Source organism: Prinia subflava, chromosome 9 (assembly GCF_021018805.1).
Source record: "Prinia subflava isolate CZ2003 ecotype Zambia chromosome 9, Cam_Psub_1.2, whole genome shotgun sequence".
Classification (NCBI taxonomy): Eukaryota; Metazoa; Chordata; class Aves; order Passeriformes; family Cisticolidae; genus Prinia; species Prinia subflava.
This window is the reverse complement of record NC_086255.1, coordinates 33,156,784-33,228,298: the sequence shown is the minus strand read 5'-3', so window position 1 is coordinate 33,228,298 and position 71,515 is coordinate 33,156,784. Positions and strand designations below refer to the sequence as shown.

General features: G+C 48.2%; 1 long non-coding RNA gene across 1 annotated transcript; it reads right to left on the bottom strand.

Moving 5' to 3' along the window:
• Positions 1 to 16,985: 16,985 nt before the first annotated feature.
• LOC134555145 (uncharacterized) lies at positions 16,986 to 65,836 on the bottom strand. The gene is made up of 6 exons (XR_010081377.1): positions 65,770 to 65,836; positions 57,792 to 57,923; positions 40,283 to 40,367; positions 33,608 to 33,789; positions 18,497 to 18,604; positions 16,986 to 17,704 (listed from the first exon to the last, which is right to left on the bottom strand). It is a non-coding gene; the product is annotated as an uncharacterized LOC134555145 (long non-coding RNA).
• Positions 65,837 to 71,515: the final 5,679 nt, after the last annotated feature.

Sequence of the window (71,515 nt, the reverse complement as noted above, 5' to 3'; positions counted from 1 at the left end):
AGCTCTCAGAAGGAGCGAAACTATGATCGATCTTCACCTTTGTGATCCCAATTTCCTAATTCTGAACTATGTGGTTTAACCTTGCATGAGTAGCAGCTTCCATAAAATCAGGTAACAATGATCAAAATCTGTCTTTTCCCAGCAAATTCTGTGAATTTGAGGTGCAGTTTGTCTTCTTTTTTTGTCTCATTGTGTTTTTAAGGCAGTTGGAACCAAGAGGAGACTCCTTGACAGATGAAGAGAGGCTGGTCCTACCCAACTTGACAGCACCAGTTTAATAGGATCCCCTTTGGAATTGTTAATAAGAAGCTTGAGAAATTGGTATGCCAGGGCTGGAAACACTCATGGAGAATGAGGAGATGAGTCAAGAGCCCTTTGTATGCTAACTTTTTGATGGAAAATTGGAGACAAGGATGGATACCAAGTGCTGTCAGACACTCGTCGCACCAAGAGGAAAAATGTCTCAGTGCTTGGAGAGCCCACAGTCCCCTCGCCTCTCTCTACACATCTGCTACATGGGCAGTTCAGAGGCAAGGAGATCCAGACTGACCTTCTCCCAGGCTTCAAGCAGAATAACAGCAGCACACGGCCCCTTCCTCTTCCCACTCCAGTTTTTTGGCAGTGGGAAGCCCGGCCATGCTGGAGACTTGGCAGGAGGGGATGTCTACGTGGCCCAGGGGGCTCAGCTGGGGGATCACCTGCCTGCCTTACTGCTCCCTGCTCCAGCAAAGGGTCTGTCTCCAGCTTCAAAGGCATGTCCTGAAACTCTCTGGAACAGGAGACTCATTTTTCATGCTGTATGAGATGAAATTCCCACTGTTACCTCATTTACATCTCAATACTGGTAACTTATAGATGGCTATTATTTATAGACATGTAAGACATCCATTTCTTATTCTGTGGGATACAGCAAGAAGAAAAATACCCAGCTTTCTGTTCACCTTTTCTGGATTGTTTCTTTTTTTGTTATTTCCTTTTTTTTATCCTTTGCTCAAGTTTGACTGTTGCTGAGAATTTGCAAATAAATAAAAGAGTGAACAGCCCCATAAAAGCTGATTGTTTCCTCCTCCTGCAAAGATTGTCTTTGTGAAGAAGATTAAAAATCCTTCCATGCTGCTGAAGATAAAGGTATCCCTGGGCGAGAATAAGACATAAAAGAGGTTACTGCACACATCTCTGGGCTGTGTGGACTGCTAATTCACACTGTTGTCATCCCTGCTCGTCCATCTTTACTCTTCCTTCCCTCTTTACACAAAAGGAAAAGTTGCCTTTGCTGAAAGCAGCATTGGTAGAAACAGTTGGGCCCTGAACAGGAATATTTGCTTTCCTGGCCGGCTGCAGGGAGGCAGGCTCCACGGGACCATCCACAAAGGATGGAAACACAGAAAGGAATAGGAAACGCCTAAAGGAAATACTTCTGCTCCCAGCTGGAGTGGGAGGCAGCAGGGGAGATGCGCGCTCTCTCCTCGCTCCACGGCATGGGTTGGTGGTGGAAGAGCTCGCACCTGAGCTGGAAATTCTTTGTCACGACAAAGTCACCACTTGGTCTCCAAGAAGAGGTGCAATCATGGACAGAGATCCTGAGCCTAAAGCTTTAGGGATAATCCCATGACAGCATCTTCACATGGTCCCAACTGCTAAACCAGCAACCTGCAGCTCCATCAAGGCTGAGTCTTGAAAAGCTCCATGGAAAGCCCTGGGAAGCACTGAAACCTCCAAAGACCTGCTCTGGGAGTTCAGGAGGTTCCTCCTAAACCCATGCCGGAGCAGGGCCATCTCCTCCCAAGCCCCATGGCTGGAGCTAAATCAGCAAGAAGAAGGGAGCTGTCTCCTGCAGTCATTCCATGCCAACGTGCTCCGAGAGCCCATCAGGGCTTTTACCCAGGGACAGTCCTGCAAGCCCAGCACAAACTGCTGGATCCCTCCTTGGTTCACACAAAGGAAGGCCACACCACAGGGCAAACTCCAACAAGCCAGTGGTTTTTTTTCTTTCCCTCCCCTCCCAAAGTGCTTTGTCAGGATTCATTAGAAGCACAGCAGGTTTTACTGGTACCTGCGTTATCAGCAGAGCGGCTGCTTTTCTTCTTTGCTGACAACCTACATTCAGTGTAACAGATTGAAAAGGCCTCCAGATTCAAAGCCTTGTAATGACTCTCCTCTTCCTTCCTTTCTCCTTCCCTCTTTCTCTTTAATGGCTTTCACTAAAGGGAAGAGGCAATTTTTTTCCTTGCATGTTGAGCAAAGTGTGGAAGAGATTCTGTGTTCTCATTTTCTCTATTCTTCAGCCCCTGCACCAGCTCCCTGTTGCATCTTATTTCTTCTTCCCCAGTATCAGGGGGTACCACCACAAAGAGGCCACCAGAGATGAGGAGACTGCTTAAATAGATTTCAATAGATAGGAGCTTGATGGACTTCATAGGGGAGGGAAAAATTGATCCCTTTAGGCACAATGAGATCCTCAGCTCTTCCTTTTCAGAGCAAGGTTGAAGAGCTTTTTTAGGCTGGCTCCAGGAAAGTGTTTATTTCTCTGTTTTGAGCCTTGATGAGTTGAAGTAGATGGACAATGCTTTGCTTAAAAAATGCAAAGTAGGTTAAAATCCAGCCTGGCACACATTTCTTGCTGTTAAGCAGTTGAGCCCACAGTCTGACTTTAACACAATTTCCCTATTTTTCTGAATGATGGGATTGCTTTATTAATTGCCAGCCTACAAATGTGATCTTCTTGAGTAGTTTTGGAGTGTAACAGAGAAGGGGAGGAGAGCTGGAGCTGCAGTCCTCCAGAGACCCTGGGTAAGGCTGATTGATCGAAATCACTTGAATTTCCCCTGTTATTAAATACAAGAGTGCTCCTGGTTTGTCTCAGAGATGCAGGGAAAGAACTGGAAAGGAAACAGCAGCTCAGAGCAGTAGTGTCCAAGGAGGTGTTCATATTGATACTTCTCTTTTTTGCTGTCCTCAGCAACCATTTGTGATTTTTTTTGCATAAAAATCCTTTTTGAGAAGCACCAGATCAGTTTTTTATCCTTGCCTTGTATTTGTGCAACACACTTCAGGTCAAGGGGCCCCAGGTGACTGATGGAAGGGTCTCTTCCTTGAGCTGAGCACGCTGAATGTGCTGCCCACAGGAATTGCGCAGGAAATGAGATGTGCTGGCTCCTTATCCCTGCAGGCACGGGGAGCACAGAGACCAGCCAGTCTGGTCTGGGTGTGGTGAAAAAGAGCCTTTCAAGAATCTCTGTAGTTCAGGCAGGAGGACAGTGGCTGACAGGGAGAACATGGGAATGATGGGAAAAATAAGAGAACAAAGAAATGCACTGCTTCCTATTTCTGAATGTCTAAACACGGTGTTCAAGCCAGAGTCAAAGAAAGACCTGAAGATCCCCAGAATTACCCTTAAGTGAGTATGTCAGTATCCTGAGCTGGGAATGAGAACTAGCCAGGCAACAAGGGTTGTGTGAATTGTGAAATCTGGGGATTTCTCTTCCAAGAACTTTTAATTTAATGTTTGATTCTTTTGAGAGGGAGAGGGAACTTATGCCGAGCTAAGAAATGCAATACGTGGGTTACGATCATTCCCTGAGAAGATGAAGGATTTTCATGTTTGCTCTGCTGATTCCCTCTCTGGCCTTGTGCATATTTAATTAATACCAGCTCTCTCACCAGCAGAGGTTTTGAGCATGATCTGCTGTATGCTAGATGGATGCCCTTGGAGGAAGCATTTCCTACCTGAAAAAGCTCCATGTTTGGCCAAGCCCTCTTCCTTCCTTCACTACAGGTCATCTTGGAATACCAGTGATAGTCTGAAGCCTCAGCACAGATAAAAGACCAAAATCCTCTTGCTGGAGCCCTCTGGGCGTTCAAAGGCTTTCCCAAGCCATTCCTTTGATGAATGGGCACAGAAACTCAAGGCAACCGTACTTCTGCCGACCCCTTGCCTCCTCTATTCTCCAGTACTCAAAAAATTTGTATGCCTTTGCCTAAGTTCCCATCTTTCGTAAGGTCTCCCCTTTCTACTTCTCTGCCTCGAACACAAATCCATTAATTCAATTCCCATATTCCTAGAGATGCCCCCTCCACTCCCACAACACAGATCCAGCACCAAAACCCTCCCAGACAATTCATCCAAATCTCGCCTCACTCTGAAAAACCAGTCCATAGAGATGGTGCAGAGCCTCACACAGGGCAGCCATGGCTGCTAAAGCATCTAATTATGTACTTTCTCATTACTGAGCCTGATTTGATTTCAGCAGCTCCCTGGCTCACGCTCTGGGATGTGACACCACGCTCTGAATCATCCCTGTCCCATCTGCTCCTGCCTTTGCCCTTCCCCACTGGCAGGTAGGATAACACACCAAGCTAAATATTTAATGGGAGTGCTAATGGCTTTGCTAAGTGAAGCTGGGGACAGGGGAGGAGCTTTTCCTTGGGTTAGGATGACTGAGCTGGGTTTGTGCTGGTGGGACACCTGTAGAGCCCAGTCCTGTGCTGGTTTTGTCCTGGTGCTGTGCTCCTGGATGGGAACACCACAGCTCATGGGCAGATGGTGCCAGGCTGGAGCCCGGCACTGAGTCACCACTGAGCACAGCTTGCACCAGAGCAGCACTAAAGGAAGAGCTGTTGGGTGGTTCTTTTCAGGTGAAGGGATGAGGAAAAGCCTTCTTGGGATGATGCTCTGGAGCACTCAAGGCAACCGAACCCTCAACGGCAAACGCGGCCTTAGAGTGCGTGAGCCATCGGGGTGGGAGCAGCAGCTCCGTGGAGCTGTGCCAAAACCTCTCCTTTTCACCTCGCTGGGATTTTCCCAACAGTTTGCAAATCCCGTCGAAGGCAGATAAAAACACCCACCAACGTTCCAGGGCCAGATGGTAGTTTGTGTTTATGAAAACTGCGATTTGTTTTCATGGAAACTAGTGAAAGCATAGCGGGCAAACCTGGAAAAACACAGCTCACCCTTTGGGAAAGAGGATGTTTTATGGACAGCTTTGGTTGCCACCTCTGTTCTACAGGTGACGGAGCTTGGGAGAGAGGAACTCATAAAATGTCTGCCCAACCCAAGACAGCATCTGTGGGATCCAGAGGCCACTGGCTGAAATTCAGCCTGAATTAGGGAGAAGTGGAAGAGAGGTATTTCACATGATGTGCCAACTTTCCAGCTCGCCAGGAGAGAGTGTTCATTGCTGGACATTCATTATCAGAGAATGAAGTCATGAGCTTGCTCCTCATGGCTGGTGGAGGAGCCTCAAGAACCACCAGGGTCCATCCAGGGAGTGAGACAACAAATAAAATACTCAGTATCAGCTTTCTGTGCTACAGGGATGTAACTGGCTTCATCCTCTGCATTTTTCACCAAGTAACAGGTAAAAATGGATCATCAGGTGGAGCTTCTCATGCACTGGACTTCTCCTGGGGCACTTCCACTTCTCTCTCTCTCCCCACCAAGTGCCCCTGTGGCACGGTGTTGGTTTTGGCTGGATTAATCTCAGCCTGATTCCCTGAGGGCAAGGCCGGGGGCACAGGCAGTGTAAATCCTGTCAGCTCTGGTGGCCCCAGGCCAGGAGTGACGTCGGTTCCTGGAGAAGACTCATAAATTTCATCTGAGCTTCCTTCTGCTGAGTTTTCCTTTTTCTTGCAGGGGATCTGCAGTACTTCATCTGTCACAAGGGCTCCCAGGGACCCACGTTCTGATGTCATAAATTTGTCATCACCACGACATCACTGACAGAACAAACACCAGGAGGAAGGGCCCAGGGCTAAGCAAAGGACCTTCCCTCCAACAAATGGCAATGATTCACACCAAAATGCCCCTGGGAAGCACTCCAAATCCGGGAAGGATTCACACTTTGCAGTCCAGATTTGTCTTTCCTATTTGTTGCCGAAATGAGGCCTGACCAGTGTGGTGGGTTTGGACACACTCCTTCCAAGAGCAGGTGCGTGTCTCCTGATTCTGGAGGTTTGCTGACCTCTTGGGTTTATTTTGTTTCCAAGAACTTCCATTCCTCCACACAACAGCTGAGCAGTTTTATGAGTAAAGAGAGACTTTGAAAGAAAACAGGGCTGTGAGTAGGCAAGACCTCCTTTGAGGTTGCTGTGGTGCTTGTGGTGCCGCACTGTAGCCTGGTGATAACCCCGTGGCCTTTTTCCTTAACCTGCACAGAAGAAAAGGGAAACGCTCAAAAATCAAATCCCAACATTTCTGGGGGCAAGGGCCCTGTTATTTGAAGTGGCTGAAGCCACCCTTGTTGAATTCCTGTAGATCCTCTTCCTTACGGCCACTTGGAAATGTTGATGTTTTGCATCCTTCCATCAATGCTCTCCCAAGCATGAGAAGCAGCTTTGGGGCCAGGTAAATATTTGCTGGCACCATTGAGTGCCATCATCTGGAAGGAAAGCAGGGTGGATTTGGGACTGGTTGAGAATCCATCTAAGAATAGTTGTCCTTGTCATGCATCCCCTGCCCTTGAACAACCTCTTCCATGAATATCCCAACACCTGGACAGTCCAGCCTGGCATCATACATCCTGCAGACTGATCCTGCTGCCTGCCTTATTTCAGTGCTATTACTCCAAGATTTCTTGGCAGTTGTCTAGAAATCAGCAAACAACCCCACAAGAGAGTAGATCTCAGGGCAGGAAAACCAAAAAGAATTCTACAGCACAGCCCTTGATTTTCTAAGGGATATTTGGCTGTTCTCTCGAGCTGCTGTGTGGTAGGAAAGGGCAGAGAGAGGACATAATTCTGCTCTAACTTGCTACATCATCAGTTTTCATTAAAATATTCTTCTGCCACATCTTAGTAATTTTTCATTTCGGAGGCAAATTTATTAAAGGTGTACTTCAGCCTGATTAAATTAAATAAGTGGCACTAACAAATAAAGGTTTTTGTGGGGTTTTTTTTTGTTTTGTTTTTTTTTTGGTTTTTTTTTTTTTTTTACCTCGCAATACCAAGAAAAAAAAAAAAAGGGGGGGGGGAGAGGGAAAAATTGCTGTGATACAACCAGCTATTTAATACTATAACTGAAGGGGGGGTGGAAATTCCATTCTTCATATGCTTCCATTTGTTATCTTCCCTCAGCCCCAGCACCACAAATCACTTTGGAGCCTTGCAGCAAAAATACCCCAAATGTAAAGCAATATAATATCCTGTGTTTTCCAAGATAGGTAATAATACACTTTGCACACAAACAAACCTTCCTAGCACTCCACCAGCTCCTTTCCTATGTCTCCCTGTGTGGCTCTTAACTTCTCACACTCATTTCAGGGCTATTTCCTGGTCAGAGATGGCTTTGAAAATGAGGCTGAAAAAGGCTTCTCAGCTTATTTTTGTTTTGATTTCTGCTAGGCAGCAAGAAAGGGCAGGCACTGTGTTCTGAAATCCAGGACTTGCCTTTGCTACCTTGCTTTATTAGGGGCACTTTGCCTGTGTTCTTCCTCTCACAGTCTCTCGCCAAATCCATCTTAGCTAGTTTTAGGTGGAAAAATAGTGTATTTGGCTGATCTCTTCCCCCTTAGCCCTGCTACAATGTTTGGCTAATTCTAGGGCTGTGAGCACATGAGCATTTTTTAAGCCTAATGTCAAACACAGCTCTCCCCTTCCACAAGCATTAAAACCAACTGTCCTAGAGGGATGCTCTGATGAAGCCAGGGCTGGGAAAGGAAGAAGGGTTTCCAGAGACATCCAGGTTTTCTCTTCCCCTTCTTGGCACCAAGGGGCAGCTTTTGCTTCCCCCAAAGCCACCCTGCTCCTGCTGTCCCACCACTGGGAAGGGCACCGGGATCCTCCAGCCAGGAGCAGCTGTGGCAGCAGGAGGTGGTGCCTGGCCTTGGGGCTGAGAGGTTTCCAGACCTTTGCTGCCAAGAGGAGGCAACAAATCCATGACAAACAGAGGGAAAACTTGGGAAGTTTAGTGGATTGAGAGCTTCCCATCTGTTTCTCCCACAGTCAGCCCATGGCTCTCCACTGCCAGTAGCTGGAGACGATTGGGAAGGAAGCAAAAGACATATCCAGCACCCCTCAACCACCAAGGAAAATCTCTGCAGGCTTCTCCCAGTGGAAAACAGAGTCAAAAAGGTGTTGCACTTTCCCTTCTCCATTCAGCTGTAACTGGGTGGAAAACTGCTGAGCCAAAGGCATCCATCCTTCCCAGAGCTTCATTCCCTGGGGCACACACAGAGGCAGGAGCAGACACAGCACGTGTCTGCTGGATGTCCCCTTCAAACGCCTGTCGCCTCCACAAATTCTCTCTACTAGGCATATATTGGGTCTGTATTTCCCCACAGGAAGCAAAACCAGACTCAGGGGGACACAACCACCAGGGACTTGCACCCCTGGGGATGAGGGGCAGGGACACAGAGTGAGAGCAGCCAAAGGTCTGCCACCAAGGAGACTTGGTCCTCAGCCAAAACCAACCTCACCAGCTCTGTTAGCACAGCCCAATCCTTACCTTCCCTGATTACTTACAGCAGCAGATGCAGGGCTGAGGCAGTTGGGATGCCTTGGTGTCTTGTGTTATGTTACCAAAAAAAAAAGTGTATTCTATTTTTCTATTTCATCTGTTGAAACCAGCTGGGGAGATGTTTATCTCTTGCAACTCGAGGGGGGAGGGGGGCGGATGCCTTCTGATAACAGACCAGCTGTTAAAATCAGGTGGGGCAGTGTTTCTTATCTCTGTCACCACTGCCCACCCTCGGGGAATATCTTCTGTTCATGGGCCATCAATGCTCACCAGTGACTGACACATTACATCATCCATTGGGAGATGCTCCACCCAGTGGGAAGGAGCCAACCATTCCCTGCCCAGATAAAAATGGGACACAGGGACCCCAGGGATCCTCTTTTCCACTGGATTCTCAGAGGAAGACAGGACTCATCTCAGCACCACTGAACCTGTCTACAGGATCATCTCTACTTCAACAGAACCACATCTGTCACTCCAGGAGGATTTATTTGGACTGCTCCCAACACCCTGCCCAACAGGGTGTCAGGTTGTATTCCTGACCCCGTCAGAGTTTTCTAGGACTTTTGTTTGTTTGCTTGCTTGTTTTTTGTATTACTACATTTGTATTTTTAATATTCCTAGTAAAGAACTGTTATTCCTGTTCCCATATTTTTGCCTGAAAGCTCCTAATTACAAATTTGTAATAATGTGGAGGGAGGGGGTTTTACATCCTCCATTCCAAGGGAAACTCCAGTTTTCCCTGACAGATACCTGTCTTTCCAAACCAAGACACTTGGGAAGCGCTAAGCTTGGCTTTGGAAGGTGAGGCACCGCCACATTGCTCACGTGGCTGTACCCAGTGCAAAAAGCTGAACATGCTTTTGAGCAGCACTGATGATCAGCCATCAGCCCCTTGGAAGATTTCCATAGCAGCATTTGACTACTGGATAGCGATCAAGTCAGTGAAGCCTTGCCAAGTTCTGGGCACTTGGTTGGCAGAAAAAATGTTTAGTGCTTCAGGGAAGACTCGGTGCAGCTTTTGATCCCTTCTAGTCCCAACATATTTAAATAAAAATAAGCCTTTCCTCCCCTCTCCCTCCCAACCACCATTTCCCCACATTGAGCAGTAGAGAAGGAGGCCACACATGTGGGTTTGGCACATTTGAGCAGCACTATTTTTAATGGAGTTGCTCCCCAAATGTCACAAGGCTATTGTTTTCCCCGTTGGTCACACGTCTGCCTGAATTTTAGGCTATTCTCTAAATGTCACAATTTCTCTGCTTCCTGCAACTCTCTGCTGTTCTTGGTTATTGTCTTTCTGAGAGATAATTTTTTGTCCCGCTTCTCTCCAAAATGTCCAATTTTCTCCCACTTTTGTACCCTCAGAAACAAATGTTCCATGTGCCTTTGGTCTCACTGAGCAGAACAGTGGGGGGGAGGGGGAAGGGAACCCCCCCAGATGGGAAAAAGGTGTCAAAAAAAAAAAACAAGTGTTTTTTGCTGCTCAGATCTTTTCTTTTACCTTGCTCTCCCAGTCTCTATTGCCCAGGGATCTACTGCCAGAGCCCTGGTGAATTTTGCAATTAAAGCCACAGAATGCTCAGCTATCAGAGTTAATATTTTTTGCCACTGTTGGTCACATTTGCCAAAATCTCACACAGGAGCTGGACATGTGCCTGGTTTAAGCAGCTTCTTTTGGCCCCTGCTTTGTCTCCACTCTCTTCACACTGATGGGATGGATGCACAATCTCTCACTTCTTGCCCTGAGCATCCTTTGCTGGCTCCCTCCCTCCCCATCCTACAGTCTGTGTGTGCAGGGAGGAAGCAGAACCTGGACCAACGCTGAGTCTCCATCTGGAAGGCACCAGAGGAGCAGGCAGCAGCTGAAGCATCAATGCCCCTGCCATTTCCTTGGAAAGACTCAGGATCCAAGGGAGGACAGGATGCGGGGAGAAATATGGAAGAAGGGAGGAAACCTTGAAGGCAACAACAAGAAGACAAGAACTTCAGGAGTGGTGAAAAACCCTGTTGGAGTCAGTCTCAGGGAGAGAGTAAAGGAAGCAGATAGAGAATTTGGAGTAGGAAGCAATCTCTAGGAACATCTTTCCACTGGATGACTGAAGGCAAAGGAGATGTGACCCATCAAAGGGGCCCCTCCTCACTAAAATCACTCCTCTCCCACGGGACTGTCCAGGGGTGCAGACAATAAGAGCTGGGAGCTATTGGGATGCTCTGGTAGCAGAGGGTTCATTCAGCTCCAAGGACAGCTCCCCGCCTGCCAGGGAGCAGGTCCCAGCACCTCTCAGCATCTTCCCCTGCACTGCCAGTGAAGACCATCCTGACCTGCCTCTGGCACAACAGCTCTGCCAGCTCTTTCCCAGAGAAAGAGAAAAGTGTTAATTTAAATACCCTCATGTGTTTCTGAGCTCTTCTACATCCTTTGAGACACAACCTAATTCTTTGTTCTCACTTCAGGTGCTGGCCAAAGGTCTGAGATTCATCTCTCTTGGATTATTTCATCCTTTTCCAGCAAGATCTCAGCCCAGAAACACCTGTGCCAGCCTTTTAATGAGATTTGGGCTCTGCAGGGAGAAACAGCTCCACACCAGTCAGGGTCCTGGAGAGAGACCCCGTGGAGGTTCTTCTGCTGCAGCGGAATGATTGTGGGACAGGAAAAATCCAGGATTGCTGCAGCTCTATGGAAAAATGCTCTGATGCTGCCCCCTCCCCAGCAGGCTGAGCTGTAAGCAGGACATAAACATCCCTCAGGTGTTGGCAGCATCAGCTGTGTCACACACATCTCTTGGGCACATTCGCTCCGGTGCTTTATTCCCCCATCGGAAAAAAATACTTTTTAGAGCAGTACAAAACTGATTAGATTGAGGCAAGGGAAAGAGTGATGGAAAACACTGAACAATAAAAACCTGGGAGCGGGCAAGAGTTTCTTGGAGGAAAATAAGAGAAAATAAAGCTGATGCTTTCAAGATTAATGACTAATGACAAATAATTGTGGCTGTGGAACAGCAGCAAGAAGGCAGAATGGAAACAAGAACCAGACAGGAGAACTAGGCATTAGGTCTGATGGTGAATTTAAGGCCATTAATTCATAATTGCAGCCATTACAGCCAGGAGTTTCAAGTGAGTCCAGCAATATTAAGAGCTGCTGGATGCTGTGCCTCTCCAAAAGAACCTGGCTGTTATTTAGGGTTCTAAGTGAAGGCTGAACTGCTGTGAAAAAAGCTGATCCTCATCTCGTATTATGAGCGTTCATAGGAATCTCTGCCCTGAAGAGGGAAGGAGTGAGGACAGAGAAGACACGTGCCCTCCATCCTCCTTCTCCAGGCACAAAATGAGCCACTTTGCCCACACTGATGAGCTCCTGGGCTTTTTCTTCCCCCCACATGAGGAGCAGATTCTCTGTCTTTGCCGGGCGCTTCAGAAAGCAGCAAACACCAGTCCTGGCAGCTGAATGTGCCTGTCCTCCCTTATCAAAGGGGAAATCAAAGTATTTCGTGACATCCAAAGGTCTGTTCCCAACAGCATGGGATAAAAGGCAGGGCACCAGGTGAAGGAGGGTGGGGTTTTTATGGTTTGAACAGTGTCCATCCTTCTAAGGAGGGGGTTAATGGGCTGCGCGTATCACATCCCTGTGAATCACATCTATTTAATGTAATGAGAAAACTGACAGCTTACTGTGAACAGCAAAGCTCGTCCTGCTCTGCGTCACCCAGCAGTTACAGAACAGCCAGTTTTGCTCTGATCCTGGAATATTTACAGCTGGAAAGGATGGGAACAGAAGGAACACAGTTAAATCTCAAGCAAGGTGCATTCCTCTCAGATCTCGCATTCACAATAGACAGAGGCACTCAAGCCAGCCTGACAAGGTACACAAGACACTTGGCAGCCTGGCAAAGCTTTGTTCCTCACAGAGATCAATCAAAGCAAGAGAGAGACGTGTCAGGGAAGCATGGGATCAGCTGTTTTCTCCTAGTCTAACTATGGTCTTCTCCTCTCTGCTTGACTCCGTTCATCCTTTTGGTGTTTCCCTGGGGGGAAATCTCACCTGAGGTTTTGCAAAGCATTTTGACTTAACATCCCCGCAGGTTTCAAACTGGGAGGTTCTCTCAGTCCCTTGCCAAGCACCCTGCAGGACAGAAGTGTCTTCATGGTGTGGGAGTCAACCCTTCCTCTTTACCAACAACTGAGTGAATGACCAACAGCAAAGCACTGTTTCCTTCACAGCCTTTGGCTTCTCCTCCAAACCTTCTCCCACCCCTTTTAATTGAGATCACACCCCATTATTTTCCCCGTGCTTGAAGCACATTAAAACCCACAGTCATTAAACTGTTTTTGATGCAGAGAAAAACACATTGAGTGCAACCTGAGAACCTCTGATGTTCCAGTGAGGAAGAAGAGGAGGGGGATTAAGGCAGGATGGTAAAACGTCGTTTCCATAGTCACTTTTTCTTTTCTTCTTTTTGTTGATAATCTCATTTTTACACGTGCCTACCAGATGTTCCCCATATCACACTCGGTACAGCCAGATGGCTTCAGAATCCCTTCCCCACCGTGTATCATCAGATCCTGATCATCTCGCTGATGTGTAATGGCCCCGTCAGAGGGGAACGAGCTGCTCAGGGTAATTGTCTGCATGTTCCCGAACATCTGCGCACACATCCCTGCCTTCAGAGCCCGCAATTCCTGGTGGGAGAGGAGTTCCCCCTGCGAGGTGCCGCTGAACACACGGTAATTACTGCCGGAGATAAGCAGCCTGTGTCACTACAACTCAATTGCCACCACGCCCAAAGGTCACCGGCTCAGCTTTACACAGCCAGGCTTTGACAGAGTCAGATCCTGCCACAGGGTAAGCTTGGATGGATGGAGGAAGGCATGGAGGGAAGGATGACCAAGCTGCTTCACGCCCCAGAGAGAGGCATTCGCTGTTCAGAAAAGAACTGGGACTTTGGACTCTGACCAGAATTTGGGAATGCCTGTGCAGGGTCCGAGTCCTCTCACCAGCTATGTCACCTTGTAAACCATGTCCAGCACCTTCAGGATGTGATTTGGTGCAGATTTGAGACTCACTGCAGCCTGATCTTACAGCAAAAAGAGCAACCCTTAACACAGAACTATAAGAAACACCAAATTTAGGAAGGACTTTAATCAAGGGCAAGGGCAAGCGAGTTTAGAACTGGTTTTTGACGCCCCAACAAGGCGGGGAAGCAGTGGTGAGCAGAAGTGCCCCTTCAGCTACATTGGCGGCGCAGCAAAGCCCTATGTGCTGCCAGCTGCTGGTGCAAGAGTGGGAGAGGAGGCAATTTTAGGAAGCAAATAAAATAGAAATAGCAGAGCAGATCCAAAGGGATTCTTACTGATAGGCAAGTGACAGTATTAACAAGCTGGCAGCTCCCGTGGTGTCCCAGCTTCTGAGCCAGCCTCAGAGGAGAACTGACAGCTAGATCAGCATCAAGAAGCACAGAAGAAGGAAAGGCTTCTCTCTCCAAAGATCCCGTTCCTCTCCCCAGCATCCAGCCGAGACAGTGGAGCCCGACCCCAAAGCCCCTCCCTGCTCTGTTTCCCTCTTGCTGCCGCTAGCAGGGCAGGCCCGGGAGGGCACAAAGCCCCAGTTCAAGTGGAGGTCAGGGATGAGGCCGTGCTCAGAGGGGACAAACCCGCCGGCCACCGCCAGGGCCGGGGACAGCCGGGCCCCTCGGGCAGCGCCTCCAAGGGAGCAGGGCCCGGAGCTCTGCCCAGACAGCGGGGCCTAGGGCGGGAGAGACCGAGCGAGGGAGAGGGCAAAGGGTGTCCATTGATATAATTGACTGCTCGACTAATTAAAATTCCTGGGCTGCTAATTGGGGCTGGGATCGGCCTGCTGAGTGCTCCCCTCAGCGGGTCAGCCCGGAGAGAGGGGAGCTGCCTGGAAGAGGGGGGTGAAGGTCTGGAAGCAGCCGGACCCCTCGTCAGGGCTGGCAGAGCCCAGAGCTGTTTTGTCCGACCGACAATAAGTCGCCAAATTACTTTTGACAAGTGAAGGGGATTGGAAATAATGGGGGTCTGTGAAAAGCCCAGGGCGCAGACGGGGGGGATCCATGAGATAATGAGGAGGCAAAGCCCTGGCATGGCGTGAGGGGACGGGGCGAGGCTGTGAGGGACGTCTGTGCCACACTCCAGTCAATATTTGGCCTGGAAAGGCTCTGCCTGAGCCACAAAGAAAGCAAGGACTGCCTGGAAGGGAGCTCCCGGGAACACTTGGCACCCCTGCTTTGCCTCAGCTTCAGTTTTTGGGAGTGGTCATCAAAACCCTCATGCCACAGCACCAAAATCTCCATCGCTCCATCTCCCACCCTGGGTTAGGTGTGTTCCTTGCTCTGCCCAGATGTGCCAGCAGCAGCTGCTCACCTGATCCAAATAAACTCCACATCCCTACAGGATCCAGGTGCTCCAGCTGCACCAGACATGGGAAATCAGCAATCAGACTGCAATAATTAAAGTGTTCATTTGCATTCCAATACCCCAGATATTCTCCACCTCACATCCCTTTCACAATGATGCAGTATCCAAATCTGGAGCGTGTCTGAGTGCACACAGCCAATTTCTTTCTACTCAGAAAAAGAAAATAGCCTATTTTTTTTCATGTCAATGTGCTCTGTGTAATATCCAGTGGGTAATTTTAGTGTCTAATGCAGCATCCACAGAATCCTCACCTCCTGGGAAATCAGATGGGTGCCCTCTTTGCCTTGATTTGGAGAATAAAAGTCCCTCTACTATTCAGGAGGCATCCAGGAGATGTAACTTGATTCTTGGGAGCATGACTATTGGGATAGATTTGATCAAAACTGGAAAGAGGAGCCAGGATGCATCACTTTTGAGAGGATCACCAAGCAGGCAAAAATGCCATGGAAAGAGTAAAGACAGTGGAACCAGTGCCAAGTTTCTCACTTTTCCATAGGATTTCACATCTGGTCAATAACCATGACTTTCAGATTGTTTCTTCCAGACAAAAATGCCCAACTTTCTTGAGCTTGGTCTTTGTCACCCCCAGATACAGACCTGGTGGGCTTCTCCCTGCTGACTCCAGCCTTTGGGAAGGGCTTTCCCTGGAGCTCCCAAGGAGGACAGCTGCATATTCCAGTGGGGCTGCACCCCATAATTTTTCAGGGAACCTGATTCCTCACTCTCCTTCTTCCCAGAGATTCTGCACTGGCAGAGACCAGAACACAGGGGCAAATATGCCCATTTTCCATCATTTCAGTGATTTTTTTGGGAAAGAGGAAAACATTACTTTAACCCCTGAGTGACTGCAGGCCAGGGAGCTGTTGGATGCCACAGGCATTTCCCAGTGCTGCTCACAGCCTTTTTTCCAGCTCCATCCAGTTGGTTTCAAAGCAGAGCTCATGTTTCAGCAGCACTGTGGGGACCTCAGGAGGTGCTGACATACCAGTTTTTTTCCACATCAAGTAATACAAAAGGATAAAATTCATGTTTTAGTGGAGTTCTTTCCCCCCTTTTCTTCTCTAAACTTGGATTATGGAAGCTCCAGCTGAGCTCTCAAACAGGCACTGTGCAAGTCACATTCTCTGCTTCAAAGTGATGCAGAAGTTCATGACAGTTCATTTGCTGCCTGAGTGTTTTTTAAGCCAGAGATTCCCAAAGGAAAACAGAACCCGATTCCCTCTGCTTCCAGCCCTCTTCTCCTCTGAAGGCCACCCTATTCACAGTGCAAAACCATAACCCCATATCTGCTATTTGTCTGTATTTCCCTTACAAAACACCACCAATTCAAGTTGGGTGAAGCTCTCCTGGACTCACTTAGGGGGTCTAATTCTCAGATCAGCCTCTGATTTTTTCATTTTTGGGAGCAAAATAACAAAAATGTTTTGAAAATGAAGCTTCTTGTAATTGCAATGGCAACATGCCTTTCCTAGAAAGCCCTAAATATCATTGTGTGACTCTCAAGGTCTTCATCCCTCCCTTTTTGTACAGCAAATCTTCAAAGCTCTGATGGGTAAGCGGGGCTGAGGCCTGCCAGGGGCAGCAACATTCCCAGGTCCTGCAAAGAAGAGAGAGGGCACAGAGGGGAAGAGGATAGGGCTGTGGGATTGTCTGCATTTTTCCTTAACAGTTTGGGGTCAAGCCTGATCCCCGGTGGGGTCAGCTCTCTTAGAGGCTGACACGCCAAAGTCAAAGGACACTGTTCTTCCCTGTGGGAGCCCAGCCAGGAGGAGGCTCTGCAGCCCCTTCGGGAGGAGGTGGAGGCAGAAAAGCATCCTGTGCCCTGTCCTGCCACATCCATGGGCACCTCTGAGCACCAACATCCCTTCCCATCCCTTCCCATAGAGCACTAGGCACATGGGATCAGTGGGACACGGTCTGGGACCAGATTGGCATAGAAGGGACGTCAAGATTCACAATAATCACCAAAAAAATCTCCTTTCATCATCTACAGGATGCTCCTCAGCAGCAAAACAACCCTGGAAAATTGAAGTCATGGTGACTACAGCGTTTTACGAAGTGTTGACACCTCTGATAAGAAAGAAGGGAAGGAAATGAGAAAATCTGTACAGCTGGACGATACCTAAACGTACCAGGCACCAGGAAGAGATCTGGGTGAAACAGCAACTGAAAGGGAGATGGAGAGAAAAGGAAGTTGCCCATGCTGCGTGGCTCACATGGATGGAGTGGGATGCTCATGCAGCCAAAGGGGAAGAAGAGATAAAATAGGAAGATGTCAAAGATTTTTTTTCCAGAATGTAAGCTCCATTACACAAGGCGAAAGGTGCGCATTAAGTGCAATAAAAAAAGAAGCTTTTATAGAGATGAATTTGTCTGCCCCGTCCTCCTTAAACCAGAGGTTATAAATTGTGACAGATCATGTATGTTTTTGGGAAGCAAAGGCAGGAAAAAGGAAAGGGAATTGGGGAATAGATCAAAATTCTCTGAGCAAAAGGCTTGGGAGGCACATTTACATCAGGATCTTTCTTCTCGCCTGTGAGCGGGTGCCATTCTGATCCACAGGAGAAGGAAATTCTCACCCCTGTATTCCCACAGCTCCTTGAATCCATGGACTGCTCATAGACCCACAAAGGGGGTGAGCTTAGAGCCTGTTGTTTGTGGACTTCAGATGAGTGAGAACAGGACAAAGGACGAGAAGGCAGCTGCTGGGATGTGTTGTTATCTGCTTCCACGCATCCACCTCACCGCAAACATTCCGGCGCCCCAATTCCACCGGCAAAGCTGCTCAAGAATAGCAGAGCTCCGAGCAGCAGGCTGGAACAAAAGATAATCATTTTTATCTCTCCTCTTTCAAGTTTCTGCAATAAAAGCCTGTTCCTGTCTGGCCCAGGAACAGATCCGCCCGCCACAGCCGATCTTCAAATATTCCTGATTGACCTCAGCGTGTGAAATAGGCACCATTAAAGTGTTCTAAGAATAATTCCCAGAAATCATGAGTCACTGTCTGATTTCGGCAGAAAGGGCTAAAACGATTCAATTATTCACCATGAATTATTCACTGATAATTACGCTGCAGTTAGCGATCTCCACGTAGACAGTTCATTACGAGCAAACCACTGGTGTGCAGTTAATATTTCACAAAAAAGCCCCACTTTTGTTATTGCATGTCATATATAATGAAGCAGAAATATTGGTGGCCATCAGAGGAAATCAGAGAACGATTAAATGTGGAAGGAAAATGCTGCTATTTCTAATTCTCAAACAGCTCTGCCAAGTGCAGCACCAGGCCGAGCATCCCTTTCTCTGGTTTCAGAGCCAGCTGGGATTGCATTCCTTGGAGAAACACGCAGTGAGGAGAGGAGAAACTGGGAAACTGAGCTGGCAACCATGGAGAAAATTCACCTTTTGCTCTCCTTTTGCTGACGGCTGCTGGAAATCTCTAGAAATCCAGGCTCTCCAGGACTGCAGACAGTTCAGCTTTGCTTGTCCGCCTGCTGCTCACACAGAGCTATTTTGGCAACTGAGTTGCCACTTACCTGCCATTGCACTGGCAGGTCTGGCACAAAAGCAGGCAGAGAGGAGAAAGCCACCCTGAGAGCTTCTCACCTGCCAGGGAAATGGGGGAAAAGCTCATTTCTCCCACGCTTCCAAGCAGGGATTCTTGGGTTTTGTCACATGGAGCCAATTCAGCGTAGCTGAGCCAACACCATCCTCCTGCAGAAAAACCAAAATAAAGTCTGGGGGGGCTCCACCCCAGCACATTTGTGCTCCCATTTCGCTTACCACAGGCAGCAGGACATCAAGCTCCTAGCTCAGAAATATCCCATTATTCCAGCTGTTCTGTTGCCTATCCCAAACACAGTTAAAAAATCACCAGCTTTGGCTTGCATGTCATCAGAGAACTACACAGGTCGTCCAGTTTCCCCAGTCCTTGCCATGTCTGGGAAGGTTCTTAGGGAGCATTTTCCTGGTGGCAGCCCTATGAAAATAACACCTTTCAGGCACCCCCCCAGCTTGGGAAAAAGAGAGCAGAAAGGCCTGTGTGAAGTGTTCCTGTGAGAAATTTTGACTTGGGATGGACAGGGAGACACTGGGGCCATTCCTGTGTCTCTGTGGGATTTTAGCACACATCCTTTTAAAGAACCCATCCTTTTAAGCCATTCTGTGCAAGAACCACTTCCATACCTTCATCATCCTTCTTGCCTCTCCCCAAACCTTTCCCCACCCTTCCCTGTCCTGCCAGAGTCATAGCAGGCCACTCATGAGACAGATGTGCCCTCTGTCACGGCAGGATACAGTTCACCTTTTTTCCCTTGTTTTCATGGTAATTCCTATCATTTTATTCACTGCCTCTGACTGGCACTGAGAGCAGAGTTGATATTTTCATCCAGCCATCCATTACAACCACCAGATCTCATTGGTGAGTGGTAGCAGCCAGTGCAGAGTCCATTACAGCCTGTATAAAATTAGGATTGTTTTCGCCCAGGTGAAAGCAGCACAGGAAAACAAACTCCCTGCTCAAAAATCACACAGCTGTTGTCCCCATCCTTATACTGAAATCCTGAATTCTGCCCTTTTGGAAGGGTCCAATAATTTCCATGCTTTTTTCACTAAGTTTGGGTTTTCTTCTGGCTGAAACTCTGCACATTTCTGGCTCTTTACCTTGGAGAAGTTAAGGCAAAGGGCTTTCAAGGATGGAGTTGAGGATAGTGTTACCTCAGCGCTGTGTTTTAAGGCATTTCTTGAGCTTTTACACTCATCCTCACCCTTTTTCCACACCAGCATTGATTACAGTGGGTAATTGTTTTCTAATTGGCCCGCAGCTGCTTATCTATCTTAGATAATTAAAGTGAAGAAGAAGAACTAGAAATAAGGAAAGAAAACGGAACTTTACTCTTAAGTAGCAGCCTATTGACTGTCTCGATCGATGGGGAGGTCACTTTGGGCACACACACGAGCGGGACATGTCCTTGACTAAAGCACACAATCTGAGACCCAGGGAGGCAATTCCCAGCCTCTCACTCCTGCTCCTGCAAGTCCCACCCTTACCCTTCTGACACCACCCTCTTAGACTCCTCCAGCCCCACACCACCACCTTGGAGGGTACCACCCAACCATCGGTCTGCGCTCAAGAGGTGACACAATGACAGTGCCACAGGCTGATTTATCTGGGCTGGGACAAGCTCGGTATCTCTAAGATCTCTCCTCCCTTGTCGAGTTGGATTAAAACCAGACAACGAAAGTATTGACTGCTCAACCATGGGCTTAGAAAATCATTGGGGGGGTGGAGCCAGCCCAGCTCCCCTGCCCAGGGCCTGGGCATCCCAAACCTGCTGGATTCCACCTCCAAAGCCATCCAGCTGCCTTTACAGCACCAGCAGCAAGGTACCCAAGCTTCTCACTAGCTCTGACACCAGTCATAACTCTGGCTCTGTCAAATTTTTGGGGCATCTTCTCAAAGACTATCATGAAGGGTAGTTGTAAAAGCAAAGTCCTTTATTGCATCGTTAAATCAATCTCATGAAGACAAAGTTGTTACAGTCCACAGCAGTACGCAGGAAGCTTTCTAACATAAAGTTTCTAAGTGCCAAGCAGAAGCATCCACAGCAGCAGTGACTGCACCCATAGTCTGTGTCCTGTGTCTCATCAGTAGCAGTCGCAGAAGCAACAACAACAGCATCATTTGTGATGTTTCATGAGCCTTCCTGCATTCTCAAAGTAGTGTGTTTTTATTCTGTTTTGGGGCAGTCAGGTAAAAACACGAGTCCAGTATTGCTTTGCTGGGCCTATCCTAAGCTAAGCTTGATGTGTGACAATATTTGTAAATTCTTACACAAATTCTACACATATAGCTCTGTCTGTTCTATCAAGGAATGTTTACCAAGGGTACATTATTTTTGCTATGACTAGAATTTAAATAACTTTGCAAAAGGCACTGTTACTTGTACTTTAAACTAGGTATTAGGGCTTCTCTTACTAACTAACCCAGACTTTTATTTATTTAAGGCACTTAAAAGTCCTCTATTTATTTAAAACTAAAGTTGCATTTCTAGCTCATGTCTGTGTGGATTTATGTGCCTTCGTTTCTCTGAAGGTTCCAATTCAATCCTCATATTCCTGGGCACTCCTGGGCCTATGTGGATTTGGCCCAGGGGGATTCATACTCCAGCATGGCTCCATGCTGGAAAGCCCAAGGAAGTCTTCCAAGAAGTGCAAGAGCTCAGACTCTGGCTCTGCTCTGTAGGAGTTAAAATGAAGTCCCCTGCTAGCTCAGCAAGGAGGGGTCAGGCAGAGGCTTGGAAAGGCAGCACAAAGCAGCCAGGGATGGTAGCAGGCATTAGGCCTGACCCAGTCTGAGCAGCCAGCACATTCCTACACACCTCAGGTGACAAAAGCCACACATGAGACAAATCCCAGCACAATGTGGCTCCTACCGGCTCAGAAATGGCTAAACAGCACAGGTACCTCATTACCAGAGCTGAGGAGAAGAGCTAACAAGGGGCTGCAGATGAATCTGTTGCCAAAACTTGAGGTTTAGGGCAAGATGTAAAGTGAAGAGCTTGTCCTTCAAGGAGCAGAAATGCTGATTACTTTCCAACATCCACCTCTCACAGCTTCCAGTTCCTGTGTGCATCACCCAGAGACCTCAGTGCTGATACACTCAGAAAGCCCACATTACATTCTCTTCACACAAAAGTTCAGAACAGATTTCAGCAAAAGTGCTTTTTAACTAAACTATACGGTTTTATTTGCTCTCTCCCCCCCCGCCACCTCCCCTGCAAATCATACTGGAAATGCTCCAAGCAGGAACCTTCTTTGTGTCTGTGCATGTAAAACTTCCAAGTACATGCTAATTCAGTTTAATTATGGATTTACTTCACTGGCTGCATTGCTAATGCCAAAAGCAGCCAATATTGCAGCCAAGGAAATGAGGAAAAAGAAAAACAAGGTTTTCCATGCTCATGTCCCTCTCAAGCCCCATCCCTGCATCCCTATCCTTTCAGAACTTGGTGTGCAGGAATACTGCAAAGATAACCTGCTCTTTATTTGTACAATTTATTAGATAATCTCCTTCTAATCGAGAACTAATTAAAGGAAGTGAATGCTTGGTTGGAAACAGGGATTAAAACGTGGATAATTATCATAAACGCTACATTTGTTGTTCCAGCCTGCTCTGTTCTCCTCCTCCCCTGTCCCTTTCCTCCCAGTCCCTCTCCCAGGCTGCTCTTGATAATGTTCAGACTGTCTCAGAGGGGGTTTGCTTTCACAATCAATTATTTTCTTTTTTGTCTCCCTGGCTAATGTTTCGTTTGTGTGAGAACATTAACGAGAAGTATTTTCTTTTCCTTGTAAATTCATTTAGACGACAGTGACAGAAGGTGGGGAGGTGGCAGCTGTAGGGAAAAAAAGAGGAAACAGGAACATTAAACCAAAGCTTATAAATTATTTCATCTTCTCCAGACAATCCAGATCTGTCACTGCTCTGTGTGCAGGGGGAATTTTTATTTAATTTTTTTTTTTTTTGTCCAAGTGTTCCTCACAGGCACGAGACATTGATGTATGTGGGAGGCTGACAAGAGAGTCTCAGCGCAGCTTTTTTCTGCCTGCTCGCCTGCCAGAGCTGCTGCTCCACTAGCGAGGACCACGACCACTGAGGTCTCATCAGACAGAGTATCTAGGTCACAGCCAGCAAGGAAAGATTTCGTTTCACTAGTCCTTTTTGGCTGGAGCACATTTTTAAGCCTGTATCTGCACAGGCAGAGGCTCTTGCTTTGCTGTAGTGTCCATACAGCAGCACTCCTTGCTCAGGCAAAGATTCTGAGGAGCAGGAGGTGGCTCAGGTCAAGCCACACCACCTTCAAGTGAGGATTTTTAGCCACTTGCATTGGCTAATGTGAGGCTCCATTCCCACTGTGATGTCCTGAAAGCCCAGGGCTGATGACCCAGCGGATGGCAAGGATGGATGTCACAGGATGCAGGGCAGCTCCTCTCTCCCCGGATCAGATGAGAACATAAATAATTACTCCTTTAAAAGTGCCCTAGCAGGATAAAAGGTGAACATGAGAACAGATCCCCCAATAGCTGGCCACCAGAACCATATTGGAACCGTGGCCAAGATCAAAATATGCCAGACAGTTTTTGTGCCTGGATTTTTTTTATCGCTTAATTCTCAACAAAAGTGCTAAAAGCACAGAAGTGACAGGCTGATTTTACTTTTCTTTACTTCCAAGAAGGAGAAAGGCTCTTCCTGCCTAACCTGTACCTAGCATGTCATAGTCCCACCTGATGGCATACCACCTCAGACAGTCCCACGAATTTTAATGGAAGGGGTGCCTAAGGGTGACAGCCCCCAGCTGGGAAAACACACATTCCTCTGAAACACTGGCATTTAGTCAGCTTAAATGATTTTGCTTTGGGTCATTTTATTGCTTTTCCTGGGAATAAGTGATGCTCCTAGGGGCTGGGTGTGCACCACAGAGGGCACGGAGGGGTGTCCTGTTCAAGGCCAGCACCCCTCACACCACCGCTGCCACCAGGGATTGTCCCCACTACATGGGGACAGCAAAACAGTCCCTTAACCAAGAGCATGGGTTTTGATGCCTATCCACTCCACAGCTTTGGAAAAACACCTCTGACTGAAAGCCAGGCTCAGCTTTGGCACAATTGAAACCAGACCCAGCAGAGATTTTCCCCCGTGGATCAGGGAACTCCCAATTTCCACCCAGCCCAGAGAGAAGCGCTGCGAACAAACACGCAGGGCGTTAGCGAGTTGTTAGCTCTGAAAAATTGGAACTACTTCATTTCAAAGAGATATGTAATGCATAAGCGTCTGGGCTCATCTATCTTTCTCATCATCCCTCCTGCCTTGAAGTAAGGTCTTGCTCTCTAAGAATCTAGACAAGAAAAACACTCAAACAAAATGAAAAGCAACCTGGCTGGTGATTTATATAAAAGATGACATCCCCAGAAATCCCAAACTTCAAAGGGGCAGCTTTCAGCTCATGACTATCCACTCCCTTCAGCCCTCAAGGCTAGTGTCATAATTCTACAGCCACGGGGATCATTTGATCTCTCCAAATGGCAGCCCAGTGGTCTGGCACACTTCTGGATGTCAAAGAAGTCTGCACTGCCAGCAGCAATATTCTGCAGGGGTTGTCTCTGAAAGGACAGATTGAGGTGAAACAATCGAAAGTCAGTGGCAGGAGGAGAAGGAGGGAGGGGGGAAAGGGTACTTTGAAGGACAGCCACAGGCTGAGGGGCTGTGTGGCCTGGTTTGTGCAGGGTTGATGGCACAGGGGGATGCCAGAGGTTCCCGGGTGTGCTGGCCATTCCACACTCCAAGGACTTTCTCCATCTCACACAACATCCTGTGGCTCATGTTTACAGGATTGGGGAAAGCACATGAGACTGGTCACAGGAACACAGGTCTTGTCCTTGTCATCCCAGCAGCACAGGGAAACCTCCATCCCCCTGCTCCGGAACACGCTGCAGGTCCCAGCCCTCCCTCATGACATTCAGGCAGTGGGTGAAGGCAAGGGGACACAAGAAGCTGCCAAGATAAGTAATTGGCTGCCTGCTGGTGACAACTCTTAATTAGAGGCTTTTCAGCAAGGAAATGTTTATATGGAGTTAATGTATTTACTTTGATGCACACACACTGTAATAAACAGGCACCCTTCCTATGCTCCAGCAATTAAAGAAGAGTATTGCAAACAAACACAGCCACCATCTCCCACGGATGGGCTCCCACAGCCCCTTTCCCTATGGCCCAGAGCATCCCTGAGAGATGGGGTGGCCCCAGCTTTCCCAGGGCAGTGCTGTGGGTGACCATGCTGCTGGAACAGGGTCCCTTAGTCCAAGTGGGCAAGGAACTTTCCCCCTTCCAGCCTGGAAAACAATAAATTGAGCCTTGTTTTCATATTGCAGGCTGGGGAAAATATCTCTTTCTAAGCAGGGCACTGGATTGTGCACTGGCTGCAGTTTCTGAACAGATTGGAGATGCTGCGCTGCTGCAGTTTAATAGAGTCGGTGTTTATTCCTGTGTGGGAGAAACACTCCATTATCTGGCTTATTAATTGTTAGTTAAGTAATGGGAAGGTGCCCAGAGCAGGAGATGAGCCCTCATCACTTGTTATTAGCTCAGAAACCAGCAGAAATAAAATAACTGGAGATAAATTATCCCAAGTGCTGCCCCAAGTACCGCAAACTGACAGATCTGCTCAGAGGGGAATTCGCAGAGAGCTCTCTGGGGGGAGCGGGGAAGAGATAGCAACAGTCAGTCCGATTGGAAATTTCTTGCTTTAATGAAAAGATTTCATCATCTTTGATTCTGAGCACCACTTTTCATGGCTGGGATCACAAGGATATTCATGGCTGAGAAGGTACCCCCTGCTCCTGTAGGAAAACTCAGTTTATTAGTCTATCACTGACAGCGAGGCAGGTTTTGCATTGGTAGCCTAATGCTGCACAAGAGGAGTCCTTTTTTATTAAAAAAGGCAACATGCAGATGCAAATAGTCTGGCCTGGTCACTGCAGGGCTGTGATAACCTCAAAAAACACAGGCAACCCCATTATCTGCAGTGGAGTCTGGAGCAGGGATGGGAGTCTCTGGAAAATGAGTTAACAAGGACGAGCAGCCAAGAAACCAGCAATGAAAAAAGAGACAAGACTCTGCCTTGAATCCCAGACAGGTGAAAACACCCAACTTTGTCCAACATAGTAATAGCTCCCACAACTGAACAAGTAAAATTCAGCAGCATCCACATTCATTTCCCCCAAATCCATCCTCCAGCAGTGGCCACAGAGTCATAATTTGCTGGTCCCCGTGGAGGGGATTGGCAGAAGTTACCATTCATTTATCAGACACACAGTTCTATAGGAAAGCAGAATATCCCAATCCGCAGCATGAAGAAATTTAGCTAAACTAATGCATTTTGTCACGTGATTCAGGAGAAGCAGAGTTAAAAAGGAAAGAGAGCTGCTCTTCCTTGCACCCACTTGCCTAGAAAATACCCCAGCAGCCCTTCTACAGCACATGTAGTATTTTTACTGCAGTTCTGGAGGAAGATACAGGGGGAAAGCATGGGCCAGGAACCTGAGCCAGCATCAGCAGCACATTAACAAACCCAAGGAAAGCAGCAACAGCCAAAGCTTGGGCCTAACCTCGCACTTGGAGCTGAAACTGAACCAAAGCCATCCCCTGATTTAGGAGAGCACAGAAGCACCTGAGGCAGCCCTCCACACACTCTGCTCCCGAAGGAGGCAGCCCCTAGCACCAAAATAGACATCTGTGGATGCTCCAGACTGAGAATCCAGCCCTAGTACTTTACAGCAGTTAAAAAATTAATCATGGAAACACAGAAGGGTTTGGGTTGTAAGGTGAATCTCATTCGCCCCCTGTCATGGGCAGGGACACCTTCCACTAGACCGGGTTGCTCCAAGCCCCATCCAACCTGGCATTTCAAGCTTTTTTCACAATTCACAGGATCACCAAACACCAGTGTCCCTAAGACACTGCAAACTGTTCTCATTCCAGTCTCTGTCTGTGCAGTTTTCCCCAAAGTCACCCCCACAGAACAGAAAAAGCCCTGCTCATGCCACAAAGTGCTTTCTTTAAAGAAGTTTTACAAGACTTGTACTACTTTGGAGCCTTATCTCTTCGGATAAGCATCTCTTACTCTGTGATTCATTTCATCCTTTCTAGAAATACAGCAATAAACACTGTTTCATCTGCATCCTGCAACAGAGCACCCCAGATCCAAGCTCATTCCCAAAAGTATTTGTTTGTGAGAGAAGAGACTGCCAGCTCCTAGCCCTAGAGAACTCCAAAAACATTGCATCTGGCTCAGCCTCTTCAGTTCCTTGAGTATCTTGAGTCAAAACAGAAGAATTCCTTAAGAGCAGCAGCCCCTCTGAGAAACTAATTACCTCCAATCTGCTCCCACATGCACAGACTCCAAATATTGCCTACCTGCCATCCCAAGTTTTCAAGTTTCCTCCAACTTCAGCTCCCAGAATAAAGCAGAAAACTTCAGGAGTGCCACGCTCCTGCTTTTATAAGCTCTTGCAGCCACGAATCTGTTCACAGGTGGGCTGAGCCCAATTAGGCCTCCCTGACAAGAGGCTTTCATTTAAGTGGATCCAGGTGTACTTTCCCATTGCTGAAGGTGCTTCCCTCGCTGCATCTTCACAGAGAGGGTACTCCACCTCTAAATTGCTTATCACTCAAAGAATGCTTTGCAAATGCTGTATTTTCCTACCCCTATCTCAGAACTTCGAGGGTCTGTGACTCATTTGGAAGAGCTGGGGTTTGAAAAGGAGCTCTCTGTTTGTGGGGGCAACCCAATAACACTGAGATGGGTGAGGTTCAGGTGAGGAGAAAGCAGACAGACAAGGCAGAGAGAAGGTTTCCTCGTGCTGTATCTGCATACTGATAATCTGGGTTGTTACTGCATCATAGGGCTCTTCTCTGGGATAAATTGTGAGGTGGTTTGTATGTGAAAATACAGCACCTGCCATCAGTGTAAGCGTTTCCTCAGAAGGGCTTTTCACGAGAGCATGGAGGGAGAGGATTTAGGATAAGTATTAAGAAAAAATTCTTCCTGTGAGGGAGGGGAGGCCCTGGCATATCCTGCTCAGAGAAGCTGTGGCTGCCCCATCCCTGGAAGTGTCCAAGGCCAGGCTGGAAGGGGCTGGGAGCAACTTGGTCTGGAGGAAGGTGTCCCTGCCCATGGCAGGGGGTTGGAACAAGATGAACTTTTAAGGTCCCTTCCAACCCAGTCTGTTCTGGAATTCTATTTCTTTTTTTTCTTTTTTTTTTTTTTTTCCTGGATATAGGCTGCTCATGAGTGCTCTGATCCCAGATGGCAACATCTCCCTGGATGCACATTCACACCTCGTCTGTGGAAGGTGATCCCATCTCTCTGACTTCTCCCTTCCCAGCCTGGCTGGCTCAGCCTCTGAACTTCAGACTACTTGTGCTTAATAAAAAGGTTTTTTCATCATTTACAGACATTTAGTGGTGTTCCTGCAGGTTCAGCTGTGTCCCTCTGTAATTCCATCCCTCTGCAAGTCTCTTCTCCACTGTGCTGGGGATGAGAAGAGCTGCACTGCAGTGAGTTTGTGCTAAAACTTTTGCAAGGATGTAGCTTAATTGGCTGCCAGGTAGAGCTGGAAAGCACTAAAGATACAGGGAGGACTTTAGGCTTGGAGGCAGAGCAGGGTGGATGCCAGGAAAAAAGCTCCATGTCAAAAGGAGCTGTCTCCAGCTCTTCCTCTCTCTGCTCCAGAGCCAGTTTTGTCTTGGAGGAAACTCACGTACACGGTGATTTTTGTGAGAGGCAGGGACCAGGAAGGTAGGCAGGAGTGAAAATCAATCAAGATTTGTCAAATACACGGGAGAACTCGTTTTTATGAGATAAGTGCCTTCAGAGGAAGCGTTGGTAGACACCTACCACATGTTCAGCCTGCTTAGTAGCAAAGCATGCACCATTAATCACTGTCACTCCAAGGGGCCGGCTTCCCACTGAACCATCTCCCAGGTTTCTCCCTCTTTCAGCCATCCCCTGCCCTCCCAGGAAGATGAGTTGCATTCACAGAGCTGTGAGCCTGCAAATCAGGCTGATGCTCTTGGCAGCTGCCATGCCAACCCCTCATTTATTTGGTGCTGAGCCGCCCACTGTGCTTCAGTTCTGCTGAATGGACGCTCGTTCTGTTCAGGATAATCAGCAGCACGGGCCAAAACCGTGTTAGAGGAGCTGCTGCCTCTGAGCAGGGGAAATCCGTGTGCTGCTGTCCTGCTGCAGTGGGACCCTGCCCTTGGAAGCAGCCAGGAAGGCACAAAGTAGTGGCTCAGGAAGCACCCTCTGCTCAGAAAAAGCAGCAGCAGCTGGGGAAGATGGTTTGATGGTTTGCCTGGTCCTGCTGAGCACTGAGCACTCAGGAGCTCTGAGGAAAGACTGGCTTGAGAGCAGGAGCAGACCATGGGAATCCCTCAGCAGCACTGGGAAAGAAGAGCCTTCAAGGACCTGAGTTCTCTGAGGAAGGGAATAAGTGATGTGCTTTCCAGACATTGTCTCCAGCCTCCTCCACCTGCCTCCTGCTCCCCAGTCTATTACTGCAGACCATCATATGCTGCTCTGAGCCTTTGTGGTGTCTTACACTCACCCATCCTGAAGATGAGAGAGGGGACTTCACCACAGCAGGGTGAGGGGACAGCCCTGTCCTAAGGGATATTCACAATGGACTCCTCTTTGTCCGTTTGTCAACCCCATTTTCAGGCTGAGATTTTTTTTTTTTTTTTCTTTTTTTCTTTTTTTTTTTTTTTGTCATACTGCACATCTTATTCCCACATTTTAATAGCCTGAATTAAGGGTCTCAGCTCTTATTTTCAAGGTATGGCCCCAGGCAGTCACGTTGGTAACACCAGCTGGGTTAAAATATTGCACCTGGGGAGTGGGGAAAGATGTTTGTGGCAAGAGCTATGAAGGGCCCGTGGATTGCACTGTTAGGAGGAGAAGAAGAGAAAGAAATGGCTTGGAAGGCATAGAAAGATCCTATTTTCAGGTCTTAAGCCAGTTACCATCTTTAGGGATCAGCTTCATGGGGGGAACAGACTGCCCTGAGCCCTGCTGCCATGGGGCTCTGCTCTGCACCCCTGAGCTGGCACCGGGGCCGTGGCACGGGGTTAGGGGCAGACAGGATCCATGGAGGGCTGCTCCCTGCAGCAACCCCAAAGCCTCCTGGCCGGGCAGGATTCCATCCCTCACCTGATTTAACAGAGCCACAAAGAAAGATGGGCAGCAAGGGCCACAAACCCACTTGCACTGCCCCAGTGACACAAAAGTGTCTGAGTCAAAGGTGCAGCTCTTGCTGATCCAGACTCAATTTCCCAGCACAGCACTTCCCGGGAAGGGGTTGCTGGGGTTTGTTTCCTGCTTTCCTTCTCAGCCCTTCATAGACATTCCCACCCCTGGAGAACTTTCTGCTAGAAGCCTGGAACAGCAGCAGCCCTTCCCTATGACCTCTTCTCTCCAGGGGCCTGGAGATGGTACCACAATCTTGGGAATACTTTTATTTTCCACGAAACATTGCGAGTGACCTCCGTGTGTGTGACAGTCCTACACTCAACACGAGAGGCAGCTGGGGGTATATGAGGCTCTTGAGACTCTGCTGCAGGGTGTAATTTGGAAAAGGGGATCCCAGCCAGACACAGAAGGCCCAAGGGGTCTCTCGAACTCTTCTAGAGGAGGGAGGGATTCAGCTTCCAATCCACAGATCCCTGTGGCACAGACTGCTGGTGGCACACACCACAAACGTGAGGGAAATCGGGGTGAGATCCTCTAGACCAGGAAAAGGAAAACAACAGAGGCCAAGAGAAACGAAGCCAAGCAAAAACCCTGCTCCATCCCTACCTCACCCTCTCAGGGTTGTTTTACAGCGGAATCTGCAGAGTCACAAGAATCCTTTTTGGGTTATAAAGGGCCCATGTTCCCATGGCAGGGATGGCACCAAATCCAACTCTCCACAAACTCCAGAGTGAGGGCAATCCAAAATCACACTCAACAGCTTGTAGCAGTAAAGGAAATCAAGGACCTAGAGCTTAATTTTACGGGGCTGCTCTCAGCAGAGGAATAAAAGCTCATGGCATGACTCCATGCAAGTCCAGGGCACGACAAAACCACACAGAAGATGGATTTTGAGGTTACTGAACAAGGAGAAAAGGGAGGGGGAGGGAAATTAATAAAAATCAGGCTGCCAATGCCCCAGATGGCTTTTCTCTCATCCTAAAAAGCACAAGGAATCTGAAAATTGGGTGGAGATCATCAGCATTAAACAAGTCAAGGTTTTTAACTTGGGCTTATGTTTCCGTCTCAATTCCTACACTGGAGAAAGCAAAAAGCTTTTGAATGCTATATATACAAACATTTTTTTAATAGCTTCTTGTTTTCCCTTTTGCTTAGCCCTGAATAAGGGTTTGACTTAGGAGTTTGACTCCAGAGCCCAGCCAGTGAATCCCCAGCCAAGGTTATCTCATGGCTTATGGACTATGAAAGAAATGGACTGTGGTAGAAATCACCAAACCTCACTTATTTCCGGGTGCAGGAGTGTCAGGGGACTGGCAGGAGGCTGTGGTATCTTCTGGCTCTCTCTGGCTCCAGAAAGGCACAAACCAGGATGAGCTGAACTCTTGTTCTCATCCGTAGGCACACGAGTACTTCAGAAGGGGTGGTCAGAGGGATCCCTCCCAGCCTGGGTTACCTCCTCCCATCAGAGTCTGGTGACCCCCTCAGCAGCCAGAGCTGGCAAAAGGGAGGGTGAGAACACTCCCTGATCTGTGAAAGCCAAACCACATTGTTAAACCTCAGCGGCGTCTCCCCAGCCCTTCTGCTCACAAACCAAGGATTTAGAAAAAGCAAAACCAAAAGATCTTTAGATACAAGTATTTATTTGCAGGAGCTAAATGATTTCTTGATTAATTCTGCAACCTGCTGCTCACTCTCTGTTTGGTGTTTCACTGAGAAAGTATTTTAGCTCAACAAAGAACTTGCAGCCTGGAATGTGCCTGGTGTGGGCAGCAGGGCAGTAATTGGCTTGAAAAACAAAACAGTGAGGAAGAACATGAAACTAATCTGAAACCCTTTAAGCCAGATAAAGGCTTTGCTTTACCAGGGGCACATGTCTAAACTTTTCCAAGCCTAATAAAGCGTTATCACTGCAGCAGATTTTAAAATGCGAGCCTTGCTTCAAGGGGAGGGGGGAAAGAGGAAAGAAATGAGCTGCCTATAAATACAGATACCAGAGCAGGCTCTCCAATTCCAGACTTTCGCACCCCTCTGTTTTATGGTGGGATATCATCGAAATTGCAATGACAATACGAAGGGAGCCCACAAGAAAGATGGAGGGGGCCTGTTTGCAAGTGACAGGAAAAAGGGGAACGATTTTCAGCTGAAAGAGGGCAGTGTTAGATGGGATATTAGGAAAAGATTTTTCACTGTGGGGGTGGTGAGGCCGTGGCACAGGTTGCCCAGGGAAGCTGTGGCTGCTGCTGGATCCCTGGCAGTGTCCAAGGGAGCAGCCTGGGATAGTGGAAGGTGTCCCTGCCAGAGGCAGGAGGTGGAACAAAGTGATCTTTAAGGTCCCTTCCTTCCCTGTCATTCTATGATCCTATGAATACAGGAAAGGAATGGCTATCCCAGCCTTATCCTGGCAGTCCAAACAGGATTTGAACACAAGATCCCTCAGCAGATTGTCTTCCCAAGTCCCCAGCCTTGCCATTTGCTCCAAGGAGCACACAGGGGAATATGCAGCAGATGCAGCGTTTCTGGAGACAGTAACACAGTGTGAAGTATCACATCAGGCTCCTGCCTGCCACGGAAAAGCCTGGACATGGGAAGTGGTGACATTCCAAAATCCTGGGTGTTTCAAGGAGTGCTTTTTAATTTATTCACGAATTATTGCATGGTATGAGATCCCCCTTTCCAGCCTAGGACAAGCCTTACTCAGAAAGAGACCTGTGCAATTTATTACCTCTTCCCATCGAAATAAAGCAGTAAAAAGAAGATAATCAGATCTGTGAAAATTTAATTATCATCCTCCTAAGGTGGCTGCCCCACCCTCACCCTTTTGGGGAGCCCATGATGTGCTGAAACCCAGGAACTGGCCAAGACCTGCTAGGCAGTCATTAGCAAAACATCTCCATCCTCTGGAGACAGCATCCTCTTTCTGTGCATTGCCTTTTTAGTGTGGAGCTTGAATTCCAGGCCAGGAACCCAAATAAATACACACACAAAAAAAGTCAAAAAAACAGCCTTAAAATGTTTGCAGCTCCCTGTCAGTGGTCCATACCTAGGAAAACCCATCAAGGATGCCCCTGTCTATCAGGCCTGAGGAATTCCCATTTTTTGTTCTACCAGGGATGCCAGAGCAGCTCGAGGTACAACTCACAGGTAGCAGGAATTATGTGTTTTCTAGAAAGGAAGGGGCAGGGAGACTCCTCTGGCAACATAAGTCAGTTCAGATGGTGCTGGCTTTCAGGCCTCTTCCTTTAAATTGATTAATAATGACACATTTAAATGGACAACATAAATTAATTTCTGAATTGCACCATTAGTAAGTAATTAATTTCTTTGCTCTGTGAAACTAAGATATCACTGTTATCTAAATCTATAAAGAGAAGAAATGCTGAACGAGGACTCCATTAATGTAAAAATTGATTTTTCCATTTACCCTCTTCTGAGGTTTTTTTTCCTCTCTCCCTCCCGCCCTCCAATACATTTATTTTTCAAGTGGCTGGGGATGGGGAGAGTAACCTAATTTATATTTCCAGTGGTAATCAAAAGATCATGCATGCTCATTTCAACCAAATGATGTCATTATGAAGGCTGTTAAAGCTGGGGTTGCCTTGGAAACACAAAATACTGATGGTTGAGGTTGAACTTTGGAGTTCTGGGTAGGCAGTAACGAGCAAACGGAGTGGCCAGACCTGGCCTGGATCACCCCAGGTCACTCAGATGTTCTCTTTAGCACCTACCAGGCTGCCACCTCCCCTCCTCCTCCTGCCATAATCCCTCAGTTTTGTGGAGCCAGCAGGGGAGGGATCGCTCGCCCCGCTGACAAGCAGGAGTGACGAGGAGCAGGATGGACACTCCAGCTGAGGGCTGTGTGCTGCCTGCCACCAGCTGTCCCATTCCTGCTTCCCAACCCCAAAACTCCCACCTGCTGCCTCTGGATGGAGACTCACAGGGCATTCAGGTCGTCTGTGATGATCAGAGCCAGGATTTGGCCATAGCCAAGGTGTTGGATCCTCCTTTCCATCCCTGTTTTCCATTTACTTGGTCAATGGTCCAGGACAGGTCCAGCCTTGGTGCAGATTGTGTCTCCCATCATCCAGGTGCAGCCTAGGACAGGGAGATTTATTTTGAGTGTCCCAGAGCATGGGATTTGTATGCAAAGACCAGCAATCTCACAAACCAAGACATGCCTGACCCCTCTTACAGTCCAGGACCCATCAGGCAAGGATACTTCGAGTAAGAGTAATTTTAAAATCAACGAGAAACGGAACTGACTTTCTATCTATTACTTCAGGAAGAAAAAGCCTTTAATTTTTTCCATGCAGGGAATATTTCCTTGGCTCTTTTGCTGAGATGGTTTGAGGCAGCTGTGCCTGGTGTCATTAGCATGGGGGGGATGCCAAGAAACAGTGACACAGGTTGGGCAGCAGGTTTTGGGCAGCTCCACCAAGACAAAAGGGTGAAGACTGATGCTGTAGTTTTGAGACAACTCCTAGGTCTCTTCAGCCAATTCTGTTCTCCCCAGTTAAGGTACTGGAAGAGGAAGCTTGGGACTAAAGTGGAGATTCTTTAGTACAGCTGATGCAAGGAGCCACTCGGGACCTTCAGCTGTGCCAGGCCATGGTTTCACAGTTCCTTTTCAGCTTTTTTCCTACCCTGTCCCAAGAAGAACACGATGTCACCTCTGATCACATCATGATTTCAAGTATACCTCAGAGAGAGGGAGGCAAAGCCTGAACCCCATCTCTGCATATCCTCTGCCCTCAAACAGGGAACGGAGCCAGTGGAATTATTTACAGAGAGTGTTTTGGCAGCTGCTCTCCCCACTCCCTTTTATTAAAGAGGGCAAAACAAAACATGCATACAAACAAGTCAATGGAATGAAACATTTATTGTCTGTGCAAGGAGTGTTAAATGAACTCATTTCAGCTTCTCAATTAATATCCGGATGTCCCCAGCCACCGGCAGGGTTTTTGTTCCCTTTGGTGAGTAGGTAATGACATTAATACCATCATGTGATCCTTCTCTTCCCTTACTGAGTCACCTTCCCCTTCCACGCAGGAGTTTCTTTTAAGGTTCATCAATTGAAATTGTTTGAATGCAGCGAGAAAAAGAATAAAAAAGAACGTTTCCTAACATTGGCAGGAGCATTTCAGGCATGAGCACTTTGAATATTTATTCGCCCTTTGTGGGAGCAGTCTCAGCAAGGAAAAGTCAGCGTGAATAAAAGGAATTGCAAATACCAGCGAAGAAGCTCCGCAGTTTTCATTCATGAGAATATTTGCACAGGCTCCTGGGAGAATTATCAGCCAAGGTAATACAAAATCCCTGGTAGCATCAACACTTCGGATACTCCGTAATCCTGCTTGTCCAATGGAAAACATCTTTTCCTGAGAGCTGAGGGCCTAAGCTGGTGTGTTGGAGGTTTTTGTTCCTGGCTTGGGAAAACTAGAGAGGGATTGGAAAAGTTTGGAGAATTATCTTTGCCCCATTTCTGTGTCCCAGTGCCTTACATTCCCTCCTCCTCTCCTCTCCTCTCCCATCCACTTTCTCTCCCTCAAATTGGAAGGAGCAAGCTCAGCTCCCTTCAGAAGTTCAAAAAAAAAAAAAACAAAGGGAGAGGAAGAGATATGGCCAAGCAGCCAGAAACTGTTGGAGCTGTGGAAAAGCAGGGGACTCACAGGGAAAAGCCAGTCAAGGAGCAACTCATGGCGGAACTTTATACTACAGATCTGGAATAGACACAATTCCATGTGGGATCGAAATGAGGACGAATCGCTGAGGAGCAGAGCCAAAGCATCCTTCTGCCTGGGAAAGAAGAAACAGCAGAGCAGCATCCACTGCATTTTTGGGGGTCAGCAATAAAAGCTGAGGTCTGTTTGCTATAATTATCCTTTCTTGGGGAAAAAAAAATCCTGTACAAGTTCATTCTTGCCATAGAATTTTATAGGGTGGTTCAGAAACTTATTGGAAGGATATTTTCTTGCCCAGGTTTTTAGAGCATTTCTCTAGAACCCTGTTGGTTTCAGCCCTGTTAAATTCAATAATTTCCCTAAGGGAGTGCTTTAAGTGTCAGGCTTGATTCAGTTATATAAAGGGATAAGGGAATAATCGTTAGACAGCACACAGGGATCGGAGAAGTGGTTTTGTGTGGCACCAGTCTTATTTAAGAACAGTCTGAATTTATAGATGAGGCTGATGAGAAAGTTGGAAGCAGCTAACATAAGTGTAAAAGACAAAAGCCAGGCAATGCTTTTAGAGAGGGCTGGGATACCACAGAGACATGGGGATGGTTTCAGATGAGTATTTTAAGTGTTTTTAGCTGTTTGCCTTGGTTTCATCAAGATGATGTCCCGTGTGCTGTTCTTGCTATTCATAATGTAAGCTATGGGCACTGGAGCTCCAATCCCAGCCTGTGTTTCTTGCTCTGCAATTAACACATCCTGCAATTATAAGCAATCCAAAACACTGAAGGCTTTAATATTTCTTCCTACTTCTAATACAGAATATTTGACTTCTAAAATACTGTTGTCATTGCACCTTAAATTATTATGACAGTGTGAACCATGACTAATCCTTCTGAGTGTTGAGCACAGACTGGAAACCCAAATCAGCACCTCTCTTTCCAAGTACTCACCTCATCCTCTCCAGAAAGGGGGGAGGTGGGTAAATGTGGCCTTCAGGAGACAGAGGATGTGAAAAAGGGTGAATGTCTCCATCTGAGACCTGCTCTGATCAGGAGATAGCCACACTTTGAAGAGGAGGAAGGGTGTGAGGCTGGCTTTACAATGTTGAGCTGCAGAGGAGAGGCCTTTCCCTCTCTATGGGGTTTCTAGGGGTACATGTGAACATAATGATGCTCAGATAGCTTCTCACTTCAAATATGAAAAAAAACCCCAACACAACCAGGCAGGTCCAACTCCGTTTCCTTCACTGACAGAACCACATAACATGGATTTTCCAGCCAGTGGCTAAAACGACTGAAGCTTTCTGCTGCTAACCAAGGATTTTCATCAGCACTTCTGCTTCATGAACAGGTCACCTCCAGCTTCCTTAGCCATACCTGAGACCCTTCAGGAAAAGGCACCTCATCACCTCAGCCCAATCCATCCCTATTCCTGGGGTCCTTCAGGTTGTGCTCACACACTGTGTGGTGCTTCCCCAAATCTGGATCTGATGATGTTCAAGATATCCTCGAGCAACACCACCACCATCAGCCCCCACTTTTCTAAAAGAAAGGCCAACTGCAAGAACTCTTCCCAACCACCCAGACGCCTCATTTATCTCCACAATTACTCAGCTCTTCTCAGCTTGCTGGAGATTTCCTGGTCTGTCATTCCATACCCTTTTTATGGCTTCTTTGGGTCTGTCCCTGGCCTGAGCATGAGACGCTCCATTTGTTTTGGCAAGAACGTCCCTGAGATTTATACCTGCAATTATCCAGGTAACCTTTCCGACAGGGAATTTTGAAATGATCAACGCTAAAGCAAACTACACATTAAATGTGATTAATAAGACACCAAATGACTGCCAGGCTGCACCTCCCTGCTTGTTAAGCCTGTCAACTGGAGCACCCCTGACTGATCCCACCACTGGGAGACACCGTGGGACACCCAAAAGTGGTCATTCCCATTGGATATATCCTCCCTAGCAATGCCCGTGGGAGGGTTAGGGTGTGAGCAGCCACAGAGGTGATATCCATCTCCCAAAGTTTCATGGAGGACTGAGCCTTCTTCTTGGGTCCTTGCTCATCTCTTCTCCTGCCCCTTGGGCTCTCTGTCCACCCTGGTGGGAGTCACGAGGGAATGGCACTGCCACAGGGATGCTGAAGAGGTGACAGCAGGATCTCAAGTGACAGGAGACAGAGGAGCATAAACCCAGCTGCGAGGAAGGTCAAACAAAGTGCTGCACCCTCAGCACAAGGTTCTTTCTCTGGAATTGTCTTGCCATCCTCAGCTCCATAATGGAGCTCTTTCCTCACTCCCTGAGCAGGCTCCAGCCCTCGCCTGCCACCAGTGCACCCACTATCTGTGTAACTGGGGAAAACAGCACCTGTCAGCATGTCCACCATGTCCCAGGCAGGCATGGGGTCCTCTTCTTCCATCAGAAAGGGCTGCAGGAGCGTTAAGACTGAGCTTTTCCAAGGGATCCAGCTTCACAGCGTGCTTAGCAGGTTGCACAGCGCTATCCATTATGGCCTGAGGTTTTCCAAAGCTTGCATTTTGCTGCTGGGTTGCCCAAAGACAGTAAAAATCAGTCACAGTCAAGCCTGCATTGACCTTCAGTCAGCAGCTCCAGCGCACTGGAATTGCAGGAGAAACGCTGATCGCTGCTTCCCCATTCTCTGGGCAAAGTTATTGCATATAAATTGTGTATTGATTAGAGGCAGAAATTGTAAAGAAGCCTCTCTGGGAAAACTGGAGGGTGGGAAGAAATTCAGGGGCTGACAAAAGAGCTACTTTAATTAGGAAGGGAAGCAAAGCAGTGGGAAGAAAAAACAAACACAACCTCTCCTCAAGAGCCTCCCACTCCAGATCTGAAATTGTCTCTCTTAGAGAAAAGAAACGGGATTTTGGAGCTGGGAAATAGAAGCAGGAAAAAGAGCTGGCTTTTCCCTTCTACCCAGCACTGATGAGGATGGGGAAAAGAGCAGCTACACTTTCTGCCACTCCTGTATTTCACGTGCAGAGCAAGGAAAGTGACGGATCACCTAACAAGTGTGCAACAGCCATGCTTAACTCTGCCTTCTAGTGCTTCAGGGTAATTACACATCTTGCACTTATTAGCTGTAATTACTAGGTTTCTGTAATCTGCAGAATGTGTCATTAGAGCATGGGCAGCCTAGAGTGGTCTAAATAGGATCAGAGAAGTCTCCTGTTTATCCTCTGACTTTTCCTGCCTCTGCGTTAGGTGATGTGCTGCCTCTCCTGCTGGGAAGCCTCACCATCCCCCCAGGACCCCTGCAGCCACCTCAGGCTGTGGTTCCTGATCTGGGACACGTGTGGGAACACACACAGCCTAGCCTGCAGCTGATTAAAGGCTACAGGAGCCTTATAAAAGTTTGGCTCTCCCTTACACAGCCAAAATGTGGTGTTCACAGTCACAGCACTCCTTTGGATAAGCACCATTACACCAGGAATGGCTGGATCAGCTGCAGGCTTCCAGCCCCTGCCTCCTGTCCCTTTGCTGCGGGCACTGCCAGGACTCTGCCTGCAGCAGGAAAGCTTCTGAATCACACAGCTACCACCAAGCAGGAAACAGAGGATTTAATGTGCGTTTGGACCTACATAAAAACACTGCCAGCTCATCACAGATGGGACCGCTCAGAGCCGGAACAGGTTCCTGAGAACACCACAGTGTAAAGAAATGAACTGATTTAGGACTCTCCTACCTTCCAGACAGGTTTCTCCCCTCCCCAAATTCTGTGTGAGCCACTTCTCCTTTCACCTGGACTAATCTCCTGGCTGTGTTTCTCTCCAGCCTCCCCTGATTTCTGGGACACAGACTGGTCCCCCACCTCCAGGTGGTTGCTCCAGTCCACCCCTGCATGCAGCAGTTCCCCCTTGCAGGTGTCTCACAGCCCAGATCCTACTTTGGCCCCCCAAAACAAATAGAACCTCTCAATTAATGGCTGTCTCTCTTTCCAGACAAAAGCAGGCTGGCAGCTTGGCCAGAGCAGTGGGAAAGCCTGGGATTCCCACACCTTGGACAATCAGCTTCTGGGTACAACAGTTCCCAGGGCAGCTTAGCTTTGTTAGCACAACTTTTTTTTCCAAAATCCCTTTAACTTCACCCCAGTGCACGAAAGGGAAAAGCCAATCTGCCCATCCATCCCTGCACAGAGGCCTCTCAGATCCAGGCTTTCCTAAAACCCAGGGCGTTGTAGCAAAGGATAAAGCCCAAGGATAAAGACAGCTCCAGAAAGTTTGTCTCTGGTGTGATGCTTCCAAGGCAGGTGCCACCAAATGGGCACAAATCAGACAGTGCCACCAAGCCCAGACTGGCCTGAATAAGCTGCATCTGCTGTGCCCAGGTTGTGCCTGACCCATCCTTGAGTGGCTTTTCTTTTTCCACAACATAGGTCTTTACAAAAGCTTTGCAATCCCTCTTTACATGATACAAAGGTTTTACTTCCTTTTGGTTCCTGCTTATTGTTTGGGCCAAATGAAAAAAAAAAATCCACTTGCAAGCAGGAAAAAATAAATCAAAACCAAAAGAGTGTGTGAGATATCCTGGACTGAAATGTACCCTTCCTTCCATCCAGATTCAAGGAGGTATCCAATATTAAGATATCTTACTATCCCACTTGGATTTGCAGTGAGCCATGGTCATGGTAGCAGTATCCTCATCCCTAATGCTTATGGAAGTGCCCCAAAAAGCCAGGCAGGTTCAGGGGGGCATCAGGATCCCCACAGGGGTAGGGAAAATCTTTTTTCCAGAGGCAGCAAGCTCCAGCCTCACTAACAGAGCTAATGCATCTCTCCAGGACAAAAATGTAACAGAGCACAGCACGAGCAGAAATTTCCATGGCAGTTTTGACTGTGAATTATACATGATTTCTTTTTATGAGCCTCTAACACCCCCTGAAAGCAGCACTCACCTGTGGGAGGCCTGTGGCCACCTCGCACTGGGCCAGCCAGGGCAGCTGTGGTAGTCTGAAACTAGAACATTGTCCTTGCAACCACCTAGGGAGAGAAAGAAAGATAATAAGGTGTGACCACCATTTCCCTTTTGTTTCCTTGGGAACCAGCATCCCATCCCTGATGCAAACAATGGGCTCCCCAAATAGCCAAGTTTTGGGTTCTCTTCCTTCTGGGGAAGGCTCTGAGGAGCCCCCACTGAAGCCAGCAGAGCTCATTGGGGTTTACACAGATAAAAGAGGGAGGTCTATGGACCCTGGGCTCAAAAACCAGGTGCCTGTTACAATAGCTCCAGATTTCTGAAGCCACCAGCCAGCAGGTGAGATGGTCAGGCAAACCAAAAACATCACTTATCTTTTTTGCATGCCCAGGATTTGCCTCCTTGTTCTTTTTGCACTGTCCAAGGCCTGGAGATGAGAGCGGATGTAACGCCGATTGTTAGAGGAGCAATTACTTATCTCACAGGAGCTCCAAGAGGCTTAATCAGTTCATATTTGTAAACCACGATGAGCTGAAGGATGCAACACGCCCGAGGAGAAGGATTGCTCACAACAAATCTATCTGGGTTTATGTAACCAAAAAAATGTGTATTCTATTTCATCGATTGAAACCAGTTGGGAAGATGTAGGTTTTCTTTTTTCCTTTCTCTCTTTTAACTCCAGGGGGAAGGAGGGTGGATGCCTTCTGATAACAGCCCAGCTGTTAAATCAGGTGGGGCAGTGTTTGTGATCTCTGTCACCACTGTCCACTCTCTGGGGATATCTTCTGTTAATGGGCCATTGAGGCTCACCAGTGACTGACACATTCCATCATCCATTGGGAGATGCTGCACCCAGTGAGGGGGGAGCCAACCATTCCTAGCAAGATAAAAACTGAGACGTAGGAACACCAGGGAGCCTGTTTGCTACTGGATTCCCTGAGGAAGAGCAGAACCATCTCGCCAGCACTGGACCCTTCTACAGGATCATCTCTACTCCACAGAAAAACATCTGTTACTCCAGGAGGATTTATTTGGACTGCTTCCAACCCTGACAACAGGGTGTCAGGTCATATCCCTGACTCTGTCAGGGTTTTCTAGGACTTTTGTTTGTTTGCTTGTTTGTTTGGTTTTTTATACGACTGCACTTGTATTTTTAATACTCCTGGTAAAGGACTGTTATTCCTATTCCCATGTTTTTGCTTGAAGGCCCCTAATTTCAAAGTTATCATAATTTGGAGGGAGGGGGTTTACACTCTCCATTCCAAGGAGAGCTCCAACTTTCCCTGACAGATCTTGCCAAACCTAGACAAAAGCCCAAAGCAAGGCAGCTCTGCTGGCTGAGCTCCCCTCCGAGCCGGTGGCACGGAGCAGGGTGGAGCTGAAAGACACCTAAGGGAACCTTCCCTGCCGTGTGCCAGCCCCCGGAGCCCAGCGGGAACGCGACACTAATGACATCCTTCAGAAAGGTAATTAGCCTGCCTTCCTGGCGAGGTGCATTAGGGAGAGCTCAGAGAAGTGGGCTCCAGTGGGTGAGAGCCAAGGCTCGTGCTCTGAAAGCTGCATTAGGGAAGGGGGGAAAAAAATAGAAAAGAAAGCATTCTAATATTACTTAATTACCCCAAGACATCCTGAGATGTAATTGAGCTTGGAGGGCTAAATGAAGGCTGCATGTGTGAGACCGGCAGAGGTTGATGCATTTATAATGAGACCACTTTGCAAGGCAAACAAGGTCCCCACAGGGGGAGAGGGGGGCAAAGAGGAAGGACGAGAAGGGGGCTGGGCAGGGGTTGAGGTGCCTGAAGTTCTACTGACCTCCACCAGCTTTGTGCAAAGTCCCTTTCCCCCCTGCTCGGGGTTGCAGGCCAGGCTGGATGGAGGCAGGATGGGAAGTGAAGGGTGTGGATGCTGGTACAGCAAACCACGGAATCAACTTGCTCATGGTTTGGATGCTGAAAACCCCATAAAAACCCCTTAGTGCCCAATAAAACAGGCTGTATCAGCTGTCAGAGACATCCCTCCATCCAGATCCAAACCTGAGCCATTCAGGCATCTCACCAGCATCCCCCTGGGGAAGCTGGGGTGAGAACAATTCATCCTCAGGGCAGGGCTGTCTCTGAAGAGGGGAGGGGAAACCTTCCCCAGGGTGGCCAGTGTTCATCCCCACTGCTCCCGTGAGCTGGGGTGGAAACCAGGCAGCCAGATCCCAGTCCTGGAAAACATTCCTTCCATCCACAACCCGCTGCATGCACACAAGCCCGTTCCAGCCCTGATTTACATACTGTACAGAAGGAGACATTAAAATCCAAACGGTTTATGGTAATTAACACTCATTTAAATATTATACTGGTAACCATCACTTCCAATTCTTCTCAGCCTTGAAGGGGCTCCGTGTGCACGTTCATATGTACAGGGAGGTTTTAAAGGGATACTCCATCTTCTCTCCTGATTGCTGCCTTCCCAGAATAAGGATGTTTAATGTTCATTAATTGTTTCATTTGGAGAAATTGCTGTGAAAAGCCACCACACAAGAGCGGATTTTTTTTTTTTTATGATCATTATTATTTTTGGAAAGAAAGTAATAATGGGGAGCCCTGCCTGTGGCAGGGATGTATTAGCTGAGCATGGCTCTGGGGGGGCTGTTAATGCCCCGTGATGGGTAACACAGAGCTGCCTGTCACCAGAGGAATGAAGACTGTGGAGATCAAACAACCTGTAAGTGGGAACAAATGCATTATTTATCACAAATTAATCCTTCTTTCTCCTTTTTCACCCACGAAGCAGGACTGGGTCGCACAGGATGCCAAGGGGACCTGTTGAGCACCTTTGATGGGCCTTGCACTGATCCACTGTGTTGTGATACCAAAAATCAGCTGGGAGTAACCAGGCAGTGGACAAATCCACAGGCTGTGGTACAAAATCAAGTTGTGAGAGGCTAAAGGTGTCCCAGCCCAGTTTTCAAGAGCTGCTCCAGCAAGGCCAGTCAGGCAGGGCCCTGCAATCCAGGGAAAGCTGGACCACAGCATCCCTGGAGGATGAGGAAGAAGAGAAGATGCCCATTGCTGCATCCTTCAGGCTGCAGTCCAAGCACTGACAGCTCTGTGTCTTCCCATCATAACTGAGGAGTTTCCCCAGGATGCAGCAAGTTTTCCTTGGAGGAATATCAAACAATTTCCACTCCAGCATCTACCCACTGTCCAGACAGCCAGCCCCACTGATCCACAGAGACTCCAGCTCCTTCTGGGAATAACTCGAGCACAGGATGGGAAAAGGCTGGTGTGGTTGCTGTGCCCCGTGTTCAGCTCTTCCCTCTGAGCCCAGGAACACAGGCAGGCATGTCAGACCTGCACAGCACACGCTGGGATGCAGCTGTAGGGAGAGCTCCCCTCCCCTCACAGCCAGAGCAAACGGCCAGCAATCCCAGCAAGGGCGAGTGACCCATGTGCAACCTCAGCAGAAGGAAAACTACCCAGGATACTTTACAGCTCCCTACTCCAAAGCGTTGCTCCTCACCAACCCATCCATGGGAAAGCCTGGGAAGCGGCAGCAGAGCCCAGGAGCTGTTGCAATGCCCCGATTATACTAATGATGTTTTCTGCCCAAACCATCCCAGATGTGGCTCCTTGTTACAAAGCAGGAGTAGCCAGGAGAGTCTCCCTGATCCCTTCAGGCTTGGACCTGTCCCTTGAACCACAAATCCCATGAGAAATACTCAGCATTTTCTTGCAGGGGACCACCAAGTGATGCTGAGAGAACATAAGCAAGAGCCTGAGCCCATTCCAATCACTTGACAAGGTCTTGCAAGATCCATGTTTGCATTAAAAAGAAATTAAAAGCTTTTCCACTCCACTAGCTTGCCCAAAGCTTGCATACTAAATAGTAAATGCTACCTATGAGGTTGAATAAAATCTTCATTAAAAAAAAAAAAAAAAGCCAGCAGTCACTGAATACATCATGAACAATGACATTGGGGAGGCATTGTTCTTCTTCTGCCTGATGGACCATGCTGAAACACCTGTTTCTTATCGTGGAACTGTTAATAACTGTCAGCACCAAAATCAGGGCTGAAAAGTGTCATTAAGTCAAGTTATCCCAACCTCCACCTAACTAGGAGGGGAAAATAAAAAACAATTAAAAAAAGCAAGGAGAGAGGCAAAGCTATGCCTGAGATAAATGTCAAAGCATAACTGTCCACGTGTCCCCCAAAAAACCACCAAACAAATCCATCTTAGATGGCTCCTGCCTCACCAAGATCTTGCTGACATGAAAGACACAGCTGGGTAACCACAGGCAGTTTTAACTGATTAACTACAGACATTGACCCTTTCAATTAATTCACTGGGGATTTGTTTCATTCTAATCATCTCCTAAAGCTGCAGCCTCCCCATACAGTCAACAGAAAAGAAATTTCTGCTCCTTTCCCTTACACCAGCTGTTAAAGGGGTAGGAGGGATGGTTACCCAGGGGGGTTTAAGGTAATCCTGAGTGAACATCTGAAGAACACAACTCCTTGGGAATTGCAAGGTCTTTATCTTATCAAAGAAAACTGGAGCAATGCAAAACTTAAATCCCCTACTTTGCACAGTTCAGGCATGGAAATAGACCTGAGTTTATCAGTGGAGGGAAAAAATCTCTCACTGTCCTTTGATGTGCTGCTCACTGCCTGTATCCGCTTGATCTCCCATCACTGTTGAAAGCTTTATGTCACTTTGCCACAGCAAAAATGGTCAATCCTCCCCAAAATCACAACCAATCTGAGGCTCCCCTCTTCCACAGAATCCCCAAGACTGGGTAAGGCCTCTAAGATCATCGAGTGCACCCATCAGCCCAGCAGCACCACCGTGCCCTCAAGTGCCATGAGCACACATTTTTCCAACACTTCCCTGGGCAGACTGTTCCAGTGCCTGGCCACCCTTCATATGAAGAATTCTTTCCTATCTAAACCTCCCCTGGTGCAACTTTTCCTGTTAGGTCCTGGTTTGGTCCCATTTTGGGCAGTTTCTGCCCAGTGGAACCCAGCTGCCACCCAAAGCACAGGAGCTGACATTCACAAGGAGTCACAGGAACTCCCTGGAATGGGTTGACCATTAAAAAAAAAAAAAAAAAAAAAAAAAAAAAAAAGGTTGATCACCCTGATATTTTCTGTCAAAATGAAAAATTAAGTGGAAATTCTGGCTGGAGCAACTCTTTGCCCTCAGTCTGGGAATCCACGCAGTGACAGCCTGAAAGCTTCACCCTCCTCGTACCACACAGAGCGTCTGGATCAGGTCTCGTTATTTATATTTTCTTGAAACATCAGAGCTTATTTTCCCCTGCTTCCCCTTGATCCACAGCCTGGAAGAATTTTAAAAAGACCCACATTTCTCCAGCAGTGCAAGCGCATTCAACGAAAAGATGCACCTGAGATGACCTTGAAAGAAACCCAAATTAATCTCTGCAAGGCGGAGACAAAGCATTCCTTGAGCCGCGGCCGGGGCTTTGGAAAGCGGGATCCGGGCAGAGGAGGACGGCATCCTTTATCTTCCTCTCGCTGACAGCCTGAGAAAGGCCGGTTCAGAGGAGCAAAACAAAACACTCACCTGCATGACAGAATAGTTAACTTAATCCCCCAAAGGCAAATCCTGTTAGCATGTAAAACTAGGAGTGATAATTGTAACCGGTTTTCAGCCTTTGCTGTAGTGGAAATAATCACTTCAGTGCCCGCTGCCTCGCTTCCCAGAGACTCCTTTCTCGGCAGATTATTTTAAACTAATCTAACCAGGGGGAGCAGGAGGGAAGGAGGGTGTAAGACTAAAGATGAGGGGATATTTCAGACTGGGGCAGGAGGATGAGGTTCGGGCAGCCACAGGCTGGGCTGAGCAGCAGCTCTGCTTGAGAAGCAACTCCAAAGCAAAAATCCAAGAAAATGGGTAAAACCAGGCGGATTTGATGCAGATGGATTCAGTCAGGCGAGCCTGGTAAATATATTTTGCTGGGAGATAACAGCTTTTTTTTTTTTTTTTTTCTTACTCTAAGACAAAAGCCAATCTTTGTCTTTTGTGAGTGAGCTTGACCATCTGGACTTTGGAAAAGCATCTGATATTGTGCCACATGGGCAAATGATTAGTTAAACTGTAGGAGGTGAACATTACGATAAGAATTATGAATCAAAGAAATGCTTTGCCTAAAAAAAAAAAGATTATAATAGATAATGCCAAAAAAGGAGGCAGCTTGGAGAGATTTTGCTGAGCAGCCTGTTCAGTCACCACTCACATTCAACACTTCCTTAACGATGGGGGACCAACACTCATCAAACTCTGGAGGCAAAACAAGGCAAAACAAGAAGTTTTGGCATCATTTGGAAGGAAATGATGCCTTTGAGAATCAGACTGATGGATGTGGAATGACATTCAATGGGACAAAATCCCAGGCCAGGTTTAAAAGATCAGTGGCAAGGGTGGAAAGTCAGTGGAGAGGCCCCACCTGTGTGGTTGAGCTTGTCCTACAACAGATCAGGGGGCCCTGATGGCAAAAAAGCATCTACAACTCAAAATATTTCCAGGAGAGAGAAAAAAACATATTTAACTGCTGCCTCAGAAACCCAAAATGCTGAGGAACTGCTGGAATATAAATTGGTCTTACTGGCCAGCACAGGAGGTCTCCCAGCACAGCATCTCTAAACCCAAGTCTTCTCCAGCCCTCTTCAAAGACAGGATTGTCTCTGTTGGAACCCAAACCCAAGGATTTCCCACCCTCAACAGCCCTGCAAGGCCCTTGGAAAGCAGGAAGGGATCAAGCCAAGGGATTTCAAAATAATTTAAACTGAATAGACTTGGGTGAATTTTCACGAGCAGATACTTTGGGCAAACATTATTAAGCCTCCTTAGGTAATGTAATCAGAAGTTCAGCCCCTTTTATCTAAATATTGCACACAGAAAAATATCCATCATCTCATAAAGTGAGGAAAACGGCTTTTCCTTCTATTTTTTCTTAATAAAGGCTTTTTTTCCTTTAAAGCCTCCTTTAAGCAGGTGAACATTTCATGAGGAATCCTGGGCTTCTTGTAAGTGCATTTGGATCTCTCCTGAGTAAACCAGGAGACAGATTCAGGTTCTACATCAAAATATGTGACAATAATCCTCTTCAGGTGACTGCTTGAGGGAAGAGAAGACAGCAGCAAAGGCCTCTAAACAGAAAATTACTCAGCTTTACCCAGCAACTTCTGTCTTTATGGGCAAAACCCACTCACTGTGAGCAAGAATGGCCAGAAATTGAGACAAAATGGGTTTTAGTCAGAGGATGTCAACTTGCCAAACCTAAGATCTCACACAGAGGGGAGAAAAAAGCCATTTCAAATGACACATTTATTTACCCAGGACACAGATTTTTCAGCGTCATCACAGAGTTTTCAGTGGTTAAAAAAAAAAAAAAAAAAAAAAACCACTCAACAAAAGGAAGAAAGAAGAAAGTAAGAGAAATAAAGCTTCACAAAGCACACATAACCTGGTATGTTGGACACTGGCCAGGGATGCAGATGGCTCAGATTCAAGCCCTTCAAAGCAGGGATTTGTACCTCTCTCTCTCCAACATTCCCAGTGAGGCCCAAGCCATAAACCAATCCTGGGAGTTTCACTCTCACCTTCTTGTTTTTTAAAAAAAGAGTATCTTGGTTTTGTCTTGCTGTAGGAAAAGCCCTCCTTCTGAAACCTCAGGGAGGCCTGTGGGATGAGAAACAAGCAGGTCCCTTCCCTCCCTGGTTTTGATTACAGCTTATTAGCATCATTGTTTGGTTTAAGATTTCCCATAAAAATTCCGTTCCCAGCAACGACCTCGACTGAAAAGTAAGCAAGCATTAATAGGAGCTGTCTCTCATTAAGAGCAGTTTCCTAAGAAACAGGAGCTCCTGGGGGTGTGTGTGACCAGCTCAGTCAAGCCACCATTTAATAACTTTCACCCAGTTTTGACAAAGGGTAGAAATCACAAACTCTTTCTTTCCTGAAAGCTTAAGGGAAAAAAAAAATTGCTGGAGAAAGAAGAAGGAGAAGGACGGCCTCACTGTCAGCCACCAGAGAGGCCACACTGAGGAGATGAAACTCTGCCCTCCCCTGCCAGCAGCAGCATTTGGCTCTTAAAAAAAATAATAAATTACTGTCAGTAATGGCCCAGGCTGGGAGGCAGGGAGGAAGAGAAGAGAGGCTTTGGCGTTGAGCTTGTCCTTTTCCCGGGAAGGGCCGGTGGGGCCGAGGGCTTTGCCACCACCAGCTCTGAGCAGATGGTGTGGACACGCCTGAGCTGGAGAAACCTTTTGTAATGAAACGCCTCTCCCAGAAATTAACTTTAATTAAGGCGTGAGTGCTTAATATCTGTATTTGAGATATTAAAGTCTTCAGCGGAGACCGTTCCCAGCCTCTCATCTCACACCTTCCCCGGCATCTCCTCCTCTCCCTGGGTGCTGCCACCCAGCCCCAGCCCCTCCTGAGGAAGGTGGCCCCAGCTGCCAATTTACAGGGAAACGTGCAGGAACGCCACGTCTTGGAGCTCTCCATCCCTCCAGGAAAATTTGACAGGGGGTTCAAAACTTGTTAAGAGGAGGCTGGTGGGAGGAAAGGCACTGACAGACAGTACAATCACATAAGCTGCTTTTCCTCGGGAAACCAGGCTAAAAATAATTCCCTGCAATTTGACAGCCTCAACCCAGGAGAGCCACCAGCGTGCCAGTGAGGACGAGGAGCAGAGCCTGGGTGGGGGCTGGCTGGAGGAAGGTGCAGGGACAGCACCCGTGAGTCAAAACCACACCCTCAACCCGGAATGATACCCACCACGGCCACTCCGGACACCCAGGTCCATCCAAGTGGGCACAGGCACCTGGAATTCCATCAGCAAAAGGGCTCCTGTGAGATCCCCCACTCCAAACCCACAGCTTGCACAGTCTCGCCACACTGCTGCTGAATTGTCTAAAAATAAAGCTGGTTTATGGCCCAAAACCACCAATGCAAGTGGGAAATCTTGCTGTCACAGACACAATTCCACATCCCGCTCCGGTGATGGAGGAGCGAACCCTTTGGTAGTAATTGCTATGCACGGGCAGGGGGAAGAGATTCTGATAGCTTTTATTATCAGGGTATCCAGACGTAAAACGAATGCCTGCAATATTTATCCATGTCATCACTTAGAGTAAGTAGCCTGATTTGTCAAACGGAGACAAGATTCAGGGATGTCAATTAGGGGGAGATGGAGGGCGAGGCGGGGGAGAAGTAGTGCCCAGGATTCATCAGGGTTGCAGATGCTCTGTCCCAAATGTCAGATACAAAACCACAAGCGGTTTTCACCGGTGAAACACGGGCAGAAACCCAAAGCAGGAGGGTGAAGGCAAGGCAAAGGGTCCTGCTTCGAGGTCAGCCCCCTTCCCCCGGGGTGGGTGCGGGTGCTGGCTGGCAGCCCACAGAGCCTGAGGAGCAGGAGGACCAGGAAGGTTTCCTTTGACTGCCCTCTAATGCCAGGTAGAGGAAAAAAGGGATGGGTGCTGCAGGACATGGCAGGAACCTGCCCTTGGTAAGGCAGCAGGACTTGGGAACAATCCCCACGGAGAGGGGAAAAATGCTGCCCTAAACCTAATGGAGCCCCAGAACAGACTGAGGACTGAACTGCTTTTTCTGGAGCAAACACAGCTGACCACACCAGGCACCCTCATGGGGGATTTTAGACCACTGTGACTGGCAGGTATTGCCATTTTTCCTCAGAAATCATTAGCCCTGCACAGAAATTATGGACAAAAGTCTTGTTGAAGGCTGGGGTGGGTGGTTCCCCCATCTCAGCCAGGCAAACTGTCCCCTGTGTAAGCCAAGGCTTCCCAGCAGCAGAACCACTGAGGCTGAAGAGTGTAAGAGTCTGGTTAAAAGTTAGTGAGTCCCAGCCTCCAAAAACCCCCTAAATATTGGCTGCCAGCCTTAAAACCAGCCTCCAGTAATGCCCTTCACTGGTGGCACCAGGTGAGAGAAAGTCCCATGCAGATGGCTCAGATTCAAGCCCTTCAAAGCAGGGATTTGTACCTCTCTCTCTCCAGCATTCCCAGAGAGGTCCAAGCCACAAACCAATCCTGGGAGTTTCATTCTCACCTTCTGGTTAAAAAAAAAAAAAAAAGAGTATCTTGGTTTTGTCTTGCTGTAGGAAAAGCCCTCCTTCTGAAACCTCAAGGAGGACTGTGGAGCACAGCAAAGCAGGGTGACAGCTCCACCCTTGAGATCACAGCTTTGGGGAGAACTTTAAGCAAAGCTCCCCAGATGTTTATACCCCTGGATTTTTGCAGCCAAGCCTCGCTTCTTCCCCTAGCCCAGCAATGGTGACAGCAATGACCTGGGAAGTGATGTCACTTCTCAGGCAGAAAATATCCAGCACCTTCCAAGACTCCCAAGAATGTCACCCTGTGCCAAAGCCACCACGAGGAGCCCTGCAGGAGAAGGAGCAAGGCCCTGAGCAAAGCCAAAGGGAAACGCTGACACTGGGATTCGTCTTGCTTTAACTCAATAACTGCGGACACCAACGTGTGAGCTGCCCATTCCACACACCTGTCCGTGGGTCATGAAGAGCACCAGGCACTGCTGGGACACAGATGGATTGCAGGCGTCCGGAGCAGCGGGGCAGACCTGAGCTGGGAGCGCTCGTGCAGCGAAGTCGCAGCCATCGCCACCCAACCGTCCATGGAGCAAATCCCTCCCAAGAACGGCTCGGGGGACTGCAGAAGGAAGTGGCCTGGGAGCAAGAAGAGTCTTCACAAGAGGACAGCTGATGTCTGGAGACAGCTGAGGCTGGCAGGCAGGCACCGACACCCTCCTTCCTCTCACTCAGACGCTGAGCACCCGCCTCCCACCTCTGGGGGCCGGCCGGGAGGGAAGAGGGATGACAGACACATTAGCACCTTCTTCCTCTTCCTGACAGCTTGTTTTTGTCCCAGCTTTCTCATCCTCCACTAATTATTTCCTTTTGATTTGGAGACTTCAGCTGAAACAAGGTGTCCATGGCCTCCAGCTCCTGCCTTGGTGATGAAGAGGGGGAAAAATTACAGAGGATTCGGAGCAGGGAGAGGCTTGCTCTTGTCCTTGCAACAGGAAAGGAAAGGAAAGCAGGAGTTTCCCTTTAGAAACATTTGATGCACGATTTTTACCATGAGGGTGGTGAAATCAGAGTTCTCCCAGAGAAGCAGTGGATGATCCATCCCTGGGAATATTCAAGACAAGGCTGGATGAGGCTTTGAGCAACCCTGTCCGTGGCAGGGGATTGGGCTAGGTGGCCTTCAAAGGTCACTTCCAGCCCCAACTATTTTACGGTTCTATAAAACCTTCAGGCCAGACCCAAGAGTTACAGAACACTACACTGGGATTTGGGGCTGCTCTCTGAGACCAGAAAGGTCCTACAGCAAGGAGCACAGACCCACAGGGCAGACAACTCCTAGAGTTACTCAAAAAACAGCATGAAGATATGCATGGCAATGTTAAAGGAGCTTGTTTTCCAACCTGGAGGGCCATTCTACCCGTCTGGGCACAGAGCATAAATCTCTGGGATTCTCCTTTAAATTAATCCATGGGAAGAGACTCATGAAGAGGCAGAAGGTCATCAAGGGTGATGCAGACCAGTGGTTTGGAGAATTCTTGTTCTGGCCAATAACCAAAGATCAGAAAGAAAAAGGGCACACACTCCCAGGAGACGGAAGGTCTCCACCAGGAAGGCTGAACACAACCACAGCCCTTGTAGGGTGTAAAACATTCCTCTGCACCTTTCCAGCCCTGCCCCAGCATCCCTTGCAGCTTTGGGACACCACAGGCAAGTGGCCACGAAGATGAACTCCCTGCCCATTCCCAAACCATCACAACACACACAGGGCAGCAAGAAAGCCCCCGAAGGAAATGCCAGCAGCTCAGTGGGCAGCAGCTCCCGTGGGACGTGAGCCAGGTTGAAAGATCCCTCCACTCCGCAGCCTCCCGGCCAGCAGAGCTGCAGTGCCCCAGGGACCAACTCGGAGGTTTTTCAAGCCCATACATTTGTATTAAATGGTCTGTTAGAGATTTGCCGGTGGTTTTCAAGCTCTGACAGTCCTGTTTTTATTTCAGTTGCCTTTAAGCCACCCCATGAAATTTTCATATATAAATATGGAAATATGCAAAACCCCGCAGATTTATAGGATCTGACACTGCTGTTTAAATGAATCCCCCATGATCTCATCTTCTGCTGGGCCCCCTCCCTCAGCACCCTTTCCTTCGCTCTCCGGCGTGGCCACTCCATGAGGAGCAATAATCCTCCCCAGGCAGCTCTGGCAACACATCCACACTCTCCTCTGCCTCCCAGCCTACCAGTCTCCCATCCTTTACCACAGCTGGGACAGTGCCCTGCTGCTCCTCTCCCACAAACGGGGCCGTGCTGTGCCCATCCCTGGAAGTGCTCAGGGCCAGGTTGGATGGGGCTCTGAGGAACCTGGTCTGGTGGAAGGTGTCCCTGCTCACGGAACGGGGGTTGGAACAAGATGTTCTTTAAAGTCATTTCCAAACCATTTCATGGTTCTCTTTGGATTTTATGATCCAGTTTTGAGCTGGATGGGGCAAGGCAGCCCTGGGGATACAACCACAGTAGTAAAACAGTGGAAAATCCACCCTGTGCTGCTGTAGGAAAAGCCTTGTTCAGATCCTATGTGGCTTCAGAGGAGACAGACCCAAGACAAAAATCTGTTGGACGTGCAACTCTGTTCTGGGTTGAAAAATGTAACCAAAAATGTTATTCTATTTTCATCTGTTGAAGCTGGTTGGGAGATATTGTTCTTTATCTCTTGTAACTCTAGGGGGGGAAGAGGGCTGATGCCTTCTGTTAATGGGACACCTGATAACACCAGATAAGGCAGGGCCTTCTTATCTCTTCCTGCACCCATCCTCCTCCGAGGGACATCCCCTGTGAATGGGCCATTGAAGGCCTCTCACATGACTGATAACATCACCTCATCCCATTGGGAGATGCTCCACCCAGTGGAGCAGCCAAAGCCTTTCCACCGGGATAAAACCTGCAATCCCAAACACCAAGGGAGCCGTTCCCACTGGATTCCCAGAGGATGACTGGACCCTTTCTTGAGGATCATCTCTACTCCAATGGAGCCACATCTGTCACTGTGGGAGGACTCACTGTGGGCTGCTTCCAACACCCTGAACAACAGGGTGTCAGGTTTGCAGTCTGACTCTGTCAGTGGTCCTTTGTACTATTGCATTTGTCTTATTTTATTTTTATTTTTATTTTATCGTTCTTGTTGTTTGTTCTCTCTCTATTAACTTGTATTTCTGACTTGGAGTCTCACTGGTTTTGCTTTCAAACCAGCAAAAACTCCTACAAGGAAAAATCCTCTTCTCCCTACAGCTCCCACCACAGGAAAGCCCTGCTGTCGCTTCAGTGGTAAATCAAAAACTAAAAGCTCCATCTCTCACCATTTTCCATTCCTGCCCTGATCTGTCTGAGGATCACAAAGCTTTTGTGATAGGAGCCAAGGGCAAGCCAAGGTTTCTTTCTCCTCTGAGAGGTAGACAGGAAAATGCAGCATGTCCCTGGGGACACAGGCCCTTGGCACAGGGTGAACTCCCAGTGATTCTTTTGGACTGAATACCCCTCAGGGTCTGCTTGGAAAAATGCCTTTCCTGATTTGCAAACCACTCCTGGAGCAGCTGAGCACAACAAAATCCAACCCTGAGCTCCCAATGGCAGAAAACTCCCCTGAAATCTCATTCCCCCTGGACAGGGGTACAGAGATCACCCAGAGAGAGGCAGGGCTAGGGGATCATCCAAGCTGCACAGCCACTGCCATCCCACACAAATCAAAAACCACGTTAAAAAAAATAAATAAACCAAGGTTAAAGCAGTGGTGGCCTATTTGAGGCTGATGCGTACCCCGGGTTTAAATGAGTGAAAATCGATTAAAAAAAGGAGGAAGTAATAAAATGTATTTGTTAGTAGAAAAGTCAAACCAGTGACCTGGAGAAAATTGCTCCTTCACTATGTGCAACAAGAGCGTGTTCAAACTGTGAACAACAAAGTTCACTTTCTTGGTAAAATTTAAAAGGTTTAATAAAAAAGCAATAGGAGACAGAGATAAAGGGTTAAACAGCCGGGTGTTTGGCATTTAGCTAAGAGCACACTTATTGTTTCTGGAGATACTCTTTCAATACCTTTTCTATTATATCAGCTTGTTGCATATTTATAGACTATTATGTATATTTATATTTTTCTATAATTAGTTTACATATTCTAGGAACTATTTTGCATGGCCCCTCCTTGGGTTTGCCTTTTTAGAGCATGCGTGTTTCTTGGCTGTGGCTTTGGTCTGCTTTTATTATCACCTCCAGTTTGGACTTTGGTCTGTACTTTCTAGAGACAGCAGGTGCTGATAGTTAACATGTCAGCAGCAGGGTCTTCATCATATGTTCATTGGATGTTAGCTAAGCAGACAGTTCAAGTACAAGCATAACTGTATATCAGCTATCCCACTATCATTTCTAATTTTGTTGATAGCAGAAATAAAAACTGTATTCATACAGCAAAGTTATTCTCACATTATACACATAGCATTCGTCTTAATATTTGTGAAAAGCCAGTAATATTTTTATATGTAATTATATATTATTACATTTATATAATGTATTTATAACAATGTATTTATAACAAAAGCATCTCCCGGCAGCCATCCATGTCCTGAGAGGTGCCCTGTGTTCCCGCCAAATCCCAGCGTGCTCCTGCTGAATCCCAGCGTGCTGAATCCCAGCGAGTTCCCCCTGAATCCCAGCGTGTTCCTCCTGAATCCCAGAGTGTTCCCACTGAATCTCAGTGCGTTCCCGTTGAATCCCAGTGTGTTCCCATTGAATTCCAGCGTTTTCCCACCAAATCCCAGTGTTCCCGCTGAATCCCAGCATGTTTCCTCTGAATCCCAGCATGTTCTCACTGAATTCCAGTGTGTTCCTGTTGAAATCCAATGTGTTCCCACTGAATTCCAGCATGTTCCTGCTGAATCCCAGCAAGTTCCTGCTGAATCCCAGCGAGTTCCCGCTGAATCCCAGCGAGTTCCCGCTGAATCCCAGCATATTCCCGCTGAATCCCAGCATGTTCCCGCTGAATCCCAGCGTGTTCCCCCTGAATTCCAGCGTGTTCCCATTGAAACTGGTGTTCCCGACGAATCTCAGCATGTTCCCACCGAATCCCAGCGAGTTCCTGCTGAATCCCAGTGTGTTCCTGCTGAATCCCAGTGTGTTCCTGCTGAATCCCAGCGAGTTCCTGCTGAATCCCAGCAAGTTCCTGCTAAATCCCAGTGTGTTCCTGCTGAATCCCAGCGAGTTCCTGCTAAATCCCAGTGTGTTCCTGCTGAATCCCAGCGAGTTCCTGCTAAATCCCAGTGTGTTCCCATTGAATCCCAGCAAGTTCCTGCTGAAACCCAGCGTGTTCCACTGGCTCGCGGTGTGGAGGGAGGTGCTTCCCTGGCGGCCACCAAAGCAGATGGAAAATGACCATGGCCTCCTGTCAGCCTCTGCCTCCACCGCTTGTTTTTGAGGGAGAAAATGGAAGTTTGGCTCTTCAACAAGGGCTCTGTTTGTGAGCCTGGAGGACGCACAAGGAGGAAAGCCCAGGAGGAAAGAGCCGGGGCTGATTTCCTAAGTACAGGCAAAAGCCTCCTTTGTTGAACAATCTGGGGAGCTCAAAACACAAAACTTCTTTGCCTGGGAGATGGCAGCACCACTTCCTCACCAAGTTCAGCCCTCCACTATTTTGTATGACTTTTTTTCCTTTTGGCCTATTTTCTGCATCAAGAGAATTTCAATTTCCCTCCAAAAGCAACTTGATAAAGATGATAAGAAGATAAAAAAAGTGGGGGGGAAAAGTGTTGGCACAGCTTTTCCTGAAGGAGATGCCTATAAACAGCTGTACTGGAGCATGTAATTCTTTCAGATAAAACATATTTGTTATTTTCTAAGACACTTTAAACCCACAAGTTTGGTGTTGGGCCTGCACTTGGTTGTCAGATTGACATATCCTGATTAACCAAGGAGAGTTAACCTCTCCAAGCACAGAAAAAGCTGATTATTTAAAATACATCAAAGATTCTTTTCCAGTTCAGCTCACATGGACATTAGGTTATTTTAAGTTGATCCACACAAATACATTTTTGGCTGCACATGTCCTGGCCCCCGTGGGTTTGCTAAACTGCTCTGCCAAACCCTGGGTTTTTCCTCCAGCCACCTTGAGCCAGACCTTTTCCCCTGGCCAGAATTCACTGGAGGGGGCTCTAAGGAAGGGCAGAGCACCTCACCAGCCCCCAGCTATGTGTGCCCAAACTTCTGCCACATCCCCATCACTCCTTCCTCAACCCCTTCCACCATCTCCCACTTCCTCCCTCGGCATGAATCCTGCCACTGCTGATTCGTGACACCATTAGCTTTTGCTGTCACCAGAGCTGACAATTCAAAAGGCCCTCGAGAGCTGTCTGCAGAAACACAATAAATGAGATCTCTTAATTAACGCCTCCCCTAACTAAATAAATTAATTTTATGCAGCTGATATGTCGCGTCTTCACAGTTTGAGGGTGACTGAGTAGCTGAAAACGTCCCTCTCCTCGGAGCTATTGGAAAGACTTTTTTGCTTGACAGTGTTTCTATAAACAAACCCGGCTCCGAGGTGGCTGCGGGTGCGTGTGAGGGAAGGAAGGGAGGGAGGGAGGCTGCTGGAAGCAGGCCAGCTGGCATCCCTCTGCTCCAGCATCCCTCAGCACCCAGGCTTCCAGGAGAAAGCCCTCACCTGGAGCAGGGAGGGGAAGAAACCCCTCTGCAACAGGAGGGATGTGGGATATGGACTCCTGCGTCCTTCAGTGGATGCAGAGGCAAGGCAACACACCTCCTTCCCTTCCCTGGAGGAAAACCAGCTGCAGCTATGCCAAAGCATGGAGAAAAAAGCCAGGAATGCTTCACCTCCCAAGTGAAGGCTCCTGACCGCAGCCTTGCAGTGAGAGCCACAAAACCTAATCATAAAGATTAAAACAGAAGGGAATTGGGCACACAAGAGGTGGGATTTCAGCCCTTCTGCTGCTGGGACAAAGCAGATCCCACACCCCCACACACAGATCCCTTCTTAAACAGAAGTGTGGAAATGGCTACACATCCAGACTTCTCATCCAGCATGGACCCTGATGGATCCACTCACTGTGGCATAGCTTAGATTTTCCACCCACACACATCCTTCTCTCCAAATCCATCTTTCTTGTCAGGGCAGGTGATACAGGCAAACTGTCTCCAAAGGTGGCCTTTCCTTCCATCTCTTTTCCCTTCACTTTTCTCTCCCTTTTAACCCAACAAGCAGGGTCTTCCTTGGGAAGGAAGGAAGGAAGGAGAGCTGCGCTCTGGTCAGGATGCCCACAACTTGTTCTCTATAAAGCAGGCACATGATAAAAGCCTTCTCTCTGGCTTTTGATGGCTGGGAAAAAAAAAAAATCAAACCTGAAAGCTTACCACTAAAAAAGACATTCTCCTCCAGGTCTGAATCACCAGCACAGCTTTTGGTCCTTGAAGAAATGCGATAATCCAAGGGAACAGACTCAAGGCCAAAATCAGATTTATTATCCAGGTTATCACCAGGGCACCCTGCAGAGATGCAACCAAGAATTATTTCCTCTTCACTTTCTTTCGCCTGGTGGAGCATGACAGAGAGAAAGACTCTTCCTATTTTTATTTTGTTTTTAAGGAAAAATAATTAAATTTTTCAGGAGGCTTGGATTTAAAATCAATTTCCCAATTAAAAAGCGTAAGGTTTATAGTTGGTGTAGGATTTAAGCTGGGCCTGTTTGTTTGCCTTCTGGGATCGATGCACAACCCCCAAGTGCCATCATTGTCACTATTTGGACAAGAACTCCTTAAGTAACCTTTGGGGGAAGTGTTTTCCTGCTCAAAAACAGTTTAAAGGATGGATAACAAAAAGAGACGATGCTCCTGCCAACTGAAACCACACCGGGCAGATAATAATGAAAGGCATTAAAAAGCAATGTCCACTTTCTTTGCAGGAGCAAGGAAAAGAGTCTCCAAAAAAAAGAGAGACTGGAGGAGGTGAATTCTCTGATGTGCTTTAAGGGGTTGGTTAACTCCAAATTCCTTCCCTGAAGGGCACCACCAGCACCTTCTTTTTGCCCAGCTCCCTCCAAGGGAATTGATTCAAGGCTAAACTCTCTTATCACCTACAAGCAGAGCCTGACCTGTGCCCTACTTGCAGCAAGTCCTCTTACTTTGGGGTAGGGTCCTGTTATTCTGCTGGTTCAGAGCTGGAAGCTGATTACTGCAAGCCAGGAAGGATTCTGACTTTTGTGGTGTTTACAGCTTTTATCACACAGAAATCCACCTGCGCCAGCTATAAAAACAGATAAAATCTCCCAGCAAAGCCTGCTCTCCTCAAGATCCCCTGTCACTAAGAAGTCCCTGTACTCCCTGGGAATGTCCCCCCAAAATCTGTAAGGTTTTCTACCAGTTTAATCTGGCCTGTGATCCTGGCTTAGAGGAGCTCTGAAGACAACCCAAACGCTGCCAGCACAGCACGTGGCTGCGCTGACCAGGGTCAGAGCAAGCTGGATCAATGCTTCCATCACCTCAGCAAAGACCAAGGGGAGAAGGAAGACAGGCAGGTTAAAAAGCTACTTTATATATCTTTCTTCGTGCAGCAGGGGAGATGTTTTCACACACAGAGCACAGGAAGCTCCTTCATGGCCGTGTTTTCACTTCCTTCCAGGCATCAGGGAGATTTTGTCCCCTGCCACTGCAATGTAAAGTAGATGTGGAGGTGGCCCAAAGACAGCTTGGAAGGAGGACAGGGAGTGGAGTCAGAAGCAGTGAGCGGTGCTGAGGGAGCTGCAGGAGCCTGAGGGCGAGGAGATGTTGGAAAGCCATCACAACAAAGTGAAGTTGTTGGAGGAGGGATGCCGGGGGTTGGCACCCGAAGGGAATGAGACTGCACACAGCCTCCAAGTCTTTTAGGCATTCTCAGAGCCCGGGTGCCACCAGAGAGCATTTGATGAGCTGAAAAAAACCCTCACCTTGCATTTTAAAAAGTGTCTATCTCCTGCAGCCCAAGAGGGAAGAGTGGTGGAGGAGGAGAAGGTGCAAACACCCCATACAAACTGCAAGGGAAGGAATTGGGAGACAGGCAGAACCCCAGGCTTGACGCACACCTATTGATGGAAATGAGATTAGTTTGCCTGCAACTGCCTCCTTCCTACACGTTTTTCCCCTCCCAAGTCATCCTTTGATCCTTCTCACTCAAAGAACCCCTAATTCTCATGGACCCATTTTACCAAAGCTTGAAAAGACACCAGGGATCAGCAGGAAGGGAGCTCTCCCTCGAGGAAAGGAGGGGAGAGCTCCTTTCCTCATCTTTGAGTGAAGGGCTCAGTCCCACCTAAATTCCAGTGCCAGAAGATGTGACAAGCCCTGTGTACAGCACTTTTTTACCAGGATATTCCTCCAAATAAAGAGGGAAGATCCTCCAGCTGCTGACGAAGGAGGAGTTTCTGGTTTGAAATTCTTACAAATTTCTTACTTCCACAAGAGAGGCAGATATTCTCTGAAGTTCACCTTTGAGTGAAAAGAAAGCTCTCCCCGAGATAACCTGGGGTTCTGAGGGGAAACAAGCCCAAGGACAAGGCCGTGTGGGACTGCTGGAGGGGACGAGCGCTCCTGCACACGCTGCCGTCAGCGGCGTTCGGATGCCCTGAGATGACATTATCACTTTTATCCTCAGCTCTCCTCTCCAGTTCCCAGGGAGTGAAGTGAAAGAAGTTTCTGAGGGGCAGGCAAGCACAAGTGCACTTTGGCAGTGCTACCAACACAGTGCCTGCTGCCTGTATTCACTGGGGCAAGACCTGGTGTCCCAAACCTACTGGCGTGGTGCCCCTTGCCCCCTCCACTCAAGATGGGATGTAACCCCTTTATTTGAGGATTTACAAGATACAAATGCATTTGCTGCCCCTATTTCTCCCTGCCTAAGTCAGTGTCAGCCTCACTGGCTGCTTGAGGACAATGTTTGGAAGCTCACTTATTCCTTTTTCTTTGTTTGAGTAACTTTTAAAGCCTGTTTTTTGGTTCCCTGCTGCCTTCATGGACACACCTCAGCTAAAACTGTGGCTCCAATGACATATCATTCACCCGGGGCCTGAGAGGGAGCAAAGAAATTGTTCACTCACTCCCCAGACAAGCCCAGGAAAGCCAATATTCCCTCCCATTCCCGCTGTTCCATTAAACTAATTTTATGCATGAGGTGAGATCGCATCTTTCCTAAAAATAATAATAAGAATAATAATAATGAATACATTTTTCTCCAGTGACAGCAGCTGTGATGAGGTTTTGCTTAACCACAAAGTAGACTTTTCCAGAGAGCACACCTACAAGCTGCCTGCTTAAAAATGCACCAGGAACAGCCAGAATTAGAGGATGAAGGAATTTATGAATCTTCCCGGGTTATTCCAGAGCAGAAAGGTTAAGGAATCACACACAAACCTGTTTCCAAAGCAGCGGATCGATACCGGATCGAGGAATACTGGAATGATACTGGAACGAGGGAATGAACTAAGAGCACTGAAGCAGAGATTCACAGCTACTAACTTTGGGAAGAATTAGGCTTTAACAAATCCAAAACAGGACTCTGGACACAGATACCAGATAGCACCCCACGGGAAAAAACCAATATCCAAAGTGAGTACGGGAATCTCCAACCCCTACCTCACTAGCAGAGAGCTCAAGGATGACTCCACTCATTCCTGCCAAGCCCCAAAACCCAGCTGTAATGAAGAAGGGGAGAAGGGGAGATAGATAAATCAAGTCTTTGCAGAGATGCCAAGAAATGCAGAAGTAGCTTTGGGGGGGGAGAGAGCACATTAGGAGGAGACGTCTCAGGAGAGAGTCTGCCTGTGCCACGCAAGAAGGATGGGGGGAAAGCTTTTAGCACCAGTTCCCTTGCACTTATAAATAAGAAAAGAGGCGACTGCAGTGAGAGAGGACAGCAGACACCAGCCTCTCCTCGAATCCTGTTGCTGTCCCCTCCGTGAACCCCACACTCTGCCAGGGCTGCCGCTGCAGGAGCAGGGAGGAGGCGAGGGATGGCATCCCGCCTGCTGCCGGGGGAGGCGGCTCCGTCACACACGGACACCTCTCCCGGAGAGGAAAGCTGAGACACACAGCACCTATAATTAGAGGGTGAGAGGCGCAAATGCAACGGCGGAATTAAAAGCAGGGAGAAGTCCAGAGCAGAAAAGCAGAGCTTCAGCACAGGCAGATTTGCAGCGTTTGACCAAGCCGTTGAACCTGGTTTGCTCTGCCAGGGCACTCAGCATTCCCAGCCAGAGGAATTCTCACATCCACAGGGATGAGGAGAGCGACCCTAAGCACCCAACCAGCGGGATATAGGAAAAAACCCTATTCCACAAGCAGGGAGGGAGATGCCTCCTCCATCATTTGCTCCCAGGGCTGAATACGTAGCAGTGACTGTGGAGAGCTATTACAAGCAAAATTATGGACACTGAGGTCCCTGATTAAAGACCTGGATATGCTGTGCTAAGGAGGGCAGCTCTCTATTTGCAACTCACACACAAGGTCATGGAGCACAGGTCTATCCAGCCAGAGGCCAGAATGAAACAGCTGTTTAACACAAAAGAGTGCCCAGACCTCCCTTTGTCCCTGCCAGGGGGTGCCCTGAGCATCTAAGGCTTTGTTTGGGTGGTTATGACCCAGAGGCAGCTGTGGCCTCCACACCTCCCCACCAGACAAGCCCAGTGGAATCAGCAGGGTCCATGTCCTCCCTGGACACCTGTGTCACTTGGCTCTGCACCACTGCGCAGGAAAGGCCACAGAAGAGAGCAAAGTCCTGAATTATAGCAGGCAACAAAGACCTGGGAAGGGAGAGATGCAGTAAAGCAATTTGTGAGCCCAGTTCTCTGATCACGAGATGGACAGAGGACCTTTGCAGCACACACAGCAATCTCTTGGATTTCCCACTCCGGAATTCTGTTTTTTCCCTGTAGGAGAAAGTTAAGGCTGTTGGCATCCAGCACCAGAGGGCTGTGCTTTGGACTGAAGATACTGAATGCCAGCTCTCACTCCCACTCGAGGGTGAGACAGAGCTGGAAGAGTTTGTTCCCTCTGATGTGAAGTTACACCCATAACCTCTGCTCATCTGGGGACTCGAGCAAAGCTGTGCCGAAGGTTTGACACCGCAAGAGGCGAGGAACACAAGCAGTGCTGGACGAGCTGACTTCCCTGTCAATGCCTGGACTCACAGCAGAGGAGAAAAACCGGCTGTGACAGCCCAGCAAGTGCAGCAGCGAGGCCGTGGAGCAGAGCCAAGGCGCCGTGACCTCCACGTCCTGCTCGGGAGAGCGGCAGGACGGGGCAGCGCCTGGATCAGCCTCCTGGCTCATTCCACTAACACACAGAGAGAAGCCACACCATCAGCTATTCCCCAGTTATTTTTAGCAGATGATGACTCTCCTGGAAGCATGCCACAGTGGCGGGTCACAGGGATGACTGCAGGAGGGACAAGTGTGGCCCCTCTGCCAGGACCGTGCCAGCAGCAGTGGCTGCCGGCCCAGGTTTGAAGGAGATGCTGATAAAGGTGTCAGCAAACTGAGGGCAAGCTCCAGCTGCCACCTCTCCACCCTCATCCTTTCTTTCTCCTCTCACCTGGGGAGCACCTGCCTCTCCCCACTGCCAGCTCTGTCCTCATGTATCCCAGAGGGGATCTGGGCTGGCAGCACTGGCACGGAGAGAACCTTCCTCCAAGAGCACAGACAGGAGTCCAGCATGATTGCTGAAGAGAGAGAGAGGGCATTGCCCTGCAATGGGCTAAAGACCACGGAAGAAAGCCCTTCCTGGAGTGAACCTGCAAGGCAAATTGAACCCGCCAGCCAGGATCACCACTTCCCACAGCCCTGGCCAACACCTAAGTTGTCTTGGCATCTCTCTAGAATGCTGCTGGCCATCAGGAGAAGGAGCCCAATGCTTCAGTAGGGATTAGGCTGAAAACTGATGACATTTTCCTTTATGCCCCCAGATAGATACACCAGAGAGGCATGAAGGAATGCAGCTCCAGTAAGGAACTCGGCCAGGTTTTCCGTCTCATCTAACATATTCCCCCCAAAACAGTGTCTAGGACAGCATCCCAGAAGCAATGCAGCAGGACAAGGGCAGTGGGAAGAGGAGAAGAGTAGCTGGAGTTGAACACAGCATTGCCTCTGGGTTTGAGTTACCACAGAGGCACGGATTCACTCTCCACCTGCACCCGGGGAGAACACTCCCGTGTCTGGCACAGCAGGGCTGGTAAAATCTCAATGTCGAGGTACCCCAACCGAGCAGAGCCAAGGTAGTGCTAAATAAATAAGGAGAAGGCATGAGGATCTCAATATTCCTTTCACTGTTTTAGAACCCAAACCAATAAAGGCAGGAATTGAGGAAGAAAGTGGGATATTCAGTGCTTTGAAGTCATTCTACAGATGCATGGTGCAAAGGGCTTAATCTGGGGGGAGAACAAGACACAGCCAACTGCCTTGTACTTGGCTTATAAGGTTTGACCTGGTTGGGATCAGAATAAATACAATTGTGACAACGACAAAGCTGCCTCGGGGCCCTGTCCTGTGGATCCATGGAGGTGCCGAAGAGTTGGAAGGAGCAGGCAGAATTTTGCAAATTAAACTCTTCCCAGTTCACCCCTTTAAGATCTTGCAACATCAAAGAGAAGTTTGAACACTCCCACCCGGTGCCCACAGTGTTTCTCACCCCACTGCTGGGATTTGCCCCACACAGCCCTAATCCCTCCCTGGTGCTGCCAGAGCAGCAGGGATCCAAACTGAGCCTTCTGCAGGGCTGGCTCCTCTCAGCTAGGGACCCCCACAGCCCTTCCTCCTCACTGACCCATCCATGAGGTTTGAGCACTCGGTTGTTCCCCAGCATAGGCACACCCTGCTGAGAAATTCCCCGTTTTTTATCCTTCCACAAATGATTTATTCAACTTTACCCAGAGCCCAATTACACAGCGTTAAGGGAATTAAACACCTTGATGTGTGCAAACTGTTGCTTTACTAAATTAGTTTGGTTGGTTGCATTGTTTAGGATTATTATTTTAATGCATTCTGATCTGATATCTGTTCTATTTTGCCTTACAAAAACAAAGGACTGATAAGAATGAATCTCAAACCCACAATAAGGACAGGGTTTAGCAAAAAATGGGCATTAAGGGGGTTAGAGACAGAAGTGTTTGAGCAGTGAAGCAGTAAGTGAGGAAATGAGGTGAAGCATCACAGCGAGGGGTGTTTATTTCCCGCATCCCTCCCTCCCCGACTTCCTGATTGATCCTGATAACTAAATATATAATTGCAATTAACTGCAGGCAGAGTAAGGTTCAAACAGATGCACTTGCCAGTCCTTTGGCAGAGCAGTGTGCGTGCAGAACGGCGGCAGCACCAGCCCTGCTCCCTCATCAAGAGGAATTGTCTGGATATCGGCTGGAGCACGCACGCGGCTCGGGCTGGTTAAGCTGTGACACTCAGAGAATGTGAATGAAGACAGGAGTTTTTAAAGGCCTTAGAGGAATTAGGCACCCAAAACACACAGGCTGGCATTTAATTCCCCTGAAAACCCAGTGTTTCAACTACCTTCCTGAAAAGATTTCCTTTGATAATCCAGAAAGCTGACATAATACCTGACAAAGACTTCTAATTTTTCTCTTTTTTCTCCAGCACTCTTGGGATTCAACATTATGATTCGGCTGCTGGAAGAATTTGGTCTTATGCTTCTCCTTGCAAGGCCTCCAGCCTTTTGGGAAGTTCCACAGGGCTTCATTATGGTAATAAATGAAGAAAAGCTCCAGCTTAGGGGAATGGGTACAACCTGCAAGCAGAGAAATCCCTTTCCTTCCTCACACCCGCTCGCATCCATCTGCTGCCCATATTTTTAGCAAAAAGTCAACCTAAATATTGAACTATTGCTGCACCTAAACCAAATATAAACACCCAATCTCAGGAGCCAAGGGCATCACTGAATCCCTCCTGGAAGCATCCCTGCAGATGAGAAGAGTTCAGCCACCCCCCTGCCCCATCCCCTTCACAGCAGCTTGAGGCACTCAAGAAAAGGCACTCAAAAAGCCAGTGAAGTTGTTCTGCAGCACCTCTCATTCCCCAGTCCTAGAAAGAGTTGTCCAAAGGGGATATCTCCCAGAAGGAGCTGTGCAAATGGGACAAGTCCCAGAGCTTAGACTGGAAACTACTGCTGTCAGCATCCCAAGGCTGCTCAGCATCCATGGCTCCCACACTCCGGATTTTCCCAAAGCCCTTCTCCATCACTGGGACAAGTTATTTTCAGGGCCATTTGATGCAAGGGCTGGAAACAGGCTCTGGTTACCATTTTGTGCCTGTTTAACCCAAACAGGAAACTTCAGAGTCCCCTTTGGGGAGTCTCTTACCTGTGTGTGTCTTGGCAGAGACACCTTGGTTGGAGGACACCACCTGTCCCCTGTCTGGACCCCTCCATGCATGAAGGACAAATGGACAATGAGGGATTGAGCACAGAGATCTTTTAAAAAAAAAAAGATTAAAAAGCACCAAGAATGCTGCAGGCTCCTGACCATGTGGGGAATTTATTACTGTTAGAAGAAAGCCACCTGCACCAGAAGGGAGCAAAGCCAGCAACTGAGATCCATATCAGGCGACAGAAAGGAGGGTGGGACGTGATGAGAATTGGCATAAATAGGAGGCTGAGGCAGAAATCACAGGAAAATAAGGCAAGGAGAAAGAGTGTTGGGCTGCACGGCATCCCTGGGTCATCGGATCCGGCCCTCCTGCTAAAAGCAGGAAAGGTTTTATCCCCCTCTATTCCCACAGGAGGGCTGGTCCATAGTCAGATCACTCTCTAATTGTCAGAAACGATCTTCCAGTTTCCAGGCTGAATTTATTCTGGGCCAGTTTGCGTACATTTGTTCTTGTGCCAACACTATCCTCGGGCATAAATAGTTCTCCTTCAGTGCTGCTCTGCCCTCCCCATCTTCCGCCAGTGTATTTATAGGCAGCTATCTTCCTCAGCTTCCATCCTGCTAATTTAATTAAGCCAGGCTTTCCTCGTCTCCCCTCTGAACGCACCAGCTCCATTTCTTTTATTGTGTTAGCAGCCCTTTCCCAGCCCTGCTCTCCAGGCTGGCTCCAGCACCCCTCGGAGGAAAACACAATCGCCAGCAGTGATCTCCCCTGGAAAACAGATGCTTGGGAGCCCAGTGCCTAATTGCAAAGGAGCAGAGACGGGCTTCTCTTTTATCCTGTCAGCTCTTCTGGATCAGTTAAGGATCATAAATAGTGCTGTGGAGCACGAGCAGGGCCCGGAGTGCTCTGCAATGTGTTCAGTTTACATTTCGGCTGAGTTGTCTCACTGTGATCCTGGGCTCGTTCTTCTTTTTCCAATTATGCTACAGCACTTTGGGAAACCATACCATGTCCCTTGGATTAAATATTATCCTATTTGGTGCTAGACAGCAGCTCATATTGCAAAAGGAGAAAGCTGTGGCCAGCAGAGGGGACGACAATAGGAGTTTTCACTCCTCCTTTTCTCGGGAGAGGAGAACTCCACGGGATGTAAATATTGCTGTTTCACTGAGCATTGGGGAAGAAGTCCAACCCATGGGCTTCCTAACAGCTAAAGACCATGAAAAAGTGGCAAAACATGGGGTGATCCTGTGCAGGGTCAGAAGTTGGACTTTGTGTGTCCTTGTGGGTCCCTTCCAACTCAGGATATTCTACAATATTTTTTGTTTAGATATACGTCAAACAATGCCAATAATATCAGCTCTTTCACAGTGTTTCTCATTTTCTAGCTAGAAGATGGCATTCCCTTCAATATGAGAGGAAAGGGGACTGGTTCATGAATACAGCCTGAGGACCTGATGGTCTCTGAGGTCCTTTCCAACCTGAATAGTTCTGTGATTCACCCAGGGGTACAGCTCAAACCCGCCTGTGAGGGAATGGCCACCTTCTCTCCAAGAGGGGCTTTGTGTCTGGATATCACATCTTAAGAAAAGCAGAGGCACAGAGACTCAGAATCCTGTCAGAAACTCAAAGTGCTGTCTTTGCACTCTGGTAAAGACAGTTAAAACAGGACTCTGCTGAAGAGCAGCTCTGCTTTTCAGCCCATCTGATAATGTTTGTTAGCCCAGCAGAAACTGTTTCCTGCCACGTGTGAGCACCTTCTCACTGGTGACCCAGACCAGCCCTCTGGTTCAACAGCTCCAAGTGCAATCCCAAACTTCTCACGCTCCACGTCAGTCTCCTCATGACATCAACCAGCAAAAGCTGTCCCTGGCACCACCAAAAGCAGAGGTGAAGGGGTACAACTGTTTCCATGGCCATTAACCCAGGAGAGGCGCCAGGGCTCCACGTGGCAGACAGAGGAACGTGGGATTGCCCCCGTGTGCCACCACGTCCCTGCTGGGTGAGGCACTGTGTCCACACTGTATCCCCAAACTGCTCCTTGCAGGCCTGGAGACCATTCCTGGGATGATTTTTGATCACCCAGCAAGCAAGACAGGCTCCCTCCAGCCAAAACTGAGGAGAAAAGGTGCAGCTGGAGACCAATTTGCTGTAGCGCAACCACCAGAAATAGCGGAGAAAAATGGAAATATCCACCAAGAATCCCCAGCTTTTCAATAAATAAGGAAAGCTGCTGTCGAGCTGTAAAACAGGCAGGTGTTATTCGTAGGAAAGCAAATTGTGGTGGGGTGCAATAGAGCCAGAGGAACAGTTACCCAGAGCCTCTCACTCTCATTTCTTTGTGGAAATCACGGTGCTGGCTGGAAAACACAAAAGCCACGACTGTTTCCAGCAGCGTTAGAAACTCAACCAACACATCAACCATTTGTCAGAATGACAGAACTAGCAAGAAAAGAGAAGGGGAAATATGTCCTTTTCAAGCACCTCCACGGGGGATTTGCAGCAATTGGGTGATAAAAGTTAAGCAAATGGCTGGAATCCTCCAACACAACTCACTTCATTTGTGATTTTACACCTCTGGGTTCTTGAGGATTTCTGAGCCACCAGTTTCTGCTCAAAGAGAGAAGAGCCCAATACTCAAAAGGTCTTGTAACAGGCTCTCTCAGGAAGAAACAGGCACATTTGGAGTCAACACCTCCCAGCTAAGGTTTTTTAAGATCATTAATACCAAGAGAGCAACTGCAAAGCACCCAGCATCGCTGAAATATTAACTTTTAATTGCAGTGTGGCAATTCCTTATAACCTGTGCCCTTCTCCTGTGCAAGGGGCTCACAGGGGACAGGGCTGGCCAGGCTTCCCCCAGCCACTGCAGAGGAAGGAGATGGATGGCCAGCCCCAGGCAGCATGATTGATTTCCCTCGTTATCCAGGGCAGGAAAGTGGGATGGAAGGGTGGCAGCATCCCTGGGCATGGGGTTTGTCTTGTTCCAGCTCAACGTGAGCAATTAGTGACAGCAGGCAGGAGGAGGTGTCACGTTTTTGACAAGGGTTATGTGTTGCACCACAGCTGGGGAGCCAGGCAGGATGAGCCCTTCCTTCCAGAACAAATTATTTTTGTCATTGTCCCTCCTCCAGTGAGCTCTCCCCTTTCCACATATGAAGCACAGGCGGAATTAGGCTCAAATATCTGATGCTGCCCAAGTGTGATAGAGGAAAAGGACTTCTTGATGATGAAGCCTCCAACCACGCTGAGTTAGTGCTTGACATTAACAGCCTGACCCACGGGGAGAAGCTCCCAGAAAAGTTTCTTTCTAACTCACAAAGCTCAGTTTAGCTCTTGAGATCAATCCTTAGTTTTCATTTCCATATTGTTATTACTCCCAGCTCAATGCCCATAACGTTGAAATCAAATCTTACGGTGAGGCTGCAAAGGGGATGAGTAAGAAATCACTAAAAACTTCACCACTTCCCATGGAAAGTTCTCCTGCAATCTCATTTTTAAAGGCAGGTTAACAATGGTCTGGGGCTTGGTGGTTTAAGGTTTTTGGAATGTGAAAAAAGGCACCAACCACGACACTGTGACACTCACAGCGTGATGAATGTGTGAAGTAATCACTGCCACTGGCCATAACAGAAATGAAATATGGGAAATGGTGAATCAGGGTGGGGAGGAGGAGGAGAGAGCACTGGAGGGGTACCAGAGGCACCGTATGAGGGAGCCCCTGGCTCAGCGGGCATTAATGGATGCAGAGAGGGAAAGGCTGGCTGGATTTTTCATTGCTCCCTCCAAACCAGCTGCATTCCTCACTCTAAAGGAAAATAAACCAGATCTCATCTGAACACATCATTCCAACACCCTGAGCTGCTGCCGAGCCCTCTGCTGACATCCCAGGATCTGGAGGGGGCTGGTCCTCAGGAAAAACTCCGCGCTGGCAGTTTTTTGTCCTGGCTCAGCCCCTTGCTCCGAGGTGGGAAGAGGGCATCTGCCTGTGTGCATAATTGGGCACGTAAATAGGTCAGCACCGGCTCCTGGGGCTGCTGCAGACACAGATGCATTTTCCTTGCATCCCTAGGCAAGCTGGAAAATGTCACTTCCTCGCTCAGCGATCACTAAACATTTTGCTGCCCTCAGTGCCCACCTGCTCCACGTCTGCAGTTCTGGGAATAAGCTGGAAGACTAAGAACAGGTTTCTCTTACTTCATGCATTTTGTTTGATGCTGGTTTCTTTTTGTTTAAAGGCACATAGAGTGATTTAGAGCCCAAAACCGGGGCCAATGCCCCGATCCACTTGTCCCTGCTCTTACCTGGGCCTCTGCAGCATCCTTCACCTCCCTTCTTATTTTAACTGTGCAAGGGAAACCCCTAAACCAGCAAGTTTTCATTGGAATCTGAAAGCCAAGCAAAGCCCACAGAGCAGAGAAATGCCTGCAGAGGGGTGAGAAGCTGTTGCACATCCCAAGGGCAAGGTCCTGACCAGGGAGACGGAGGGAGCTGCCCGTGCATATCTGCGTGCAGAAGGAGTTGCACACATGCCAGAGGGGCTAATTCCCCTTCGCCCTGGCTCCTCCACCCCTGGGGAGGAACATCTGGAACAGGAGGTAAATTCACAGACAGGTGTTTGATGCTGAATCCTGTCCTAGTTAAAACAAGAGGATGTGGGGAGAGGGCTCACAGCAGTGTTTGAAACAAGCACGGACCTGGCAAATCCTTCCTGACCAGTGTGGAGGCAAGGGGAGAAAGATGAAATGGATGAGCCCAAGAGAAGGAAAGGAGCAGGGACACCGAGCAAAGCTGAAGCTCTCCAGGAAGGTAGAAGGCAGCTGAAGATGTTTGAAAAAATGACTGTGCTGTCTATCTCCTAGCAACAGATGCCAGCAAAAAGGAAAAAAAAAACACAAGAGATGGTCAGAAGATTGTCTTGGTAGAGGAAATGGGGGTTTTGCCAAGTCTCACCCCTCAGGACCCTCATCCCTCCCCTCTTATGGACACCACACCAGAGCCGTCATCCCAGCCAGGCTGGTTTTGCCCCCAGTGGCCAGGGTAAGAGGTTTGGGTGTTTTCAGCCCCACTCACAGCATCTCTTGTTCTCTCTCCCCAGCTCAGCTTGGGGCAATTGGGCCACAATAGCTGTGCAAGGGCAACCAAACATCTTGGTAGCTTAAGGGGGGACCCCAAAATTACAAGTAGGGTGATGCTCAGCTGAGAGCAAGCACTCTGGGGTCTTCTGCTGCTCAGTATTTCAGGCTCCACCTGCTTCCCTGCAAGTGTATCCATCTGCAAACAGGGCAATATTTACAGACCCCAAAGCATCTGGCACCAGGATGCTTTAACCCATTAGGAAATGGCTGGAGGACACCACACTCAGGGCTTTTAAAGACATTTGGAGGGGGGAAAAAACCTGTGTCTACAGAAAAATCCCCCCTGCCCATCCCCGTATCAATTACAGAAGAGGCTTTAAAAGGTTTTAGTAATGATTTCTTGTCAATAACCTGGATCTTCAATTCCCAGCGTTCTCATCCAAACTCTCCTGGGAGCAAGACATCCCAGCAAAAAGGGACACACCACAGACACATCACAGCAAAGGAAAGATAATAGGAAGGAGATATCGGGCAGAGAAAAAAAGATCAGAGACAGCAATCTGTAGGAACAGAGACAGATCACGAGTTTAAAGGAAGGTGATTCTTCACTCTACGCCTATACAAATTATTTTCTTCCCTCTGCAGCTCCCTCCTCCCC